The sequence below is a fragment of the Artibeus jamaicensis genome, unplaced genomic scaffold (assembly GCF_021234435.1).
Source record: "Artibeus jamaicensis isolate MK-2021 breed Jamaican fruit bat unplaced genomic scaffold, CSHL_Jam_final scaffold_1019, whole genome shotgun sequence".
Classification (NCBI taxonomy): domain Eukaryota; kingdom Metazoa; phylum Chordata; class Mammalia; order Chiroptera; family Phyllostomidae; genus Artibeus; species Artibeus jamaicensis.
In genome coordinates, this window is record NW_026522025.1 from 31,750,236 (window position 1) to 31,806,833 (window position 56,598).

General features: G+C 40.8%; 1 protein-coding gene across 1 annotated transcript; it reads left to right on the top strand.

Moving 5' to 3' along the window:
• The first annotated feature begins 973 nt into the window (after positions 1-973).
• CLCA1 (chloride channel accessory 1) lies at positions 974-34,308 on the top strand. Its single transcript, XM_037136543.2, has 14 exons — positions 974-1,150; positions 6,715-6,855; positions 7,025-7,172; positions 9,694-9,799; positions 14,427-14,604; positions 17,434-17,652; positions 18,181-18,408; positions 22,072-22,246; positions 24,070-24,176; positions 27,063-27,278; positions 28,079-28,340; positions 29,418-29,588; positions 31,852-32,091; positions 33,902-34,308. The coding sequence occupies exons 1-14, from the start codon at positions 989-991 to the stop codon at positions 34,306-34,308; spliced, it is 2,760 nt and encodes a 919-aa protein (XP_036992438.2). The 5' UTR covers positions 974-988.
• The last annotated feature ends 22,290 nt before the right edge of the window (positions 34,309-56,598 follow it).

Below are 56,598 nucleotides of genomic sequence, written 5' to 3' on the forward strand. Positions count from 1 at the left end.
AAGCAATAAGTATTAATTATTAGCAGAAAGTACTAATTTTATTTTTATGAGCTAATGTCAAAGAAAAGTGGCAGACAAGTTGAAATCTGTGCTTAGCACCGTGTGAAGATCCAATACAGCCATGAGGTGACTTCAAGCAATTGGAATACTACAAGAAAGTGGTGAATCTTTTTCAGTTTTCATCTGAGGCTTGGCAAACTTATTCTATGCAATAGCTGGCAGTGCATAATTCATGTTCTGAGAAACATTTTATTTCAGTAAAATAATCTAATATTGTTAATTTGAGTTTTATTGAATAATAGAGGTGTGATGAGGAAACCCAAAAAGGAGTTTGGGCAGCACAGTGAGATACAAGCTTTTATCTATTATCTCCAATATAATATTCAAGAATATCTACGTTGCTTGCTAATGCTTTTGGTGCAAGTAGATTTTTCTAAGGAAGAGCCAAGAAGTGTTGAGGTTATGTCAGGATCAATGAGGATAAAAATAATGATCACCTTGAGGGATAACTGGATATATGATTTGTACCTAACGAGTACTTACTGAACATGTAGAACAGCCAGGCGTCCACTGGGCAGGTGATGGAGGGTAGCCTTGTATGGGCCAGCCCCAGGTTGGGCAATCATTTGTAAGAAGTAAACATCTTTCAGTGGCCAAGCCACATGACACCTGTAAGTACTTACACAGAACCGGGTGTGGGTTTCCCACCCTCTTAGCTAGCATCTGGCAGAGGTGAAGGCAAGGCTAATGATACTTTCAAATTAAATATTTAATGTACACAGAACTTAAGACTAAGATAGTTATTGTTCCTCATATTGGAGACAAATGGAAAAGTGAAGCAATTGGTCAAGGGACTAAAGTCCTATGATAAATCACCTCTGATAACCTGGAAAAATGTATGTCTCTATAGTCATATAAATAGAGGTAATGGAAGATGCCACCAAAACCAAGATTTTCCAAAGAGACTAACCAAGGGAGACGCACAGCAATGGGGCCATTTAAGAGTTCTGTTTTCATCTTGGTTCTTCACCTTCTGGAAGGGGCCCTGAGTAATTCCCTCATTCAGCTGAATAATAATGGCTATGAAGGCATTGTCATTGCAATTGACCCTAATGTGCCAGAAGATGAAACACTCATTCAAGGAATAAAAGTAAGTTCGAAAAGGTAATTATTCATGCTTTAAAAAAATTGAGCAAAAAATTAAGTGTAATGTCATGATAGGGTGAACATGAGTTCTGTAACTCCAGCTGTGTGGTGTTGGCAGGTTGTATTGATGTCTGAGCCTCAATTTGCAAACTGGATATAGTAACAGTGAACCATTATGGTTCTTCTAGGGGATGAGATAATAAATGCAATGTACATAACTAACAGGTCCATACATTATTGGTGCTTAATAAACAATGTCTACATTTATTGACTGTGGGTGATTCCACTAAAAATTATTCAGTTCTGTACTAAGGCAGAGCCAGGTATATTTGGTAGATTTGGTAGATATTGTGAAATGCACAGAGAATAATTCCTTTGCCTGATATTACCACTGCCTCATAGCAGATTCTCCCTTTTATTCTCCTAATTGTAAACCTCTTCTCTGTGATCCTAGTATAGAAGCCCAGGATGCAAAGCTGTAACTTAAGAATAACACTGACCCTTTCAATGGCAGGAAACCCTGCATTTTACCCGCCCCAAAGCAAGGGATCCTTTTGGGTTGCTAAGTGGCCTCACCCTACTTGTTACTTCTTCTGTGAGGGAATGACAAACTAGGGAAGAAGGTGCTTTCTGTTCTGAGCAGAGGTGCCTGACTGTCATAAGGTGGAGATGTCAGATACAACAGCAAATAGCTTAGAATATGACCACCCTGGAATTTGACCGTAGCACATCCAGAGGCAGCACTGTGTAATGAGGAAAAAGCATTGGTGTGTAAAATGGGGCAATAATAAATACCTTCCTCATAGACTTGAGGACTAAATTTAACAATGCATGCACATAAGGGAAGCTTGGTGAAGGCTATATGGGAACTCTGTAATTTGTGCATATTTTATATACCTAAACTTAAAATACTTTAAAGAACTTAAAAAAAATGCATGCATAGTGCCTGGTACATAGCAAGAGCTCACTTAATGGTAGGCGTAACCATCGGTCACCAGTCCCCCTTTTAATCCTTCTAGATGGAAAGAGTTCATTCTTTCTAACCAAGCCAAGGTCCATGAGGGCACGATCAAAAGTTAACAATGTTGCCTTGGACAGTGTGGCTCAGTTGGTTGGAGCATCATCCCTAACCCAAAAGGTCGAAGGGTCCATTCCCGGTCAAGTCACATGCAGGTGTAGTCCCAGTTGCAGGTTCAGTCCTGGCTGGGGCGCACAGGAGAGGCAACTGATCGATGTTTCTTTCTCCTATCAGTGTCTCTCCCTCTCTCTCCCTCTTCCCTTCTCTTTATAATCAATATATAATCAATAAGCATGTCCTCTGGTGGGGATTTTTTAAAAAGTTAATAGTGCAGGAGTCCCAGTGGTTTGCCCCTGATGTTCCTTGCTTTAAGCAGAACCAAGCCCAAAAAGATGAAGTTCGGAGAGAGAACCCTCTCTATCACCAAGAGGAGTTCAAGGCTGGAGAACTGCAGTCGTTCTTGGGGGCTGGACGGGGGCTTGTCTGTTTAACCCAAAGACTGTCATTTACTACTGCCATTAGTGAAAGGGAAACTCACACCTTTTGCAATCTCTCAACAATCAGACACCTTGGGTAAGCTTTTGCTTGCCTCTAACCTTAGAAATGGCATCAGCAAAAATGAAAGTGCCACCTGGAGCAACAGACAAGGAAAGTGTGTGTGTTGGGGGGCAGGGGGGTGGGGTATAGCCAATATGTTTCTGTCTCTGGCTGGAGAGGAACCTGCCAGAAGAACTAAATTCCTGACCCCCCAATGGCAATACTCATTCAGATTTAGATGGTGCTTTAGAGTTTTCAGAGTGTTTTTACCTCACTCTTCAGGGGGGTTCCTCCTGAGAAATGTCCTTCTTACTACAATTATTAAATTGGCTTTCTATGAGTCCTAAGTGCATTGGGTGTGAGATAAGTTGGTTTTCACACATTGTAAAGTCTATGATTGTCCAACCACTATACTGTACACAGGAAACTACTGCAAGATAATATTGGATGTAAACTGTAACTGAAAAAGAAAACAAAATAGAAGAGTTAAGGGCAAGAGTGTGCTCAGAGTCCCTAACTGAGTAGTTAATAAAAGTGAGTCCCTCCCCACTGATGTTCCAGACCTGCAGAGTTAAGGACCTTAATTGCGGGCTTCTCTGCCTTTCCTGGCCCTCCCTCACTCCGTTTTCTAGGAGAGACTCTCCCTGCTGGTGCCTTTGGGGGATAGCGGCCTTTACATCGCCTCTTAAATACTTGCTTCTTTTCAGGGCATTATGCTAAGTGAAATAATCCGGTCAGAGAAAGACAAATACCAAATAATTTTTCTCATATGGGGAATCTAATGAACAAAGTAAGCAACAAAATAGAAATAGACTCATAGATACAGAGAAAAAACAGAGTTGTCAGAGGGAAGGAGGCTGAGGAGCTGGGTGATGTAGGTGAAGGGATTAAGCAAAACAAACAAACAAACAAATCCTCATAGACAGAGACAACAGTATGATGATTACCAGAGGGAAGGGAAGTGGGGTTAGAACTGTACACTTGAAACCTATATAATTCTATTAAATGATATAACCACAATACATTCAATTTAAAAAATACATTTGCTTCTGCATGAGAGTCCCCAACATTTCCCCACCTACAAGTTGCATTCACGGCAGCTGCCACGCCACTACGTTGTGGAAACAGAGAGAACACACTCCATAAAATGAGGAGCGAGAGTGAGGGTGCAGTTCTCTCTCTGTCTCTCTCAGACACACACATGTTTATACGGGAAAGACGTGGTAGGAGTGGTGTATCTTGGAGGCCTCCTCAGTGCCTGCAAGTCGAAGAACCTCCTGTCTTGGCACTCCTGGGAAGTTTGCCACTCATCACAGCCATTCCATTGCATTTATTTGTCAATTCATCCAACAAACATTTACAAAGCGTCTGCCTGATGTCGGGAACCAGAAATCTAGTGGTGAACTATATACCATCCTATCATTAAGGAATTTCCAGCTGGTCCTATAAGCTGTCATCCTTGACCTCTCCAGGCCTCAAAAGTTTAAATGTCTATTTGGATATGAGGTTGCCTTCTCAAAATCAGGAACAGGTGCAAAAGCAAAGATCCCTTATTACAGTTTCTGTTAAGACATGGAAGACAACAGCATTTCATGACGGTTATTTTTCTTCCTGGGAGACACTGAAAATTCACATTTCAGTAGCCAAACTGTAATATAATATTCTAACTGAGAAAGCTTCTTACCTACTTTTTAACTTTTCTGGTGATCTTGAGTCAGTGTTTTTATTTAAAAAATGCAATAATATTAAATCATCCAGTGGTTGGAAGAAAGAGATGCAAATCATCATAAAGAACTTTTTAAAACTACCAAGGCAACTACTATTACTATTTGAAAGGAGAGAAACTGCGGTTCAGGGAAATCAAGTAAATTCCCCGAGTTTATCCCATTAGGAAGTGGTAGAGGGATTCACTCTGCACCACCACGCAACTACTGCTTCCCCCTTTAAAGGGGAACTGGTTCCACTCCTCAGGCCAACCCCACCAGGCACTGGAGTCCAGGCACTCTGGTCCGCTCCTGGGAGAAATTCCCTCCTGCAACGATCCCTTGTTTCTCTTGCAATATCAGCGTGTTTGTTTTCCCATCAGCATATACATATGCCATAATAGATCCCATTTAAAATCACACACATACACACAAAATAAAATTCCCTTGCCCTGAAAAGCCCCTTCCGCTATAACATCGTGTCTCCGTCCCTTGAATTTACAGAAGAACTTGCTGAGCTGTTGTCTATATTCACCACCTCCACTTCCTCACCGCCCACTCTCTTGAATTCGCTTATGTGGAGCTGTTGGCTCACCCAAAGTTGCCAAATACTATGGTCAGTTTAATATTTACCTTTTTTGAATTAAATGTATTGGGATGACACTGGTTAATAAGATCATCTAGGTTACAAGTGTACATTTTTCTGTGATACATGATCTGCATATTGCATTGTCCACCACCCAAAGGCAAATCATCTTCCATCACCGTATATTTGACCCCCTTCACCCTCCCCTCCCCCATTCCTTCTCTCTGGTAACCACCGTACTGTTGTCTGTGTCTATGAGTTTTGGTTTGTTTTTCATTTCTTGATTGCCCAACAGCACTTGACATTGATGATCACTCTCTTCTTCTCGAAACCCCTTCAACTCCCCACCTTCTGATTTCCTCCCCACGTACCAGCTGCTCCTTCTGAGTCTCCTCGGCTGACTCCTCCTCTTCTTACCACTAAATGCTGGTGTCTTCCAGGTCTCAATCTTTTCCTTTGTCTACACTCAATTTTTTAAAAGATTTTACTTATTTTTAGAGAGAAGTAAAGGGAGGGAGAAAGAGAGGGAGAGGAACATCCATGTTCCAGAGAAATATTGAACAGGTACTTCTCACACAGGGGGCTTGGCCTGCGTCCCAGGCATGTGCCCTGACTAGGAATCAAACCTGCAACCTTTTAGTTTGCAGGTTGATGCCCAGTCAATGAGCCACACCTGTCAGAGCTATATTCATTTTTTTAGGGCAGTGTTTTTTAGTCTTAACAGACTTAATGCTCTTTTAAACAATAAATCTCTTATAATACCCTTGCTACTCTTTTTATAATGCATCTCAGGAGCATTTATAATTTAACACTACAGCTCTTTCATTTTAGAGAAATAAAGTTAGGTGTATTTTGAGAATAAACTATATAATTTTGGCACTTCCTTATATTTTACACTTACTACTACACCAAAAATAATGACTTACTATCATAACACTTAGCTAGCCCCAAAATTACCACAGTCACATTCATTTTAATTTGATTTTTTCTCCAGTACTAGTTGGTGTGAAACCCTGATACTTACGCTCTCTAATTCTCAGGTTCTTCCTTAGTGGTTGATTAATGATGATACTAATAGATAACATTTCACAAACATTGGTGCTAAGAAAACTTGGTTCCAAGTGCTTTCTTGACGTCATTTGATTCCCATCTTAGGAGCCAGTCCCCATATTATTTTCCATTTTATAAATGAGGTAACTGAGGATCAGGAGGCCTCAAGGAGATTGCCAGGTGACCCACATAAATGCTGGGGCCAGGATTAGTGTCAGCCTGTCCATTGTCCATCACTGTCTGCATTATCCATCACTACACTGTGACACAGACCATGTGATAAGTGCTCAGAAAAGGTTAGCTATTATTATTATTTGTTTATTTATTTTAGAGAGGGGAATGGAGGGGAAAAGGGAGGAAGAGAAACATCAATGTGTGGTTGCCTCTTGCGTGCTCCCTACAGAGGAACTGGCACGCAACCCAGGCACATGCCCCCGGCTGGGAATTGAACCAGCGACCCTTTGATTTGCAGGCCGGCACTCAATCCACTGAGCCACACCAGCCAGGGCTGTTTTAAAAAGGTGTTTCTACATCTCCCTTCCGATCTTGATAAGTAACTGGTCTTTACTAACTAGTTTTTTTCTAATGTGAAATACAGAAGTAAATTTAAATGACTGGTAATGTAGTCTACAGTCATAATTGTGCTTGCTACTTATGTTTTCTTTTTTTCCCAGGACATGGTGACACAGGCATCTCCATATCTGTTTGAAGCTACAGGGAAAAGATTCTATTTCAAAAATGTTACCATTTTGATTCCTGAAAAATGGAACACAAAACCGGAGTATGTGAGACCAAAACTCGAGACCTATAAAAATGTGAGAATATCAAATACTGTTTTCAAATTCAATCTCCTTCTCTGACTTAGATATTTTTCATCAGAATATTCTAGAACTAAATGAAATTGTTTCAAAATAATCCAGTGTGAACAAGATCAATTCATTTGCTGAAATTTTGTAATGATAAAATCTTTTTCTTAAATTGCAGGCTGATGTTCTAGTTGCTGAACCTAATCCTCCAGGTGATGATGGACCCTATACTGAGCACTTGGGAAATTGTGGTGTGAAGGGGGAAAGAATTCATTTCACTCCTGACTTCATAGCAGGAAAAAAGTTGCATCAATATGGACCACAAGGTATGGGTAGAGATGCATTTCTAATCACTTAATAATTGTGTATTCAAAGTAGATCAGGATAGCATTATCTTTCTGAATAAGGACCTATAAACCAAATAAATTGATAGCATACATTTTCACTTAAAACGGGTTCAGAATATTACATTTCTCAGTTAGAAACTTAATTTTTCTTATCTGCATAAATGTGTAAATATACTGTTTTTAATTTTTTTAATTATTAGTATCATGAAGTAGCTGTAAAATAGTTTGTTGAAGTACTATTACGTTTCTATGGATCTGTTAAGGGGATTGCTGAACAAATTAAGCCTCCTGCCTGTAATTCATACAGTAGCCACCAGAAGGGCAGAGTCATAGTGTCCTCAGACCTTTCTGAGCAAATTGTAAAGGGAGTTGTTAACAATAAGATTCTGGTTTAGAATCTGCATTTTTAACAAGCTCCTAGGCGATGCTGGTGATACTGCTTGACAATGGACAACACTTTGAGTGGCAAAGTGAACTTCCTTGCAGTTCAGATCTCAGAAGACAGTAACTAAAGAAAAAAATCTAATTTTCTTTCATAGAAGAAACTCTTTGCCCTGGTTGGTATAACTCAGTGGATTGAGTGCCAGCCTGCAAGCCAAAGAGTCACTAGTTCAATTCCCAGTCATGGCACATGCCTGGGTTGTGGTCCAGGTCCCCATTTTGGTGGGGGGGGGTGAAAGGCAACCACACACTGATGGCTCTCACCCTCTTTCTCTCCCTCTCTCAAAAAATAAAATAAAGTCTTTTTAAAAAATAATAAAGAAACTATCATTCCTATGTGAACTATATAGAACAGTCTTCAGAGGAAATATTAAAAGAAATGAGTAATGGAGGATATATAATATGTATTTTCTAAGTATAATCAAATGTAATTAGTATCGGCTAATTGAGCTAATTAATAACTAGTATCAGTTATCTCTATTATCTTGAAAATATTAAAACCAGCTGGATTTTCCATTTAAGCGAAAGAGCCCTGGCACCTGCACGCTCTATCCTCCATTCGCTGGAGCAGTTACAGACTTTATCAGAAAGAAGGGCCAACATAGTTCTCTGTGCTCCTCCCACGCTCTATTTCACCTGCATAACAGGAACAGAAAGTGCCCTACGTGTGGCTCAATAAATATGCGCTGGATTGATTTACGCAACTGCCCCGTCTCACTCCCAAACCCACTCCAGCCGTCAGTCACCACATAGGACATCATTCCTTTACGATCTCTCCTTTCTGTGCCTCCATGTGGCCGTGACTCCACTTCTGCTCCCTCACACCCTCCCCTCCCCTTTCAGAGGCCATCCCTTGCTCCCCAGCACCTACAGAACAAAGTCCAGATCCTTGGTGTGAGACATGGCTGTCTCCTTGGTTGTACCCCCCCTCTATCCCTCCAAATTCACCCATCTAGGAATTTACATTCCAGAAAAACTGAGCTGTACATAAGTCACTAATTCATCAAAATTTAACAAATACTCCCTGAGTGCCTATGAAGTTCTAGGCACCATGTACCCAGACATGACAACGAAGAAGTCATGATGCCTGTCCTCATGGAGACAGGTGTTTGGTGTGGGAGATTGGAGAGTAAGCAGCCATTACAATATAACATAAATGCCATAATAGAATGTAACAAAATTGCAAAGGAGCGTTACCTGGTCTGGTCTGGGGATGTCAGAGAAGGCTTCTAGGTGGATACAAGCTTGATTTTGAAAGAAGAGAAGCAGTGATCCAGTCAGAGATAGGGAAGGAGTATCCCAAGCACAGAAAATATACACCAAAAGGATGAAAGATGAGAAAGACCCCAGTGTGACTCTGGAAAGTAAAAGGACTTCAGAAATTCATTGTGATTATAGTTTTGGAAGTAGGTGGAGAACAGCAAGAAACATGGCTGCCGAGAGGAGCAGGGCCTGGACCATCAGGGACCTTGTACACTACATTCAGGGGCTGGACTGGCCCCTGAATACCACAGGGAGCCATTGAAGACTGAAGATATGGAGGGCAGCTGGGTGGCTGTTGCAGTGAATCAGGAGTACACGGCAATAAGACTGGAAAGATGAGAAATGAGCAGAAGTGGAGTAGTCAGGCCGTGAGGTTTAATCGGTTATAAGCCACTGGGGATGCTGCCCTGGCAACCCCATCACTGTTCCCAGCTCCCTCGGCAGCAGGTGCCGACCTCCACGTCGCTGCACTTGCACCACCCAGGGTTTCCGTCATCTGTGTGTCATCCACTGGACTGTACGCCACAGGAAGACAGGGCGCTCCTTTCACCTTTGTATAAAGCACTTCCTGGCACGTGCTATGTGCCTCATTAGCATCTGGCAAGTCAAAATAAGTAGTTATATTTTCCAGAAATGGGCAGTTGGCATATTTGATTTATCTTTCTTAAAAAAGCAAAACTTAAAAAAATTAACATAGCAAAGCATAATGAAAGTTCAGAAGAATTTCTGCCTCCCAGTGTGAGAAGGTAATTTTACCATTTTTACTGTAACCAAATGTTAATATGTTGTCTCACAGGAAGGGTCTTTGTCCATGAATGGGCTCATCTACGATGGGGAGTATTTAATGAGTACAATAATGACCAGAAATTCTACTTATCTCAGGGAAGGAGGAAAGCAGTAAGGTATGACTATTTTGACCTCACTTTTCCCAAACTACTTTAGATCACAACTGATTTTTTTCTTGGTCACTTTTAAAATGTCAGTTTTTTCCCTTGTTTTCTTTCATGCTCTCTTAATGCCTCGTGTTTCAGATTTCCACAAACCTACCACTTTTACTCAGCTTATAGGCACTTCAATTAGATAATTTCTCTACTTTGCAGCTACAAATCATTTGCCTCTCCTAGTGCCTTGGGGGAGCAGTGTGTGGACTTTGTCAGTGTGAACGGGCTTCAGAGGGATTGTGGAATTTACCTGAAAGACAATCCAAATATTAAAACAAAACAGAAAACTTCTCCCAATTTGAACTAAACCTTGTGTGATGTCAGTAGAAAGCAAACTGAACACTTGGAAATCACTCAGGCTGTCCTAACTTTATGGGTGAGTTCTTGCAACCAACAGTTTCAGTGACTATAAATGGCTTTAGTATAAACACAAAAGATAGGGGACTTCGCAATTTATTTTAAAGAGCTAGCACAGTTCAGGTACTAAAACCTGACAGATGACATGAAAAAGAATTCTGTAGATACAGCTTTCTAAAAAGATTTTAAATAAAAGAACAGCAAGTTACATTCGGCAGAATTAAGGGAATAACACACTAAGGTAAAGTAAGATGTCCTCCAGAAATCCAAAAAGGCCGTGATAGTAGGTAAGTAATTAATATAGTATATTGAGTCAAGAAGAAAAGTAGATAATTATTCCAATAGACTTGCAAAAGGAATTTGAAAATCTTGCACACTTATGCCTCCATTAGAAAACAAGAACCTCTTACAGGTACGATCATATGGTATTTGTCTTTCACCACCTGGCTTATTTTACTTAGCATAATGCTCTCCAGTTCCATCCATGCTGTTGCAAAGGGTAGAAGTTTCTTCCACCTTTCTGCTGTGTAATATTCCATCGTGTAAATGTCCACAGTTTTTGGATCCACTCATTTACTGATGGGCACTTAGGCTGTTTCCAGCATTTGGCTATTGCAAATTGTGCTGCTTATGAACATTGGGGTGCATAGGTTCTTTTGAATTGGTGATTTGGGATTTAATTTTTTAAAACTTAAAAAAAAAGAAAACCTGTTTTAAAGACTAAGTTGGTACAACACCCCTCTCCACTTCTGCTTCCAGGTCTGCTTGCCTGATGGCCCTTTAAGACATGCTCAGTTTTGGCTTGGTTACTCTTTATTTGGTGTTTATCTCCAAGGGGAGCCGCACTGGACCTGGAGCTCAGCCTTGGCTTTCCATCTCTCCCACAGCAACATTACTGCTCTCCATTTTCCCCTTTTTCACCACATTCAAACTGTCAGCTTGGACCAGTTCCATTATATTCCCCTCATTGCTGTAGCAGACACAAATAGGCACTAAATGCCTCCTAGAAGCATGTATTCATAGGGTACCAGATTCCTTTAGCTGTTCCCTCTGCACTCTCTGATCCACAAGCCACGGTGACTTCCCGGTCTGATCATATGTTGGATTGACCTCTCAAATCTCAACCAATGGATGTCATTCCACACCTGGCATCTACCTTTCCCACTTCTCTTTCCCAAGCTTCTGTATAGCTGGACACCGTATATTCCCTCAAGAGAAAAGCTGATTAATACACATTCCTTTCTAGAGATATTCTAGAAATATCTGTATATACAGTATGTTCTTCCTTCCACAGATAACATTAGCAAATGTGGCCAATTACCATATCCTCTTAAAAAGTTTTATTATAACATTAATAATTTATTACTTATTATCCTCCAATTTAAATGTTTTGAAGGTCTAGAAGCAATCAAATGATAGTATTGCCCACAATACAAGGTTATTTCCTTAATATGATATGGAACATTAATTGAAAGTTAAGAGCCTACATCATATTTAAGGGGAAAATACTAGAGACATTGCCGGAGTAACATAAAGATGGCCACTATTAGCACAGCTATCCAACCTTGTTTAGAAAGTGGTAGCCAGAGCCAGAACACATGAGACTGGGCAGGTAAAAAAAAAAAGAGGGGGGCAACTAGAAAGGAAGAGAAAAAAATTGCTTTTATTCAGATGATATGTGATCCACTTAAAAAAATCGAGGGAGCCCTGTCTGGTATGGCTCAGTGAACTGAGTGCCAGCCGTGCTCAAGCAAAGAGTCACCGGTTCAATTCCCAGCTGTAGGCCAGGTCTCTGGTGGGGGGGGGCACACGAGTGGCCACCAGACGTTGCTTCTCTCCCTCTATTTCTCCCTCCTTTCCCTCTGTCTAAAATTAAGTAAATAAAATCTTTTTTAAAAAATGAGAGAATAAGTAGAAATTAAAATTGACAGGGGAAGTCAATAAGGTAATCAGATACAAAATGAATATTCAAATTGCCTCACCAAATATTGACAATAACCATTTAACAATATGATGGAAAGGATGCTCCATTCGAGATAGCAATCAAAAGTATAATGACGTATAAAACCTTAAGAAAAGTGGATGTCATATTTGAAGAAAACTATAAAATCCTTCTAAAGGACTTAAAAGAAAGTCAATGTAAACTGAACAATTTTCAATTCATGAAAGATTTCAATTCAACCCAAATATATATATATTTCATAAAACTCTAGTCAAAATTACATTCATTTTTAAAATCTCAGAATTCATCCAATGGATAGTAGCTATGAATGTTTTTGAAAAAGAATAGTAATAAAAGAAAATTTTACTTACTAAATTTTAAATATATACAATATATCTATATTAATTAAAACAATGTGAACTGACACATATATAACAACTTACTATTTATGTAATCATTTACTATTTAATATAGCTAAAATTACAGGTTTACAAAGAAAAAGGATTTCTTAAGATATCAAGATAATTTTTAGCTGTGTGGAGAAAAATATTAACAGACCTTCTTCTAGTTGGATAGACTCATTAAATATAAAAAATCAAAATCCTAATAATGACTAGAAGAATATTAATAAGAATCAACATTTCTATATGGAGGCCTTTCCATGCATTTAAAATTGTAAAAAATATATAACTAAAAAATAATAAATTCTTACTTAAATTCTTATTTTAAGTAAGAATTTAAAATTCTGTTGCATACAAATCAAATATAAACTAAATAAAAAGGTAAGAAATAGAAAAAAGTTATTTGCAAAAAATTAAGAAACAGACTTTTTAAAACCTTAGTATTATAATACATGAACTTTTGAGAACTAGTAGGAAAACAGTAACATCATAATAGAGAACTAGACACTAGAAAAAAACAAATACTTCACAAAGGAAGAAATAAAAGTGGCCAATAAACATGGAAGAGCTCAGACATGTGAGTCATCACAGCGGTGCAGCTCCGACAAGACAAGGACCACCACTGCCTGGTGAGGTGCGGCTGGCAGGGGAGACGCAGTGGCAGGCAGCCTTGGCACAGCCCTGCGAGTCAGTCTGGTGACACGCATCAAATCTCTGAAACAATTCCTGCCTTTTTATCCAGTAATTTCACGTTCAAAAATCTATTTTAAGGGAAATGGTAGAATAAGCTGTATTAACAATCAAACTTTTAAAATATTCAAACTTTTGGATCTGATCATTTAGTCTGGGGACCAATCACGTAGCAAACTTGAAAACAGTCAAAATGGTATGTGAATTTTTTTTATTCATTGATTTTTTAATTAATTAGTTAATTAATTAACTTTTAGAGACAGGGGAAGGGAGAGAGAGGGGGAAAGAAATGCTGATGGGACTCAGTTGTGGGCACTGAATCCACTGAGCCACACCAGCCAGGGCTGAAGTTTTATTTTTAGTACCGACAAGTTGGGGAGGAATCAAATTAAATAAATTAAGCTAAATTTACTTTATAGTATGAAAACATGCAATTATTAAAATCACATTTTGAAAGAATATATAAATTATAGTGATGTGTTAACATTTTAATTATATGAACATACTAAGTTTTTTAAAAGTATGATGTACAGCATCATGTGCCAGGCTGTGCTGCTACGTAGGGAAGGAAATGCTTCCACGTGTGGATGGGAGTTTATTTCTCATTGTGGGACATGCTTGTTTTCTCTTCTTCTTCAAACTTTTTTGAAATTTTCAAAATTTTCTATAGTGTTCATATATTGTTTATGTACTAAAAAATAGTATGTCCAGAAAAAAGCATTCCATTTATAATGGCAACAACACTCACAAGCATATAATATTTAAAAAATCTAAAATATCTATGAACACACAAGAACTATGTAAAAACGGAATGACACAAACTAATCAGGAAAAAATGCAGGAAATGTCAGCAAGTTTTGTGAGGGAAACAAACAAGGTCTCCTGGTTTCCCAAGGGGCTAGACTAGGAGGTGCCTCGGGACCTGGATCCCTGATAATTCCAACAGCAACCATAAACTACCTGGCTCTTCTACTGCATAGAAAGGAACTCTGATACCATTTTGGGGACCCCTCAGATTTCTGACAAACAGAAATGACTCTGATGAGAATTAATTTTTTTTCTATTTAAAGATGTATTCTGTTTCTAGAATTATGAGAGGAATTTGTTCATGGACAAGATATCTGGAGAACTCAACCAGAGTCTCTAGCCCCTTCAAATGATTACATTACTTAAATACCCAACCTCTATATATTTTCAGATGTTCAGCAGCTATTACTGGTCAGGCTGGAGTACGTAAGTGTCAAGGAGGCAGCTGTATCAAGACTCCATGCAAGATTGACCCAGTAACAGGACTGTACGAAAAAGCATGTGAGTTTATACTTGACTCCGGCCAGACAGAGAAGGCTTCCATAATGTTTTCACAACAGATTAATTCAGTAAGTATCATTTTTTTCTTAACATTTATGAACTTAAATGAATTTAATGAGGTTTTATCCCAGATGCTATAGGAGAGGGTCAAATTTGGGGAAATCATCACTGAGCAGCTGATTCTGTGAGATAAGCAGGGAGAACAAAATCAGGGATAAAGTCCTATCTTCCCCCTCCACCTTCCTTCGGTCCATTCCTCCTCCATCATCATCTCCTTTCCACCAGCTTTCAGTTTAAGTGCTTAGAATTTCTTCAAATACCCTTAAAGGCAGACAAGTTAAAATCTCTTTATTAAATAAAAAAATTACCCACGGGGATCAGGTGCTTCTTTTAACTAGTTAATAAGCACATGATCGAGGATCAAGTAGGCCTTTCCTTTAATTTTCAGAGACCTCTTTTCAGCGTGTGTATTTACTTTTATTCGTTAAGGGAAATTTTCTATCTTTTTTAAGAGTGTTGGTGCCCGTAGGAAGTTTGTACATAGTTTTAATAGCTTTGAATAGTTTTAAAGTATTTCTTAATGTTTTTTTAATGACCAACTGGCCATAAGATAAACTTGATAAATTGTCATTATTAATGCTAAATATATATACATCAGTGAATTTGCACAAACTAAGATTAAATGCATAAGTTAACTGACTTAAGTGAGGATGCTTCTTATCTTTCAGTCTCTTGCATAGAATAATGTTTTCCTTTCAGAGCAGAGGGTGAAGTAATTTACAAAAGTCTGTTGATAACAATATAGCACAGGCTCTAAAATGCAATGCACACGGTTCCCAGGTCCACCTTTCATTCTGGCTTTGCACTCCATTCCCAGACTGACTCAGAAATTTCCAAGAGGCTTCCAGAGTATATGTTCTAAATTAACCACACAGTTAAATGTGATGCACAGTGAAGTTTGAAAAACTCTCCCTGGGATTTTACACAGAAGTTTTTCAGATCCCTTTGCTAAAAAATGGATATGATGATAATATGGAAACACTACCAAAATGATCTGAGAAATGCAAAAAGAAAAGTGTTTTATAGCTAATGATTATTTTCTAAATTACATTAATTTTAGTAGAATGATTTTTAGTTGAATGATAGTACTGTAAAATCATTGAGAGGAGGCCCTCAGTTATACTTACTTTGTATATGATGCCTCCTTTTTTAACCCTTCAAATGCTAGGGATATAAATGCTTAAGGAAGGGGAAGAAACTATCATTTACTGGCTGTGTTATATTGGCCCTATTGCCTATGTTTTTATGTAATTCTTGCATAGTAACTATTGCCATTTTGTGAATTAAAAAGCTGATGTGCAGATTGGTTAAGGTTACTCAAAAAACAACAAACTTATATTGAGCTTTTATTATGTGTCAGACACCAGACTAGGTTTAGAGGAAGCAGAATTTAATGACAGATTTTTGCCATAGATGGACTTATATCTATGTGCACTGCTGTGTTAAGGGAGTCTTACTGAAGCAGCTAGAGGACACTGTGAGGCCACAGGGCTGAGTGGACATTCTTTGTGGGAAAGGTAGAAAACGGTAATATTTTGAAAATGAACTTTTGGCTGAAACATGAAGGTAAAGTCCACAATACAAAACACGAGGGAAGAGGAACTCCTTGACAAAATGGAAACCATGAGCAAAGTCACATTTCAGAGGTATAAAACAGGCTGGCAAGGCTACTGTGGGGGAAATCAAAGACTTGGAATGCACAGCCAGAGTGAGGATGAGGAGGGAAGCAAAAATGCACATTAGAGAGATTGCTGTTTGCTAAGTGAAGGAGTACAGATTGTACTGTGAGACCAATCAAGATTGGCCACCAAAGGGTCTTAAATACAGGAGTAAGAAGGAAGATGCCTCTGGCAGTGGTGGTGTGGACCAGTTGGAGGGGAGCAAGACAGGAAAGCTGGATAGGAGACTGCAGTTGTCTGAGGAGGGTCCTTGAGGGCTTGGATGATGGAGAGTCCATTGGAGAAGGAGAAAAGATGATGAAGTGGAAAGACAGTGAAGTGATTTTGGTTATTTTGCAACAGGAAGAAAGTAGGGAAGCTCCCAGCTTCCTAAGCTAGATAACGGGGTAGATAGTGGTGACGTCCAGCTAGAAAATATATGAGGAGGAGGAGCAGAGTTAGTGGAAAGGTGACAAGTTCCATTATGAACATGTGAAGTTTGAGGAGCCTGTGGGACACCCAACTAGACTGTGGAGAAAGTTGGAGTGCAAGGTGTTGGTACATGACTGGGGAGTAAGGCCGTGAGTGGGAGGTGAAAGGCTAGAGAGATAAGAGTGAACCAGGAGAAAAATGTTAAGGTGCAGGTGTCTGGAAGATAGTGGTAATGGCTCAAAATGGCAAATTTGAGAAGTAGGAAGGAAGCCAAAAGCCGGTGAATGGTTGCTGTGGCACCCTAAGGTTTCAACAAGGTTGAAAACATGTTTTGACATAGAAAATCTGAATTATAACTGTGATTTTTCCCAGCAGTGCTCTGCAGTCAGTGTGGAATTGAGCTAAACTTATGGATTAGCAAAACTGACTAGGGAAGAGGGCCAGAAATTAGCATATTTAAAATCAATTATTAAAGATTTTTTAAAAGATTGTATTTATTTTTAGAGAGAGGGGGAGGGAAGGAGAAAGAGAGGGAGAGAAACATCAATGTGCAGTTGCCTTTCATACGCCCCCTATTGGGGACCTGGCCAGAAACCCAGGCCTGTGCCCTGACTGGGAATCAAACCGGCAACTCTGTGGTTCATAGGCCCATGCTCAAACCACTGAAGTACTCCAGCCAGGCCCAATTATTAAAGATTTTTAACCAGTAGTTCACCATTATCTGTATCATTTTATTGACAATTTCAGGTGGTCGAATTCTGTACAGAAAAAAACCACAATAAAGAAGCCCCAAACCAGCAAAACCAAAAGTGCAATCTCAGAAGCACCTGGGAAGTGATTAGCGACTCGGAGGACTTTAAGAAAACCAGTCCTATGACGACACAGCCACCAAAACCCACCTTCTCACTGCTGCAGATCGGACAAAGGATTGTGTGTTTAGTCCTTGATAAGTCTGGAAGCATGGCGGTATGTGCAATGAATCTTGATCCTCTGGATGCAGATCTCACATTTGCATACAATGTAGTCCAGCCCACAATTTGGAAATCCTGGGAATAAACATAACCCGGAGAGTCAGATGATACAGCACTGACTGCCACTTTATTCAACAAACATTCAGCATCGTCTCATTTGTCAGAAAAAATTAGCTTTCAATTTATGAGCAAAGATCCAGTGATTTACACAGCCTTAACATTTGTATTTCACTGACGATATGTAGGCTCACAGAACTATTACTAAAGCATTGAACTAATATTGAACTAAAGCCTGATCTAGCTTTATATCTTAGGGCTATTTTTACAAAGACCCTAAAATTCTATTCCAAAATACTACTAAATAGAGAGAAAACTTCTCCCATAGAAGGGTACACCTTGAGTAAGCTTGTTGCTATTTACTCTGTGTTGAGACAACCACTTTCAAACCCCCTCTAGCCTGTTCTGTGGTTAGTCTGACCATCTCAACACAACCTGACAGCTTTTCTTCCACTTCTCTGTTCAGGTCAGTGACCGCCTGAAACGAATGAATCAAGCAGGCAAACTTTTCCTGCTGCAGACGGTGGAGCAAGAGTCCTGGGTTGGGATGGTGATGTTTGACAGTGCTGCCTATGTACAAAGTGAACTCATCCAGATCAACGGTGGCACGGAGAGGGATGCACTCATCAGAAAACTCCCCACAGTGGCCGGAGGAGGAACATCCATCTGCACTGGACTTCGATCAGCATTTGCTGTGAGACAAGTTCCCCGATTGTTGTCTGCAGTGTTTACAATTTGTGTTTAAGAGACCCCCCCCTTTGCAATGTTTCCATACATGCCTTTTGTCAAGTTAGATTAGACAACCAAGGGCAGAGCAATAGTTCAAATGACACAAAGACAGAGGCCCCCAAAGCTATTGCTTATTAATTCCTTTATGCTCTTGTGCTTTTCTTCATCAGTGCCTTTGCACTCATGTGTGCCTTTGACCTGTAAGGCACTGTGTGGGGCATTAAGAATGCCATGAGGGCCCGGCTGGTGTGGCTCAGTTGTTTGGAAGGTCATCCTGTAGACCAGAAGGTAGCGGGTTCGATTCACAGTCAGGGCACATACCCACTGCAGGTTCAACCCTGGTCAGGGCATGTACCCGGTTGGGGCACATACACAAAGGCAAGCCAGTCAGTGTTTCTTCAGCCGGTCAATGTTTCTTTCTCGCTTCAGTGTCTGTTTGTCTGTCTATCCTTCTCTCTCCTCCTTCTCCTTTCTCTGAAAGTGATGAAAAATGTTCTCTGGTGAGGATTTAAAAAAAAAGAATACCATGAGGGCCATACCTCCTGTCCCAAGTTTATAATCTTCTTTTTTAAATATTGGGGAGATACTGTACATTAATCACACAGTCACACAAATAAGTATATATTCATAAACTATAATGGGGGCTATGAAGGAAAGTACACAGGAATATAAAAGAGTATCTTCTATTTAAAAAATGAGCTCTGAGTTACAGTTAAATTTGAAGCTTAACACTCCAAATTTCTGGGTATAGAAGGACCTCTTTGGGGGCAGGCAAATGGTTTGTTTATCGAAGCAGGAGGCCTTAGGAACTGTGACTATAGTGATATTGGGAGTGTGTCCAAAGATCCCATCTGACCATCCAATCACGTCATCCCTATACTTAGATATCAATGTCTTGCCATTTTCAATAAAATTAAGTAGAAATTTCTCTATCTAGTATTTGGGCCCTTCACAATATAGCCCTTACCTACCTTTCCGACCTTAAGTACCAGGGGCTCTCTTTCAGGTCCTACATGTAAGCAAGCTGTTAGATCACCTGTCCTTCAGAGCTTCCCCGTCTTTGCCGGGCTAGCCCCCCGCTGAGAGTGCTTCTCCCTCCTTCCTGTGCACCTCAGATTGCCCTCATTCCCCGAAGAACCACTGAGCCCTGCTTCCTGACATCTTCCTGATCTGTTTAACTGTTTAGACTCTCTCCTTCTGAATCCTATGACCTTTTTATTTAAAACATATACATTTTATGTGTATATATAATGTATATATTCATATGCACATATATGTATATATGTGTGTATATACATATACATACATATACATACATATGTGTGTGTGTGTGTATATATATATATATATATATATGGCTTCTAGGCTCTTGTCTCTTATTTTCCAATCATGTGCTTCACTCAAGCAAAACTTCTTTAGTGGTAAGTCTTGTCTTTTTACCTCCCAGGCTACTAGCACAATATCATTTATACAGGAGGTTTTCAGTAAATAAAAGTAAATTTCTTTATTTTTATTTTATTTTTTATCATTTTTAAATGTTGTTTAAATACAATTGTCTCCATTTTCCCACCACCACAAATAAAATAGAATTATTTGATTGCACCTGATGCTTAATTGCTCCAAATACAGAATGCAACATTCTATATTTATTCAGAAGCTATTTGACCCATGAAACAAAGACTAGGAGGCTGGCAGGTCTAAGGTCACAGGATCTCGCCATGTCTTGGTCAGGCCTGCCCTGTGCCTGCTGTGGGCACAGCGCATCGATGGGGCGGCTCCAGATTCCCCCGCAGCAGCAGAAACACTGAGCTCCTTGTGGGCAGTGGACTCAAACATTACCTCGAATTCAGTCTGTCTCTCTGCCCCTTTCATTCTACCTTGAAGGACAGGTCCCTGAAAGTGGTTTCTATTGTGGACACAGTCAGCTGGAAAGCCCATTTTCCAAGGGCCTGCGTGCATCTGGGTTCCCTTCCTCGACCACTTGCTCAAGCTTTGATTAAAGGAGAAAATGAGGGAGGGAAGCTGACAGTGAAATCCCCGACATATCCTAAACTCCTGCTCTGCAGAACCCTGAGGGAGATGACTCATTCCAGGTGGCCTGGTGGTGAGAGAAGGTCTGGTTCTGTGTTTTCCACTCAGATTAGTGAGAGGGTGAGGGATACAACTGGAATTTAAATACTCCTCAAGTGGGGTGGGGGAAGCTTGTGGGTGACTTCAGGATACTGAAGTAAAGAGCCTTGGAGGCTGAGGCTCTTTGATGCAGTGGGAATCTTTAGGGAGCACTCCCCTCAAGATTCCCACTGGTCCTTGCTAGAGAACCCTGGTCAGGTCTGTCCTGGGCTCCTGGCAGTTGTGTCTGCTGATGTATGGCCACTGTACTTTGCTTGTTCTCTTGGCTTGATCAAGATACAGTGGTTCTTCCCAGCTAACTCGGCCCCACCCTGGCTGTCACTGTTGGAGCAGAGCCCTGAGCACACCTACATCCTATATCCAATCCCCAAGGAGGGCTGCATACCCCTCAGCTTCTATAGCAAGATGACCTGTTCTCTTGCCTGCCAACTCTCAACTCAGCTGTCTTCTCTCTCCCCAGTGGTGTGTGCGGGAATGTTTGCATGGTTTCCATGACACCTGGCTGTGATGGGGAATGCAAATTAAGCCCTTTCTCTTGCCTCTAAGACCCTGCAGCTTGGTCACATGAAGGCCATGGCCAGGGCTGATAGGCTCCTGGGCTCTGGGATCATTCACATGGCAACAGTTACAGTTCCGCCCTTCTCCCTTGCGTGGCTGCGCCCTTTCAGAGTTCAAACAGAGTGAAGCCAAGGTCTTCTCTGCTCTCAGCTTTCCTTTCAACCTTCCTTTTCTGAGAGTCCAGTTCAGAGAGGGGAGGTTACTTGGGCTTGATTTCTCATTGTCCCTGCTTCTGGGTCTTCCTTCCATTCTTTTTAGGGCAAGACGGGGCTCTTGCCTTCCTCTTCTTAAATGGATAACACTATTCATTTATCTAATTTTCCTTTTATTATAATCTTATTCAACATTGTGCTCTCTAAATCATATAAAACATGTAATGTGTGTTTAGCAAGAATAGTTAAAACATAGGTATCAAAGGACAAATAAGAACTGGGATTAATAGGAATAAAATCATTTGCTTTAACCATAGGGGATACTAAAATTTTTAAGAATTCATGTGAGCTTGGTATTGACCAATCAGGACCAATGCCAGCCATAAACAGTTGGTATGGTCAGACTGGTGAATACCATACAAGCTAAAATCTGCCATAGGTCTAATATTCTCCAAATATTATCCCCACTCAATGAGGATTGTTTCTGAAGGCTTCTGGGCCCCTGAATACCGGTGAAAGAGAGATTTCGTGAAGGAAAACTTCTTTCCTACATCTCACTTTATAAAGACCTCTCTGGAGCGGGTTAGCCAAGAGAAAAGACCACATCAAGTTCCATGAATGTTTCTCATTTAAAACTGTATCATTTCAAACCAGAGAGATATTTGACCATTCTCAGACACTTTTGTTTATTTTCTCTGGAATTCTTCTTGTTCTCTAGAAATGCAGTTTTCATAAACACTTGGGCTGCCCTGAGTCTGATAGCTCATGCTTTTGAATTATATCCTTAGCTCATTAGGAAGAAATACCCAACAGACGGGTCTGAAATTGTGCTCCTGACTGACGGGGAGGACACCAGCATAAGCGGGTGCTTCAGCGAGGTGAAGCAGAGTGGAGCCATCATCCACACAGTCGCTCTGGGGCCCGATGCAGCGAAAGAACTGGAGGAGCTGTCAAAAATGACAGGTGAGGGACGACCTGCTGAGTCCCACTGTGCTGTCTTTTCACTGGACTGTGAGCACCAGTGAACCGGGGGATAGGGCAAGGGTGGGTAGGGAGAGATAGAGGTAATCTTACTGGCCAACCACTGCCTTACCCCAGAATATCCATTAGAACCTACTCCATCATTTATTTTAAGGCCTTGGTTCTAGGATTAGAGCAGTCTGGAGAGGATGGGTCCAGCATGACACCCTGGTGAGGACTTGGGATGTTCTTCCCAGGAACTTTATAAGGACTGAAAGGAATCTAATAGATTAGCCAGGAACCACCCACTTCCAGCTGGCAGCTGACCAAAGAGGTCCAGGAAAGACAGATGACAAGGCACTCACTACATAACAGCATGATACAAGAGCTCTGTTGGCAATAGAAGGTACAAGACACACAGGAGGGAAGGGGCAAGGTCCAAAAAATCACATCTGAGTTGGGACTTTTAACAAGGAGTATCGGGGGAGAGCAAAGGGCCTGCTATGCCACGTGGAAGGTCACTCTGAAAATGTGGAATACAATGCACTTTCTCTGTAGAACATTAATATATTGTGCTTTTAACTCCCATACAGAACAGATGGTTAAAATAGACTCCATGTGTCTGTCCCTGGCTTCTTCAGGAGAATAAATGGACACAATTTATTTATTTTGTTTTGTTTACTTAGGGCCAGTGTTATGGATATCAATTACTATGCTGAGTTGCTTCCTGAGGCAGCTAAAATGACAGGACTGTTTGCTCCTAATACAAGCTGTTGTAGGCTGTGCTTCTTAGAAGCAGAGATGGAAACAGGGATTTGGATGCATGTGACTTGTAGAGAGAGAGATGTCAGAAGGGAGGGAGAAAAGTAGGCTAAGGCGGGGAAAGGAGCCAGGCATGGATCGGACTGAACTGAGAGCCTAGCTGAAGCCTGACTCCACAGGGGACTCTGGGTCTGGAGCTGCATCACAAACATGGTCCGATTTTAAAGCAAGAGGGCTGGCCTTTTGTACCACTGTGTCCATCTGTCAGTGGCTGTGGACTGTCAGGGCAGGGCAGAAGGGGTGGAGCCTGTCATTCCTCTAGCTTGGGTGACCCCTTCTGGCAAGGCAAATCTCTGGAAAAGGAGGAGCAATATGCCATGAGCAGCTAACAGAGCAGCTGAGAAGCCATGCGCTTGCCTGGAGAAGGGGATCTAGGGAGAGCCCCAACAGTGCAATCAAAACACCTTCCCTAGGCTCTGGGTGGTGTTAATAGTTTAAAGGTGCTTTCACATCAACTCGCTTAGTTACACTTCTTCTAAATAACTCAAGACTGCTCAGCTTGGTGTGTCTTGCTTTTTATCACATATTGTACTCTTCTATGACTGCTCCTTGTCAGCTGGCATTTCTTGCTTTTGTCACATGCCCAGCTCTTCTGATTCAGGAGGAAACACAAATGTCAGCCTTGTTAGGATTAGGTCTAAAATAAGAATACATCAAGAGCCTCAGAACAGCAGTTCATGGATTCTCTCATATGAAAGTATATAGCTTTTAAAACATGAATTTTACAATGTTAGTTCAGGCCTTTCAGAGATTCATGACTGCTTTGCAGATACTTGAAGTAGACATACTGACTGAGATGCTGCTGAAGCTATTATTTGGTAAGGTTAAAAAGTGGTATCAACTTCCGAGGTTATCCTGGAACCTATTTGATGTTGATCTATTAAGACTTTAATAACACAGTGGAACATTTATTCTGTGTGTTCTGCTACCTTAAGAATGGCGAAAAATGTTGTAAACACTTGCTTTCTACAAAATATCTTCTGATAATGTAATTTGCTTCTTAGGAGGTTTAAAGACATATGCTTCGGATCAGGCTCAGAACAATGGCCTCATTGACGCTTTTGGGGCCCTTTCGTCAGGAAATGGAGCCATCTCCCAGCATTCCATCCAGGTCAGACTTCTTCCTCCTCAATTTTTCATGTTTTTAAATAACTCTTGCAAAAATGGAGATTTTAATGATTAAAAGTTTATGTTCTACATTCTTCTACTAGTGAATAAAAATTAAACGGAAGTTTCAGGCTGATATTAAACATTATTCCTAAAATACAACACTACTCATTTAAAAAGGCAATCCTGTTTACTTGTTTGGAAAAAGTACTAAGTGACTTCCTCATGAAAAGCAGCAACATAAAATATAATGGGTGCAAGAACTCTTTCTTAACATCTGTTAACAAGCACCCACAGCAATATAATTGGCTCAGAATTTTCTTCAGAGTAGATCATCTCAATACAAATTTTCTAGGACAAGTGTTCAGGGATTACACACTGTATGTTTCCATTACCTCAGGTCTCTGACACTGGCCAAGGTTTCCATATAATGGATGAAAAGTGCTCTGGACTGTGAAAAGCCCAGGCTCTCGGTCCAGACAGCTGGAGGAGCCTTGTCCCAGGTCCATCGTTAGCTCTGTGACCATAGGCAAAGACCTTCACCCCTTGGGCCTCAACTTCTGTCAGATATGAACCAGAAAACTTCCATAGGCCCTTCTGATTCTGAAATGTCGAGAAAAACAAATTTTCTTTCAGAAGTCACAGAGCTTAAAAAATAGGACATTTTTAAATGCTCTTCTCCAATAGTCACAAAACTTACATGATTTTTAATCTAGAGAGAGTAAACAATCAGTACTCATACCTGTGTGAATTGTAACTTTTATTTTGAAAGTTTGGATAAGAGTAAAGGAGTACCTCAAAGCCAAATACTGATTTCAAAACAACAGGCTTTTTGGTCTACTGACATAGCATTTATTCAGTCAAAGAAGAAAGCAATTATACTCATTTGGGTTATCCTAGTTCAAATTTAGAAAGTTAATATTAAGAGCCTATTTTGGAAATGGGAGGAATGTGCGTTCGAAAACTAATTAAACTGATGAAAGGACAAGTTCACAATCAGGGAATTTCTGCCCATTAGTTGTTTTTTTTTTAAGGTTTTATTTATTTATCTTTAGAGGGGAAGGGAAGGAGAGAGGGAGAGAAATATCAATGTATGGTTGCCTCTCGTGTGTCCCCTGCCGGGAACTGGCCTGCAACCCAGGCATGTGCCCTGACTGGGAATCGAACCTCAATCGTGCTGCCTATTAGTTTTTTTATTTAAGAAACCTAACAGGAAGACAGAAGAAGAGTGTGATTCGTTTACCCACCTGCCATAAGAATCAGACCTAAGAGCCTTTCACTTTCTTCATGTCCAAGATCATAATCTTGCCTATGCAACTAGAAAGTCTGACTCCATGACCAAGCCATTTTATCTTCTAATTGATTTTGTTTTAAGGACAATAAATAATTATCTTGGCCATAATCCTCAAAGTCACACTTTCTACAAAAGTCTTACTAGCCCTTCCCCACCTCAGTTCCTGCTCCTTAGCTCTTTCTATTCCAAACAAGTCAACCTTGACCTTCTACTTGTTTTATTATCTTCTCAGGGGCTGTCAAAACACTCAGTGTACCGATTAGTTTTTGCAATTTGAGTAATCCATACAGGGATGAAAGTAAGTCTCAGTCACTTTACTAGACTGTTAAAGGTTTACAGTCTAGAAAATAGGGTGAGTTCTGTACACCAGTAGGTGTGGGGGCAACTTTGCCCTCAAAGTCCCCCCATCTGCCATGGATGAAAGTGAAACTACCAAGACATGATCTGCTTGGGGAGGAAAGGTGGCCAATCCCTCAAAGGAGAAGGGCCGGAGAGCCCCTTCCTCAAAGGCTTTTATTGGGTTCATTTGCACAAGAATACAGGTAAGGATCAAACAATAGACAGCATTCAAAGAACTATGAGGGCTTATTCTCAGGGTCAGATAGCAAAAGAGCCATAAAACTTTGAGGAACAAACTTCTTGCTTGGACCCTTATCGTTCAAATGAGAGCATTCTAAACAAAGCAGATTTCACAGGATTTTACATATTCTTTCTTAGGCCTGATCACCCTGGATCCTGCTCTAGCCGGCAAAGGGCTGTACCACCTTCCCCATCATAGGTTTTTAGGCTTAAGTCCCCACTTCTCCCAGACAGAAATGGGGACTCGGGCTATGTCAGAATAGCCAGGGGGAGAGGGTCCATCACTCCCTCTTTGTTGCGGCCCCCCAAGTCCTTCCATGATGGCCTCCCAGGCGATCATGTCTGGCTTAGGTTGCCCCTCCTCTGAGGAGTCGTACCTGTCTCTGACTATCCGACCATGCATTGGGGGCAGGGGAGGAAGCAGAGTCAGCATTTGCTATCAGAAACAAGCTTTGTCTCCGTGTGGCTCGCATTCTGGAGGTTGCTTACTCATCCCTAGCCATGGGGGCCGGGGGGGGGGGGGGTTACAACTCCTGAAACCAAGCAGAGCAGTTCCCAACAAGTAGGTATAAAATAAAATACAATGACTGTCAAAGTACAGACAGAAATAAGGTTCCATGGGAGCTCACAGGAGGAAGAGGTTATCCTAGGCTGCTGAGGTGGACATCAGAGAAAGCTTCACTGATACAGTGAGTTTTGTAATGACTTTGGAAGGACAGGTGCAGCATGCACAGATGGAGATGAGCATACAGACTTCCAAGAAAAGTGAGAGCACGGTAAAGTCATGGGAGTCGTTTGGGGAAGTGGTCTGCTTCAGGTCTAGGAATCAACATTGTGGAAGCTAAAGCTGCAAAGGTAATTTAGAATTAGATCATAATAGATGCTAAATACCAAACCAAGGGCTTAGGCACTGAGGGCCTTTTAATGGGGCAACTGAAAGTTGGGGGACAGAATGGAAGAGACCCTGTGATGGGAGCTGTATTCTCCAAAAAGTAAGGAGTTGTTTTTTCTTAACAGCTTGAGAGTAGGGGATTAACTCTCCAGGACAGCCAGTGGATGAATGGCACAGTGACTGTGGACAGCAGTGTGGGAAACGACACTCTGTTTCTCATCACCTGGACGGCGGAGCCTCCCCAAATCCTTCTCTGGGATCCCAGCGGAAAGAGACAAGATGGCTTTTTAGTGGACACGCACACCAAAGTGGCCTACCTCCAGATCCCAGGCACTGCCGAGGTATGGAGTCAGCTTTTTTCCTTCTCACAATTTCACAAGAAAAAGGTTTTTTTTAACTATTTTTTAAGAATTTTATTTATTTACTTTTAGAGAAGGGAAGGGAGGGAGAAAGAGAAGGAGAGAAACATCAATGTATGGTTGCCACTTGAGCACCCCCTACTGGGACCTGGCCAGCAACCCAGGCGTTTGTCCTGACTGAGAATCAAACTAGTGATCCTTTGGTTCATAGGCCGTCACTCAATCCATTGAGCCACACCAGCCAGGGCTGACAAGATAAAGTTTTTATAGAATAATCATAGCTTTTTAAATGTGGGCACTTGCTAGAAGGAAAGTCAGTACTGAATGAAATAGAAAACAAGAATATATCTCCATCAAGAGGAAATCACTCAGTATTACAGCAAATCAAGAGAAAGGAAATTGGTGTTATTTTCTCCAGGTACTAAAAGAAGAACCTTCAAATCACATAGTAGTCAAGATGCAACATGACCCCTAAAGTTTCGGGTTCCTGAAAACTATTTCCTATACTCAGGGACCCATTAATTTGACCCTGTCCTTGAGAACCCAAGGCAATGATAAGAGTGGTTTTCAGTTCATTTCCCCCTACTAGGGTTTTCTTGACCATAAGAGCCATGCAGTTGGTTCAAACATACCAACGTTTCAGTGGACTGAGAGTATCAAAGACCATCTGAGATATGCTTCTAACACACTTGCATCAGATAGGCTCCTCTTATAGGTGGCAGTGAAGTCAGTTATGTGCCATGTGGATACTAACTGGATGTGTCTCCATTTGTTTTGGTCAGTTTGGCATTTGGAATTATAGTCTACAAGCAAGCTCCCAAACCCTGACTTTGACTGTCACCTCCCGTGCATCAAGTGCTACCTTGCCTCCAATTACAGTGACCTCCAAAATGAACAAGGACACAGGCAAATTCCCTAGCCCTATGGTAGTTTATGCAAAGATTCACCAAGGAGCTTTCCCAATTCTCAGGGCCAGTGTTACAGCCCTGATAGAATCAGCAGGTGGAAAAACAGTCACCTTGGAATTATTGGACAATGGAGCAGGTAACCGCCCATGAAATTGGGAAACATGTCTTTCTTTTCCATGAAGCAAACAGGGCAGAGCTGGAGGGCATGACCTGGTGAAGACACTTAGGAGCAGGGAATCCAGCACTGGGGGTCTGGTTGGGAGAACTTTCTGCTCCACAACCCCCATTCTTATATTTCAAAATGTTGGAAAACATAACAAAGGCCCTACCTTTAGCCTCTGCAAAAGCCCAAGTACATTGGTAGCTCAAGCACAATAGCTCAGAAATTCTAGGGAGTCATCAGAAGGTATTCCATACTCTCCAAAAAATTGATACCTTTCTTGCATTTGGGATATATATATATATATATATATATATATATATATATATATATATATCCATATCCCTAATGAATATATATATTCATTTTTATTTTCCCCACATACTTTTGAGATATTATTAGCCCTCCACTAAAGCGTCAGAGACAGATTCAAGTACAGTGATATGTGAATCCTATACCTATGCAGACTCTCTATCATCTTGTTTCCAAAGTGAGGATCCTACCCATTATTTCTGTATTTAGGAAATCTAACAGGGAGAAAGAAAATTCTACATTTCTTTTTTTAGGAGGAACTTGACTGCTTACTGTGATGCAAGTAATCTTATTAGAACAAATTTTGTAAATGAATTTCCTTCCTAAGTCTACCCTGGGGAGAAGTCATGAATTTTTGAAAAATAATCATACATTTTTTTGCTCCTCAGTAACACACAGCAGTTCAATTCTGTGCAACAGACACTTACTGAGTAGTTAAACTGTGCTGTGTGGGGTGTGCCAGAGACACATAACATGAGCTCTGATTTCAAAAAGACAGACAACAGTTCAGGAGGATAAGGTATAGACATATTAAACTAACACACATACACACAGCACATATATACATACACACTTGTAAAAGAAGCAGCCCTCATGCTTTACATAGTCAGATCCTAAACTCTCTTGGAGACCATGCTGGATTCTTTGCTTTGAACATTTTTAAACCACATGTGATTTGAAAATATAAAAGTGCCTTGTTACCTTTAGGATATTCATTAATTCCTTTATTCCCTTCTCAAGGTGCTGATGCTACTAAGGATGACGGTGTCTATTCAAGGTATTTTATAGCTTATGATGCAAACGGTAGATACAGTGTAAAAGTGCGGGCTCTGGGAGGAGTGAATGCAGCCAGGCGGAGAGTTACACCCCAGCAGAATGGAGCCATGTACATCCCCGGCTACATTGAGGATGGTAAGTAACTGTAATAACACACATCTGACTTGAGTAAAAGGCTTCAAATCAAAAGGGAACCATTTAGCCCCCCTGGGGGGAATGGTGCAAGAGGGTTTCTCAGCTTGGGCATTATGGACCTCTTGGGCCCCAAAATTATTTGTTGTGAGGGTCGTCTCGCACTTTGTAGGGTGTTTAGCAGCATTTCTGGCCTCTACTCACTAGGCAACCAAACAGCCCTCACAGTCATAACAATCGGAAGTGCCTTCAGATGTCTTCCACTGTCCCCTGGGCGCAGTGGAAGCCCTCAGTTTAAGACACTAAATTGAATGTACCTTTTGATGGTTTTGGCTCAAATTCCAGCCTTCTATCAGATAAATTATTTTAGATAATCTCCTCGATCCTCACTTTCCTCAGTTGTCAATTAGAGATAATAATGGTTCTTACCTCACAGAATGGTTATGGGAAATAAAGAATTACACGTAATAAACTATTGCTGGTAAACAGTAAGTCTTCAACAAATGTTTGCTACTACTTTCAATATTTTTTTTCGAGAGTGAGGTTTTTAAAAATATTTTATTTATTTATTTTTAGAGAGAGGGGAAGGGAAGGAGAAAGAGTAGAAGAGAAACATCAATGTGTGGTTGCCTCTCATGTGTCCCCTCACTGGGGACCTGGCCTGCAACCCAGGCATGTGCCCTGACTGGGAATCGAACCAGCAACCTTTGCTTCACAGGCCTGTGCTCAATCCACTGAGCTACACCAGCCAGGGCTACTTTCAATAAATTTTAAAACTTTTTGTAATGAAGCTCTTTCCACTGACATAGGCATTTCCATAGAATCAAAAAATAGCAATTTAGGGTTTGTTATCCAAATCAGTATCGCCGTAAGCCCACCTTCCTCTTCTCTCCTTCTCTTGTCCTGCTGAGACCAGGGAGAACAGTGGGTGAATCTCATACCAGCCAGCACGCTGAGCCCGCATGTACGCGAGTGGGTAAATCATGCTCTAAGAAACAGGGAGTCCCACACCGCTGGACTATGAACACTTGCCTTAGACTAGAGCTGGCAGTGGAACCGAGACTGAGTCCTGATGGGCTCCAGGACTTGCGGCGGAAACCAGCCCGAGTGCAGGTCTTTCCCTAGCCCTAGGGTGTAGTAAGAATAACTCCTTCAAGAAGCTTTCCACTGTTCCCTTGGCTTGGGTGTATGCTTAACAGAGGGAGAATTCTGAGACATACAGTGCCTCTCATCAACAGTGATCAGAGGGAAAAAGGCTTTAAAAGACACCGTTGCTTGAAAAACTCCATCAAACATTGTAGCTTATTTTGTTCCCATTTGTCCTTCTTTTTGAACTGGGGGAAGAAGTTGGCTGTCTCTGGCCTATGCTCAGTGTTTTAATTGCATTATTACACTTCATTCTTCTAGTTATCCCATTTTACAGACAGATAAACTGAGGCTAGAGAAGTTATTGGTCCACATAACTAATAATGATAGCACCTGCCTGGGCATTGGGAAGTGATGAGCCTAAATACCAATAGAGATGGTCTCTTCTGGTAAATCTAACACTAACCCTTAGCCTGCTAATGTACCTACTTCATGTTTGCCCAAGACCAAACTAATGGGGATGAAGATCAATCTGTTTTTATTGAGAAAGTCTTATTTGCAACAAGAACTAGGTTTCCATACATTCACTGAGAAAATCGGAAGTTTTTCAAAAGCATAAAATTTTAGAACCCCTAACTTAGAACATTTCATGAGAAGGTGCTATCTACTAAAAAGATAAAACACAAACATGGAGAAAGAGAAAAACACACAGAATAAATAACCCAGGTAATTCTTAAAGGTCCAGGTAATTAATTACCAGATCAATAGAAAAGGTCATGGAACCCACAGCATTGTTTAGGTGGAAAGGGATTTCTTGAGGCATTTGGAGGAGGTTTAAAACAGAAGGAGTGTTTATACCAAGCTTGTGCAAGGCCACAATCAGGACAGGCTAAAAGATGGAAAAGGAAACAATTCCAGGGCAAGCATCATGAAAATAAATTATGAAAGTCATTGCACTAAATAAGCATGAAATAAAGAACGATGATTCTCTCTCTGCTTTTTTCTCTCTGGTTTGCAAACTGGTTTGAGATGTTCTACACCAAACAGTTAAAATGAATCTTGAGTGGGGAAGGAAATAAGGGGAAGGGAAGAGTAGACAGAGGGTAATCCAATAACCAAACACAGGGAAGTATAGCCATTTTGAGCAGCTTACTGTATATTGAGAAATATTTTAATGCAGGTGAAATAAAATGGAACCCACCAAGACCTGAAATTAATAAGGATGAACTCCAAGGCAAGCAAGTATGTTTCAGCAGAACATCCTCGGGAGGTTCATTTGTGGCCTCCGATGTCCCAAGGGCTCCCATACCCGATCTCTTTCCACCTTGTCAAATCACCGACCTGAAGGCAAAACTCCAAGGGGACAATCTTATTAATCTGATGTGGACGGCTCCTGGGGACGATTACGATCAAGGAAGAGGTGAGCTGACTGTGGTGCGGACCCTGTGAAGGAGGTCAGCAGCCAGACAGAGGTGCGGAGGGGAGTGAGGCAGGCGAGCATTTGTGACGCATGTGGAAGGCGGAGGGGATCTCGAATGTCCTCTGAAATGAAGCGGGTGGGACAAGGACCAAATGGGTGAAGGGGTCAAATATAAGAGAACGAATGGAAACTAGGCTCTTCTCGGTGAGCATGCAGTAGACTTTACAGACAGAGAATTATAATGTTGTACACCTGAAATTTATTTAATGCTATTAACCAACGTTATCTTGAGTTTAGAAATCACTTTTTTTAAGATTTTAAAATGAGAGGTTTAGAATCTGAAAAAGTGGCCTCCTTTAGGTGTAAGAGGGTTCAACCAGGAAGAGGCAACCCTTGTTTTGTTTTGTTTTTTCCCTGAAATCTTGCCAAAGTGTCCTTTAACAAAGCCCATTTTTAGTAATGACTCCTGGAAAGGTGAGAACACAGCAGAGATATCTATGGAGCCGAGCTTTCCTTTACAAGAAACCTCTCAAGGTCTGGTCTATCGACTGCAGCGTGGGCATCACATGCTTACTTGTTAGAGGCTTAGAACTTCAGGCCCCACCCCAAACCCACGGAACCAGAATCTGCATTTTAAGATCTCTGGGTGATTTGTGTGCACATTAAAGTTTGAGAAGCACTGGTACCAAAATGCCTCTATAAATAATAAAATAATATTTAAAGAACCTCCTCTCTTAGCCAGGCACTATGCCCAGAAATACTGACCAAAACTGACCCAGTTTTACATGTGTCACTCAGTGGAGATGTTACAGAAAGAACCACCCCGCCCCTCGGGTCTTTTTTCACTACGGCTCCTCTTTGCCCACTGCCTTGTTAGGAACTGGGGCCCTCAATGCCAGAGCTTGGTAAAAAGGAAAGGAACTATTTATTCAAAAGTTATACAGGTTTAGAATAATGGCAGAATGTCGCCATTAAATCCCAAAGTTCCTTTAAAACACCCACAAACACACACAATCCTGCCTCTCCTGGTCAGACCAGGCCAGTCAGGGGTACTGTATCTCAGGAAAAGAAACAGAAGTCCGTAGTTCAGCTAGGTTCCTGCTCTTAATCCAAAACTGCAACCTCACGGTGGACCGGTAGGAGTCCTTCTCCATCCTTTCAAACCTCTAAGAGGGAATTTAAGAGCTAAAGTCCACATGGCTGCTACATCTTGCTTTCCTGCTTCCTAAGCCACATGATCAAGACAGCCCCCTCTCTGCTCCCAAAACCGAGTAGTTAAGCCCCCACATGGCTGCCACCCCTGGGTTTAAATCACACATGGATCTTCCTCTGTAACCCCATTTCCAACTCCTCCCACAATCAACTACACCTGCCAGCACTCCCATATTTCAGCCTTTCTGGGATGCCATAGTCTGGGCAGGCGTGGCCCTGTGGTGTGGAGGAACCATCTCCAAACTCTCCTGTAGAGGCTGTAAGGGGCGGGGTAGGGGGCAGGGGACCTGCCTCCCAGCTACATCATGGGTCAAAGTCACACATATCTCCCTGGATCTGAGCAGGCTGTGAAGCTAGCCTGCTATTATTGATATGCAAAATAACTCTCAATCCCTGTGCTGCTCCGTTAACTCCACAGCCCATTTAAGCCTATACCTGGTTACAGAGAAACACAAACAAGAATGTAAAAAGATACTAACACTTGTAAAAATGCAGCATCAATCACATTTATTCATTGGAACTTCATGGGATGGTGATATAGTTTCTAACAGCCTTTTAAAACATGAGAACTGCAAGTCACATCCTTCTTTTTTTTCAGCTTACAAGTATATCATTGGAATAAGCACAAGTATTCTTGATCTCAGAGACAAGTTCAATGAATCATTTCAAGTGAACACTACTGATCTCATTCCAAAGGAAGCCAATTCTGAGGAAGTCTTTGTGTTTACACCAGAAGGTGTCACTTTTGAAAATGGCACAGATCTCTTCATCGCTGTTCGGGCTGTTGACAAGGTCAACCTGATGTCAGAAATCTCTAACATTGCACGAGTATCTTTGTTCATTCCCCCACCGACTCCTCCGGAGACACCTAGTCCTCCGGAGACACCTAGTCCTTCTCTCCCGTGTCCTGATATTAATGTCAACAGCACCATTCCTGGCATTCACATTTTAAAAATTATGTGGAAGTGGCTAGGAGAATTGCAGCTTTCAGTAGCCTTGAGTTGAGTTTTCATGAGCTAAATAAATCATTCATCCTCTTGATCATAATATTTTCTAAAATGTATTTTAGACTACCTGTAGGGAGTAAGTTGATGAAATAAAATGCTAAGCAACTGGATATGTATGTACAAAAACTCTCCATTCAGCCTGACTGGAGTGGCTCAGTGGGTTGGACATCATCCTGCAAACCGAAAGGTCATTAGTTGTGGGCCAGGTCCCCATGTTCCTCTTGCACATCAATGTTTCTCTGCTGCTCTCCCTCCCTTTCCCTCTCTCCAAAAGCAAACAAAATGTAAAAATAAAAATAAAAGCCATCTTTTCAAATCCAAGAGTTTGATCATCACTTAATCATTAATGATTCTGAATACTAGAAAGAAGGGGTCCATGCATCGATAAATGGAAGTAAGTTTTCATTTAAGAATCTTTGCTGGTTAAAAAGAACATGCAATTTCATATGAAAGATGACAAAATTGCCCAATCAGATAAAACAAATTTAAATATAAAAGGCATAGCTCATTATAGAGAAGATTTGAACCAACATCACTAGGAATATGTATTATTTTCTCTGGATGTGAGCAAGGATGAAGCAGTTGGGGAACAGACTACATTATAGAAAGGACACCGTGATGAAGGCTCCCTGAGCATAGAAATGTATGTTATGTGCATAAAATTATGAGTCAGCGAGGATTAGAATCACGGTGGTGGGAGATGAGGCAGGAAAGGCAGATTCATGTCAGGTATGAAGAGAAAGTGATTGAGAAGTAAACATTTTTTGTTCCAAGTTCTCTGCTAATCCCCATGTACATTATATTATGTAATACAATTCAGTTCATGCAACCAACTTTCACCAGCTGCCTACTATATTCCAGGCCTATGCTAGGTCCAGAGTACAAAAAAGATAAGTAAAACCTGGCCTTTTTCCTGTAGGCAATGAAAAACTTTGAAGACTTTTTTTTTTTAAATCAGGGGGCAGATACAATCAGAACTATGTTTGGGAAAGGGGACTTTGTGGACCACATGAAGGACTGAATAAAGGTTGGAGAGACTAGGGGTGTGACTAATTAAAGAGGAAGGAAAAGAAAAGAAAAAAGGGGCCAAGCATACTCAGCAATGTGGCAGTCCCCATCAAGAACTAATCACAGACACCATGCCCCCAAGAAAAAAGTACTCAGATGAAAGGTGTTTCAAAATCTCCATTTTAGTAGCTTAATGAGTTTAAGCTGTGGGTGGCTCTCTGCTTGAAAACAAAATAGGATATTATTTCTACTTAGACCCTAATTTCTTTCTTTATTTATAGATCTTCCTTATTTCAAAATAGTATCTGAGGCACCTTAGAGATACATATAATAAACATAATAAAAATTTAAGAAAAAAAAGAAGTGGAGTAAATATATAATGAAAACTAAAGGAAAGTCCAGCACATCCAATGCTTAATACAATGTCCTGTACCATTGCTATAGCCACGCCACACATTTCATTTTGAGTTTCCCAGCTGGCATAACAAAGGAGACAAAACAAGTAACAAGATTAACAGAGACCACAATGAAAAACAAACCAGAGGCTCGGGGGAGACTGGCTGTTTCTGGTTGAAGCCCATGTGCAGTTTCACCCACAGATCCTTGATAAACTGGGGTATTGTGATGTTAGGGACTGGAGCCTGAGTGACATCCACATAATAATCACAAGTTTAATATAATGCACTGATCGCAACATCTTCACTGTAACCACACTGCACTGCTGTGTTACGATGGAGTGACACCCCAGCATCGCTCAGGAAAGACAAGGTAAGGAGTCCAAACAATGTAAGTCGAGCAAATAGCCCTTGAGTTTGCTCCAAAGATAACATTTGTAGTGAATGGATTACACGTTTATAACAGTGAGGAACTGCATCCCACCCCACCATTCTTTTTGCATTGTTTCTGCAAGTGCAGACTCTGATTTGTATAGCTTGTAGATAAACAGCATGTTTGTATAAGAATCTTAGGAACTAACTTCAAAAGATACAAATTCCAACTTTCAGGCATCCAATCTGCAGTAGATTTGCTGACCTTCGACAGTAAAACCAGGATGACTAAACCAGGATGACTAAACCAGGATGAGGCACACCAGACCGTCACTTGCCTTATCAGAAAGGACTGTGCTCATCTGCCCCTAGAGAACTTTGCAACCCCCTCCCTTGACCTCTTTGTTCTCTTCCCCTCTTCCTCTTTATCAAAACCTCTGCCAGCACTGAGAAGTGGCGATGGGCTTTGAGACAAGAGCCCCCATCTTCCAGGAGGCTGACACCTGAAAATCAACCACTTACCTTACATCAGCACCTGCCTCTCTAGTATTGGCTTTCAAAGCAGCAGGCAGCCCAACCTGCATTTGGTTACATGTCCTTCAGGCCATTTTCTGCAATTAGTTTTTCTTATTTACAGGTTTATTATAATAATTGAACAGCAGACAGCTCTGAGTCTATGAAAACCTCAATATCCTAATATTTAGTGTCGTTCATTGAGGGTACATCCAGGTGCTTTGCCAACCAGATGGACAGAGGGCATTATGTTTTTAAAATTGTACTTGAAAAAAACACCTGACATATGGCTTCAGTGGATTCTACCTACCCCCAAATAATTCTACACGGTTTCAGGCTTTTGAAGAAATGGCAAAATCCTTCCAAAGAACATACTTTCCAAACATTTTGTTAGAGGGATTCATTAAAACAAAGAAAGAGAGGACACATCAACAAAAGAGTGTTCAAGGAGGTTTACATTAAATTTTCACAGATCCTCAAAGATGGCCATCGAGGTAAGAACCAAATAACAAGGACAGGAAATTCATTGAATTACAAAGCCTAAGCAATGCATAGTTACTGTAATTCAGAGAAATGTTTTTAACTCAGTTTCTGGCTCCCAATATAACAAAATGAAACAGGATAAGTGGTTCTTAGCCTATTTTAACTGTCATAGAGATAAACTTTTCCTGTTTCAAAAGTAATTCCAAATCCATTAGGGAAAAAAAAAACAAAAAAGAAGAAGCACATGATTAGCTACAGCGTGGAGAGCGCAATTCAAACTTCAGAGGACACACCAAGCTCATGCATGAGGCAGGCAGGGGCCAACCACAACTAATTCTGTGCATAGGATGTGGCTATGGGCCTGGAGCAGTTCTCTAAGGATCTAGGCAACCAGTGTAGACCCAGGCCTGAGTGTCTGGGGACGGGGAAGCAGTATACTGCCGCGACCACTGTCACCCCACCGACTGGGAGTGAGAGAGATGGAGGAGGAAAGGGAGGTGAGCAGGGTTTCAGGACCCTGGCCAAAAAGAGAATGGTGTTACATTAGTAGCATCATCAATTGTTATACAACCTGATATTGCAAATAGCCAGCATTTACTGTTTTGTTTTTTTTACTAGCTGCTAGGCACTAAGTATTCACATCCAGGTCCTTTTCTAATATTTGAGGAGCCCAGGAGTAAAAGTACAAATGGAGATCCCCATACCATATGTCTAAATATACAAAATTACAAATGAGGCTCACAAGCTGTTAAAATGTGTTATCTCCTACTTTCATAATGGCTTGAAAGGCCAGGTTCAAGTTTAAAATTCTCGAACTCCCCTCATGTCATGCTGGAACATGCCGGCCGAGGAACAGATGAGCCTCGGAGCGCCCTCTTCTTCCCACCCTCGCTGACTCCAGTCCTCACTGCCAGACATCCTCAGGTACTTCCTGTGCACAGGCGTGGCCCCTTCAGCCCACAAACCACATCAACAGTTGCCCTTTGTTCATCTCTCCAGCTTAGCGGTTTACACACCATTGAGCAATGTGCTCAAGGCAGGACTGGCTTTGGCATCCAGGGCAGTTATGGTCCCCACAGGCCACACAAGAATCAGCTACTTACCAGGGAATATCAGGTTTCAGAACAGGTGGGAGATCACAGACCCTGGCCTTGTGGACTGCTCACTGCATAGAAGGAGGGTGGGGCCAGCTCATTAATTTGGGGGCACCCAGTGTGAAATGACAATACAGGACGACCTTGTGCAAGTAGCAGTAAAAAATGATGTTATTAAAGCTACTAAAATATAAAGCTTTTTCCTTTCTTTCATAATCTTTTTCAGCTTGTCCTGGTATTTTTTGTTATTTAAAGTTGTACTAATTTTTTTTTTAATTTCTATTTTAAAGTGCCCATGTGACTTTTACCAGTCATCTTTTTATTGTACAATGCCAATTCTGAATGTGAGTGTAAGACATTTAACTTGAACATGGAATACACAATTTGTATTTTTGTAGCTCATTCACGCATGTATATTTCATTCTTGCCAAAACAGTGAAAACACTCGCAAGATGACCTCAGGTGTCTTCAATTCCACATCTCGCTATATGCTATCTACCTCAGGCTCTCGGTAAGTGGGGAAGGACTAACAGAAAAAGAAACTACAGCGTGCCCTATTTTTCTCTTTCCTTCTTGGTCATCATTTTCAACATAAGTACTTGGATACAAAGGGCAACCTTTTTGTTTCTTTAACAAACAAACAAGGATACAACACACCTTCTAGGTAATTTGTGTTTCTTACTGTGTTTCTTACTCATGTCACTGCCTTCCTTCAGCATTCAAACGAAGCTCTTGATGAACCTCAAATCGAAGCCTCTCTGGGCTCACAGGGACTTGCTTGCTCAGTCATAAATGTAACAGGCTCACTTTGTACTCACTTGGAGTCTCAATGAACTCCAAAACATTGTGGGTCTAACCAAATTCTGTAGTCATGAGACACCATACATGTTATTATAAGCAAATGGAGTGACAAGAAATGGTAGATACACATATTACATGTATCCCCTCTGCTTAAATGCACGCTGCATTATCCCACCAGGCTTCACTTACAAACATGAGCCCAAAGACGAAACCATTAAGAATTTCAGGACAACTACAGCTGAACATTAAACCAAGCACAGGACCACATATAACACAGGTCTCATGTCCATGAAGCCAGGGCAGGGACAGGGGACAACCAGAGCCCTCTGAACAGAAGTCATCTCAGAGTGAAGTCAATTGCCTGCAGCCTGACGTAAGTGGTATTTAAAACAGAGCTATTCGAAATCTTGAGACCAACCTCTTTAATGAGTTACCACACTCCCTCTTGAAACAGAAGCCCAGTTGAGTGAACTGGGCCAACACTGTAGAAGCTTCAGATTTTCAGGTGTTTTTTTTGCTACAGCCACGAAGGACTTCCAGGCTGATTAACTGGCAGGCTGACTCCAGAAACATAGTTGCGATTCCACTAATACTATTTATAAAACATTAGCTTGATGAGGAGAAAGGAGGCAAGCAACTTTCCTTAGTAGTGGTAATTAGAACACATAGAATAATATGAAGAACACTAAATTAGAATACTAAATTCTAATAATTTAGAATATTAAATTATTCAATATTTAGCAGTAATAATAATAGGTAATATTTACTAAGCACTTACTATGTGCCAAGTACTGCTTTAGGAGCTTCTGCTATGTCATTTCATGTTTCTTTTCTCACAGACACCCTGTGAGTTTGGTAATAGTATTATCCACACTTTACAAATGAAGAAGCTGAGGCAAAGAGTGATTCAATAAATTGAGTGATGTCACATGGCTAATTAGTGACAAAGTCAGCATTTTAATCCAGGCAGTTCTCCGACTTTGAATCACCTCTCTCTAAACAGAAAGCCATCCCTGTGTTAGTGACAGCTACTTGAAGGCAGGTGAAACTAAACCAACTGACCAGACAAGATGGTCAGTAAATATTTCTAGAATAATAGTACAGGAAACTTTAGTAGCATTTTAGGTTATCTGACATAACTAAAACCTCGCATTAGTCATTTGTTTTTGCATTTTGGTTTTCAGAAAAGAACTTTCAAATACTTACATTATAGGCCCAATCTTTGATCATGTCACTAAACACTCCACATGCAGGAAACATTTTATATTTAACTTAATTTCATGTGTACTTTCTTCACAGGACAGCCAGGAACCAGAAAGTAAGGGGGTAACCCTGCTATTATGAAGGACTCTGCTCACTGTTATAAGGGACTGTTCTCAGCATAGCTATTAACATTAGAATTGAGTGTCAATCAAATTCAGTGACAATGTGTAGAGTTAATTGTCTAGCTTGGTTGCTTGTTTTGTTTTCCTATTTTAATATGAAATAGATAATATGCAAATCAAATATGTGGATCAAATTGGTTAATATAATGTAACTTAGTTGTCTAGTCAGGTTATTTTGTTGCTCTATTTTACTACTGGATAGGATTAGATCTTTGTAGAAACTCACATATCAAATATAATGCCTGCGTATTTGAATCAGTGGTTGTGAATAACAAGTAGTGACAAGGGTTACAAAGAATAATGAACAGAACATCCTAAACCCTAGAATTGCCTGACTCATTAAATCTGCTAATCTAACAATGAGGTACCTTCCATCCCTAATTCCCCATGTGCCATGAGCAATCCCACTGACTGATAACAACGATAACAATGAATCCCTGCCACTAAATTTAAAAAATATGTAGGACACATTTTTACTTTTCTAACTAATAAATATATTCAATTTTAATATTTATAAAGTGCAGTGAGACATATACTCCCATCTACTCTCTCATGGACTGAGAGTAGAAACCGTCCTTCTAGAATACACGGGCAATGGTGAGGACCATGAATGTCTATGCCCCTTGGCACACCGGCTTACGTCCAGGTACTCGCTCATGAGGAAATAACTAAAATGGCCAACAAAAACATTCATAACAGCATTATCTGAAAGATACCCAAATTGGAAACAATGTCTGACAATAAACTGTGATATATTCATGTGATGAAATTCTACTAAGACACTTAAAGTGTGATTTATGAACTACGTATTGCATTAGAAAAATGGTTTAGAAATACATATTCAAGCTCCAGTCAAGATGGAGGGATAGGGAGAAACTCTTCCCTTCCTCACGCAACCAAAAGGAGGGTAACAACCAATCTAAAATCAATAAACAACCAGAAGTGCCAGAGAATCAAACTGCATGGAACTCCAACAACCAAGGAATTAAAGAAACAGTCCAACAGACCAACCAGACTGGCAAGGTGGGCAGACAGAGAAAACCTGTGGCAGGGCAGCGGAACATGCATGAGGAGCTGGCTGAACCAGAAACTGAGACTCAGAGCTGACTGTGGACTACAGAGGTTGCTGCAGTGGGAGAAACCCCCAGTCTCACAGGAGGGTTCATTGGAAAGTGGGGCTAGAGACCCGCAGGTGAGCTGCACTGCTCCCTCTCTGGCCCCTCCCCCACAGGCAGCACCGCAGCACAGCAAGGAGCGTTGCCCTTCCCAAGGGCAAGCACTTACCTAAGGCCCCGCCCCCTTACAACTTAACAGGTGCTCCAAAACAAAGAAATATGGCCCAAACAAAAAAACAGCAAAACTCCAGAAAGAGAGATAAGCAATGAGGAGATAGCCAACCTATCTGATAAAAAGTTCAGAGCTCTGGTAATCAAAATGCTCACAGAACTGATTGAGCTTGGTCACAAAATGAAAGAGCAAATGAAAATTCCCAACGTGAAATAAAGCAAAATATTCAGGGAACCAACAGTAACAGGAAGAAAACCAGGACTCAAATCAATGATTTGGAACAAAAGGAATAAATAATCATCCAACCAAAACACAATGAAGAAACAAGAATTCAAAAATATTAAGAGAGGCTTAGGAAACTCTAAGACAGTTTTAAATGTTCCAATATCCGAATTATAGGGGTGCCAGGAGGAGAAGAACAAGAGCAAGAAACTGAAAACTTATTAGAACAAATAATGAAGAAAAATTTCCCCAATCTGGCAAAGGAAATAGACTTCCAGAGAAGCTCAGAGAGTTCCAAAGAAGTTGAACCCAGAGGAACACACCAAGGCATATCATCATTAAGTTACCCAAGGTCAAAAATAAGAGAGACTCTCAAAAGCAGTTAAGAGGAAAGGAGAGAATTACCTACAAAGGAGTGCCCATAAGACTATCAGCTGATTTCTCAAAAGAAAATTGGCAGGCAAAAAGGGGCTGGAAAGAAGTATTTGAAGTCATGAAAAGCAAGGATCTACACCCAAGATTACTCTATCCAGCAAAGTTTTCATTTACAATGGGAGGGCAGATAAACTGCTTCCCAGATAAGGTCAAGTTAAAGAAGTTCATATCACCAAGCCCTTATTATATGAAATATTAAAGGAACCTAAGAAAACAAAAAAATTCTTTGATTCAAAATTCTTTTTGAAAAGAAGATAAAAAACTATGAACAGTAAAATGACAACAAACTCACAATTATCAACAAATAAACCTAAAAAGAAAAAAACAAGCAAACCACCAGCACAGGAACAGAAATCAGAGAAATGGGCATCACATGGAGGGATTTCAGTGGGGAGGGGAAGAGGAGGAATAGGGTGGGAAAGGAATGGGGGGACTAGGAAGCATAACTGGAACTTCCAGGCAAGATGGAGGTGTAGGCAGATACGCTGTGCCTCCTCACACAACCAAAATAAGGACAACAAAAATTTAGAAACAAAAAAACAACCAGTAGTGACAGAAATTTGAACTGTATGGAAGTCTGACAACCAAGGAGTTAAAGAATAAACATTCATCCAGACTGGTAGGAGGGGCAAAGCAAGGCGGCTGGGCAGAGAGGGCTCGTGGCAAAGCGGTAGTGGGTGGACCCAGCGAGGGGCAAATGGTGGAGGGGTGCAGTGTACAAGGCAGCTGGCGGACTGGGTGGTCCCACATTTACATGCAGATAAACCAGGCAAAACCGGGGAGTGAGACAAACTATGCAACCCAGGGTGCCAGTGCAGGGAAATAGTCTCAAAACACCAATTGAAAACACCTGTGGGGGGGGTTAAGATGCCGGGAGAGACTCCCAGCCTCACAGGAGAGTTCGTTGGAGAGACCCACAAAGTCCTAGAATGTACACAAACCCACCCACAAGGGAACCAGCACCAGAAGGGCCCAGTTTGCTTGTGGGAAGTGGGGGAGGTGACTGAAATCCAGCAGAGAGCCCAGCAAATGTCATTGTTCCCTCTTAGAACCCTCCCCCACATACAGCATTACAAAACCCAGCGACGGGGGGGTTGCTTCACCCTGGTGAACAACTAAGGCTCTGCCCCTCATACATAACAGGCATGTCAAGACAAAAAAAAAAAAAAAAGGCCCAAACAAAGAAAGCACATCAAAGTTCCAGAAAAAATACAACTAAGTGATGAAGAGGTAGCCAACCTATCAGATGCACAGTTCAAAACACTGGTAATCAGGATGCCCACAGAATTGGTTGAATTTGGTCATAAATTAGATGAAAAAAATGAAGGTGATATTAAGTGAAATAAAGGAAAACATACAGGGAACCAATAGTGATGGGAAGGAAACTGGGACTCTAATCAACGATGTGAACCAGAAGGAAGAAAGAAACATCTAATCAGAAAAGAATGAAGAAACAAGAATACAAAAAAAAAAAAAATGAAGAGAGGTTTAGGAACCTCCAGGACATCTTTAAATGTTCCAACACCCAAATTATAGGGGTACCAGGAGGAGAAGAGGAACAGCAACAAGTGGAAAAGTTTTTGAATAAATAATAAAGGAGAACTTCCCCAATCTGGCAAAGGAAATAGACTTCCAGGAAGTCCAGGAAGTTCAGAGAGTCCCAAAGAAGGTGGACCCAAGGAATCACACACCAAGGAACATCATAATTACATTACCCAAGATTAAAATGAAGGAGATAATTCTAGAAGCAGCAAGAGATAAAAGGACAGTCACCTACAAAGGAGTTCCCATCAGACTGTCAGCTGATTTCTCAAAAGATACCTTACAGGCAAGGAGGGGCTGGAAAGAGGTATTCCAAGTCATGAAATGCAAGGATCTACATCCAAGATTGCTCTATCCAGCAAAGTTTTCATTTAGAATGGAAGGGCAGATAAAGTACTTCTCAGATGAGGTTAAGTTCAAGTAGTTCATCATCACCAAGCCCTTATTACATGAAATGTTAAAGGGATTCATCTAAGAAAAAGAAGATAAAAAAAACATGTAAAGTAAAATGACAGCAAACACAATTATTAACAACCTTACCTAAAACAAAAACAAAAACTAAGCAAACAACTAGAACAGGAACAGAACCACAGAAATAAAGATCACATGGAGGGTTAGCAACAGGGGAGTGGGAGGAGGAGAGAGGGGGAAAAGATACAGAGAATACGTAGCATAGATGATAGGTAGAAAATAGACAGGGGGAGGGTAAGAATAGTATGGGAAATGTAGAAGCTAAAAAACTTGTAAGTATGACACTTGGACATGAACTAAAGGAGGGGAATGTGGGTGGGAGAGGGTATGCAGGGTGGAGAGGAGTGAAGGGGGAAATGGGACAACTGTAATAGCATAATCAATAAGCTATATTGAAAAAAGAAGCATAATTGGTAGGCATAAAATAGATGGGGAGAGGTAAAAATGGTATATAAAACAGAGAACTCAAAGAACTTATATGTACAACCCATGGACATGAACTAAGGGGGGATGCTGGAGGGTTGGGGGGTGTGGGGCAGAGTGGGGATAAAAGGAAAAATTAGGAAAAGTGTAATAACATAATAAATAAAATATACTTAAAAAGAAATATATAGTCACTCACCAATTATGGAATATTGGGCAAGTAGCTTATCTGGCTGTACTTTGACTTCTTTATCTGTAGTGGAGGATAAAGGCATCATAGGACTGACGAGAAAATTAGTTGTATAAATATAAGCAGAGGGGACTTCCGCCAAGATGGAGGCATAGGTGGATGTGCCGTGCCTTCTCATACAACCAAGTTTAGAGACAACTAAATATTAGCAACAGAAAACACAGCCAGAACACGGAAAATTGAACTTTTCGGAAGTCCGTTAACAACAAATTCTTCAGCCTGACCGGTAAGGGGCGAAACCAGCAGCTGGTGAAGCGGGGTTGCACAGGAAAACTCGGTCAGACGGACTCAGGTGCGGAATGCAGATGCGCAGAATCCAGGCACAGGGTTGGACAAGGTGAGCGACCAAGCAACCAGGCAGCGACTGCGGGGAAGACAGCAGGGAAGCGGGGCTGCATGTTGACTGTGGTTGCGCATTTGTGCGCGGGTGGACAGGCGAGGGAGTGGGCAGTTGGACCGGGGCCCAGCGAGTCCCGCGGCAAGTGGCAGTGGAGGGCTCCGCCATTTCCCTGCTCTGACCCCACCTCCACATAAAGCGTCATAACCCAGGGACTCTGAGTGGCCCGGCCCAGGTGAACCACCTAAGGTGCTGCTCCTCACCCAGCTGTGAGAAACGGCAGTGGGGGTCGCCATTTCCCCACTCTGACCACGCCCCCACATACAGAGTCAGAACCCAGCGACCTGGGAGTACAAGGCGCCGCTTCTCACACTTAAAGGGCCAGAACAGACCAAAAATGGCTCAAGAAGATCTCAAAGCCCCAGAGCCTATAGGTCTAAGCGATGAAGAAATAGCAAAACTCTCAGACGCACAGTTTAAAACACTGGTCATCAGGATCCTCACAGAACTGGTTGATTATAGCCACAAATTAGACAAATATATGAAGGTGAAACTAATTGAAATGAAGGGAAATACACAGGAAACCAATAGCGATGAAAAGGAAACTGGGACTCAAATCAATGGAGTGGACCAGAAGAAAGCAAATAATGGCCAAACAGAAAAGAGTGAAGAAGCAAGAATTCAAAAAAATGAGGAGAGTCTTAGGAACCTCCAGGACATCTTTAAACGCTCCAACATCCGAATTATAGGGGTACCAGAAGGGGGAAAGGAATAGCCACCAGTGGAAAACTTATGTGAACAAATAATAAAGGAGAATTTCCCCAATCTGGCAAAGGAAATAGACTTCCAGGAAATCCAGGAAGCTCAGAGAGTCCCAAAGAAGTTGGACCCAAGAAGCAACACACCAAGGCACATCATCATTACATTAGCCAAGATTAAAATGAAGGAGAGAATCCTAGAAGCAGCAAGAGCTAAGGGGACAGTCACCTACCAAGGAGTTCCTATCAGACTGTCAGCAGATTTCTCAAAAGAGACCTTACAGGCAAGAAGGGGCTGGAAAGAGGTATTCCAAGTCATGAAATCCAAAGACCTACAACCAAGATTGCTCTATCCAGCAAAACTTTCATTTAAAATGGAAGGACAGATAAAGTGCTTCTCAGATAAGATCAAATTCAAGGAGTTCATCATCACCCAGCCCTTATTATATGAAATGTTAAAGGGACTTATCTAAGAAAAAGAAGTTTAAAAAACATGAACAGTGAAAGGACAACAAACTCACAGTTATTAACAACCACACCTAAAACAAAAGCAAACTAAAAGGACAGCTAGATCAGGAGTGGAAACATAGAAATGAAGATCTCAAGGAGGGTTAGCAACAGGGGAGTGGGAGGAGAGAAGGGGGGAGAAGGTACAGAAACTAAGTAGCATAGACGGTAGATAGAAAATAGATGGGGGAGCAAGAATAGCACGGGAAATATAGAATCTAAAGGACTTGAGACACATGGTCATAAACTAAAGGGGGGGTAATGGTGAGGATGGGGGGGTAGGGTGGAGGGGAATGAAAGAGGGAATAGAACAACTGTAACAGCATAATCAATAAAAAAAATTTAAAAAAATAAATAAATATAAGCAGAGTGGTTAAAACAGGGCCTAACACAGGGGAATCACTAAAGCAGTACTAGTCAACTCATGACTTCCATCATCTTTATCCTCATTTCAAAACAAACCTTGGAGCCCTAGCTGGTGTAGCTCAGTGTATTGAGTATGGGCCTGCAAACCAGAGGATCTCAGTTCAATTCCCAGTCAGGGCACCCCAGTTCCCAGCAGGGGACCCACAAGAGGCAACCGTACATTGATATTTCTCTCCCTCTCTCCTTCCCTTCCCCTCAAAAGATAAATAAATAAAATCTAAAAAAAAAAAAGCTTGCCTATTTGCTTTCACGTTTAAAAAAAAAAAAACCTTTGAGTAGAATGCTTATATGTTTCCAGTTTTTAAATATTTACAGAAATTAGTACACATGGGCTTCTGGTCAAGATGGCAGCATGAGTAGTTAGAGTACCCACATCTTCCCACATCTTCCCACAACCACATCAAAATTACAGCTGAGCTACAGGACAACCATCACTCAGAATCACCTGAAATCTAGCTGAACAGAAGTCCTACAACTAAGGATATAAGAAGTACTCACAGTGAGACTGGTATGAGGGGCAGAGACATGGAACAGGCTGGTCCCATACCCATGTGTGGCAGTTAAAAATTGCTATGGATATCTCAGCTGCAGAGGCCCCCCCTTAGGGGCAAGGGGTACCAGCCCAACCCCAGGCCTCCTGCCTAGGGTTCCAGTTCCAGAAAGAGAAGTCCCCACAATGTCTGCCTGTAAAAACCAGCAGAAATTGTGACTGAGGGAGACTGAGGGCTCCTGGAGTCCCAGGTAGTTCCTCTTAAAGGGCTCATGCATGAACTTAAACTCACTTACTCTGAGCTCCAGCTCTGGGGCAGCAGCTCAAAAGGTATCAGGAACATATGGAGAAGAACTGAATTTTCTGTCTTTAGAGTAAAAATTAGAGATGAAGCTTATTCCCAGACAGAAGTTCTGACATAGGCCATAGGTCCTTTGTTGAGTCCCCCACCCCACCACACACACACACAGAAGGGAGATGGTGTCTAATCTGAGTTTCTATCAGCCTGACTCACACTGTTCCCCAATCCAGACGATTCCCTATAGTCATACCACACCCAACTAATGGTTCCAACCAAGGCATTTCCAGTGACTTTTTCACAGGAATGACTTATCTTGGCTCATGCTATGGACTTTGCTAAAATGTCTCAAAAGTTTACAAACCCAAAACAAGCAGCATATTGCCTCAACTGCCCCACTCCTCTTGCTAAGTGGGCCCAGGCCTGGCACTAGAAGCAGCCAGCCCCAGTTCACAGCTTAGACTCTCCCAGGCACCTCCAAGTCCAGCACAAGTAGCAGCCATCTGCAGATCTCTCTGTAGCTCATACTGCGTGGCCCTGGGCAGAATACAGGCAGCAAGTGATCTTATCCTGCACCTCTTGGTAGGCCCCAGAGCAAGTGCATTCAGTGGTCAGCTGCATACCACGTCAGAGAACCACCCAACAAACTCCACAAGTGACACACTCAAGGGGAAAGCTCATCAGGTACCAGAGCACCACTGAAGTAGGTCCTGCTCTATGGCATTAACTCCAGCCCAACAGCTCCTCCTCTGTAGTCATAGCCAGCCCTGGAAACCCATTGACCTGAGGGGTAATTTCTTGCACTGATGTGCTAACAGCAATCAAGGCTCAACTAAGACAACAGGGTACACACAAGCCACACAGGGAAAGCACCTGGAGTGCCCAGCTCAGGTGACCAGGGGTACACCACTAGGCCCTGCAGTGCACCTACTATATAAGAATACTCTACCAAATGGTTTTATATAGCTTTACCTAATACACAGAAACAAACACAGGGAAGCAGGCAAAATGAGGAGACAAAGAAACATGTCCCAAATAAAAGAACAGAACAAGCCTCCAGAAAAAGAATAAAATGAAGACAAGCAAGCTAACAGAAGCAGGAGTCAAAATACTAGTAATACAGATGCTCAATGAACTTAAGGAAAGAATAGATGAACTTAGCAAGAATTTCAACAAAAAATAGGAAACATAAAAGCAAAGATAAAAAATATAAAAAAGAGCCAGGCAGAAATAGAGAACACATTACAGAGAATAAATATTATGTAGATAAATCAGAGGATCAAATCAGCAATTTGAAAGATAAGGAAGCAGAAAACACCCAATCAGGACAGCAAAAATAAAAAAGAATTCAAAAAAATAAGAATAGTTTAAGGAACCCTGGGGACAACTTCAAGAAATCAATGTTTGCATCATGAGGGTGCCGAAAAAAGAGAGAAACCAAGGAATTGAAAACCAGTTTTGAAAAAAAATAATGATGGTGTACTGGGGTTCCCTTTTCTCCACATCCTTGCCAGCACTTGTTGTTTGTTGGTTTATTAATAGTAGTCATTCTTGAAGGTGTGAGGTGATACCTCATTGTAGTTTTAATTTGCATCTCTCTGGTGATTAATGACATTAAGCATTTTTTCATGGCTATTGACCATCTTTATATCCTCTTTGGAGAAGTGTTTATTCAGGTCCTTTGCTCATTTTTAATTGGATTGTTTATCTTCCTGGTGTTGCGTTATATAACTATTTTATATATTTTGAAAATTAACACCTCAGATTACCAAATATGTTCTCATACACAGTGGGCTCCCCTTTACACTGTTGATGGTAACAGTGTGAAGTTTCCTCAGAAAATTAAAGATGGAACTCCCTTTTGACTCAGCAATCCCACTTCTGAAAATATACCTTAAGATTTCTGAACACCAATCAGAAAGACTCTATACACCCCTGTGTTAATAGCAGCATTATTTACAATAGTCAAGACCTGGAAACAGCCTAAGTGCCCATCAGCAGATGAATGGATAAAAAAAGATGTGGTACAGTACATTTACACCATGGAATACTATTCAGCTGTAAATTTTTAAAAAAAGAAAAGAAAGGAAGAAGAAGAAAAAAAATCTGCTTTGGCTGGTGTGGCTCAGTGGATTGAGTGCCAGCCTGCAAACCAGTCACTGGTTCAATTCCTAGTCAAGGCACATGCCTGGGTTACAGACCAGGTCCCCAGTAAGGGGTACATGAGAGGCACCCACATACTAATGTTTCTTGCTCTCTCTTTCTCTGTCCTTTCCCTTCTCTCTAAAAGTAAAATCTTAAAAAAAAAAAAAAAAAAAAAAGGAAATCTTACCCTTTGCAACAGCATGGATGGTACAGGAGATTATTATGCTAAGTGAAGTCAGTCAGAGAAGATAAATACTATAATATCTCACTTATATATGACATCTAATGAGCAAGATAAACTGACAAACAGAACAGAACCAGAGGCATGAGTACATGGAACAGACGGACAGATCTCAGAAGAGAGGGGTATGGTGGGGACTGGATAAAAGAAGGTGAAGGGATTAGCCAAAGAACATATATGAATAGCCATGGACACAGACAACAGTGTAGTGAAGGTCAGGGGAGGTGAGGGTGAGGGCTGGATGGAGGTGGACAAAGGTGGGGGGGATGGGGGACATCTGTAATAATGTCAACAATAAAAAGAAATACATAAAATTTTAAAACAATTATGGGAAACTTCACTAACCTGGTGAGAAAAATAGACATACAAGTCCAGGAAGCACAGAGAATCTCAAATAAGATGAATCCAAAGAAGGTCACATCAAGACACATCATAATAAAAATTCCAAACATTAAAGACAAAGAGAGAATCTTAAAAGCAGCTAGAGTTGTAATCAAAACAGCCTGGTACTGGCATAAGAACAGACACATAGGTCAATGGGCAGAATAAAGAGCTCAAAAATAAACCCATGTGTCTAAGGTTAAAAAAAAAACAACAACCTAGACTGGTGTGGCTCAGTGGATTGAGCACCAGCCTGCAAACCAAAGAGTTGCTGGTTTGATTCCCAGTCAGGGCACATGCCTGGGTTCCACAGGCCAGTTCCCCTGTAGCAGGAGTGTGAGAGGCAACCACACAATAATGTTTCTCTTCCTCTCTATCTTTGTCCCTTCCCCTCTCTAAAAATAAATAAATAAAGTCTTTTTTAAAAAAAGCAGCAAGAGAAAGACTCTTAGTTACCTACAAAAGAGCTCCCATAAGACTGTCAACTGGTTTATCAACAGAAACATTTCAGGTGAGAAGGGATTGGCAGGGAATATTCCAAGTGATGGGAAGCAATGATCTAAACCAAGATTACTCTACCCAGCAAAGCTATCATTTAGAATGGAAGAACAGATAAAGAGCTTCTCAGACAACAAAAAGCAAAGGAGTTCATCATCACCAAACCAGTATTGTAAGAAATGTTAAACAATCTTGAAGAAGAAGATGAAGTGAAAAAAGTCAAAAACACAAATAATAAAATGGTAATAAATACATATCTATCGACAATAACTTTAAATATAATAGATCAAATACTCTAATCAAAAGACATATGGTGGCTTGAATGGATAATAAAATAAGACCTTACATATGCTATCTCTAAAAGACTCATTTTAGATCAAAAGATACACACACAGACTAAAAATAAAGGTATGGAAAAAGATATTTCAGGAAAATGTAAATTAAAAAATATTCTGGGGTAGCAATGCTTATGTCAGACAAACCAGAGACAAAGAAAGACACAGCAATTCCACTTCTGGGTATTTACCCAAAGAATAATCTTAGTAAAGAATAATCCAAAGTAAATCAAAAGGACATATGCATCCACATGTCTCTTGCAGTATTATTTATATTAGCCAAGATATGGAACCCATAAAAAATGAAATCTTGCCATCTGCAACATGGATGAACCTAGAGGGTAGTGTGCTGAGTGAAATATATCAGACAGAGAAGACAAATACCACACTGAGTTCATTTAATGTGAAATCTAAAATACACAACATATGCCCCGGCTGGTGTAGCTCAGTGGATTGAGCATGGGCCTGTGAACCAAAGGATCGCAGATCGATTCCCATTTAGGTCACAGGCCTGGGTTGCAGGCCAGTTCCCAGTGGGGGACACATAAGAGGCAACTGTACATTGATATTTCTCTCCCTCTCTCCTTCCTTTCCCCTCTAAAGATAAATAAATAAAATCTTTATTTAAGGGGAAAAAAGGGGAGGGATTTAGAGGAACAAGTATGAAGGACACAGGGACAAGAACTAAGGGGGGTGGAAATGGGAGGGAGGAAGGGAGCATGGGGTGGGGTGGGCTGGGATGGGAGAAACAGACAGAAAACTGTACTCGAAAAATAATTAAATAAAAAAAGAAAAAAAATCTTTAAAAAATTAAATAAAAATTAAAAAACACAACACAAATGAACAAGTAGACCAGAAACAGACTCATAGATACAGAGAACGTTTTGACAATTGCCAAAATGGAACAGGTTTGGGGGACTGGGTGAAAAAGGTGAAGAGATTAAGAAGTACAGATTGATAGTTACAGAATAGTCATGGGGATGTAAAGTATAGCATAGCAAATATAGTCAATAATATTGTAATAACTATGTATTATGTCAGATGAGAACTACATTTTTCAGGGGAGTACTTTATAAATTATTAATGTCTAATCACTGGTTGCATACCTAAAACTAATATAATATGGTACAACTGTAACTGAAAAATAGAAATTATTTTAAAATACATAAATAAATACAGAGTATGTTTTAATAATTCAAGAAAGAATATATAATAGATGATTAAAATGTCCTTCCTTAAGCCTCAGAATGTCTTCCATTTTTTTACAATCAACACATACTATTTATAAGCAGTACAAAGATTTTTACATATAAAAACAAAGCAATCTGGTACAAAAGCCAAAACATGTTGAGAAACAAACCAAAAAACAGCCAATGCCAGAAATCTAAAATGGAACCCAAAAAATGGGCACTCAGAAGACCCAAAAGAGCAGGAACTGAGGAGCATGGAGAACATGCAGCCCTGCAGCACCCGAAGAGCAGAGATTCTGAGCAGTGCCTGAGGGGCTGGTTCCCCATGCCAGGACACAGGGAGCGCCACATGCCTCTGAGATGAACTTGTTTTCAAAAATATTGCATTTGCCTCCAGAGGAGAGGCCACATGTGGATTTACAGGGTGATGATCCAGAGTTCGCAGCCAAACTAATTCTAATACTACACAGGAGGTGGCACAGAAGGGCCAACTTAAGAACCTCCCTGAGAAGATAGATGTAAAGAATGAGCATTTGCCACTTCTTTTCCCCATAACTGATTGCTGTGTGAATTTACTTGGAATTTATTACTAAAAAGGATTAAAATCTGGCACTACCCTTCTGTGAAAATATTTGTCTCCATCAGTAGAAATTCATCCTTTCAGACAAAGATATAGAACATATGATCCTGGGGCCTACTGGACAGCATTCCTGAAGACTTGCCTGCCACCTGCACTCACTCCTAAGTCCCATTACTCACCCAAGTTACCTTCAATACATTCTACTGCGCATATTCTCCCTCAGAAATATAGGCATGAGAATAGTTAAATTTAAGTTTTCAAGCCAAATGAGTTAGGCTTCAGTTATCTGGAAATTTCAGTGACAGTGTTTTATTCAAGGCTACCATAAACCCCTACAAATAATAACAAGGAATACCAGTTTGGCTGAGACTGGTTATCCCAGAACAGCCTGTAGAGCAGAGTAATGCATCTGCCAACCAAGGTGTTTTCACCTTGGTGAAATCTCAGGGTTTACAAAATCCTCTCCAAGATAGTTTCAGAATCTGATCTAAAAGGAAAAAGTTGCCAGCAAAACTGACCTATACTGGTTCCTGGATAATCTGTGGTAGAACAAGTTCCTACTTCTCTCAGGGACCTATTTCCTGGAGGAGAAACAATTCAGCTGCCTCCAGTATATCTTGGGAGCAAATGGAAAGAGCATCTGGCTACTTTAGTTTCATTACAATTCAAGTGGATAGTTGCTGCTTTGGAAACTATACAACCACATGTTCAGAAAATGAAAGGGAAATGCTTCAACATAGACAAGCCATATTCCTTACTATTGCTGTGCCAATAGAATAATCCTGGTCAATGACACTGCAGGTCATATAATAATAATAACAATCCCGAAAAGTGTACTGATATCACCACAGGACCATGTCTTAGGAGTTTAATGTCCAACTGCTGAACAGAGGCCATCGGGGGAAAACATAACGAGAGTGAACCCAAAGAGGAAATAGATCTCTGGTTTAGAAAAGGGAGATTTCTAGGAGTCAGTAATTAGTCTTTGGGCTGTGACATAAGAGTAGATGAATTTGGTACAGTAAAGGAAGGTGAAATGTCTATTTCTTTGCATATGTAACGAACATTATCTCAGAGAAAAATAATAAATGCTACTTCTACATACGATTTGCTTGAAAAGAGCAAATTCCAAAATGGTTCAAAACACTATGTTTTATGTTTAAACGCTTAGAATAATCTCATAGAGATTTCCTTGAAATACTTTCTACTACAACTTAAAATCAGTGCTAACTCTCCAGCCTCAGAAGAAGTAGAGAACACTTGTCCCTGGTTAATGCATCCTGTGCTTCTCAAACTTGAGTGTGTACATAAGTCACATGGGGAGCTAGTTCAAATGCAGAATCTAGTCCCATAGGTTCAGGGACACAAGGGTCTTCTTTGAATTGTTCTAGTACAGTTGTCCCAATTTTCCCCCAGTGCTCTCCTCTGCCCCACTCACCCTCCCCACTCCCATAGTCAATCTCCACCCTGTTGTCCATGTCAATGGTTCATTTATATTTGTTCTTTAACTAGACCCTTCCCCTTCTTTCCTCCCAGGGATCTAAGATTCTTAATTTCTAACAACTTCCAGATAATGCTGGAGGACCTCACTTTTGGTGGCAAAAGTTGAGACTGCCCCCCCTTCTCACTGACCCTGCCCTCCTTGCTATCACTGATTCACCCAGGATAGCACCTGACTCAGGCAGATCAGAGTTTCCTCCAGGACAAAGTTGATGCCTCAGGATGGCCACTTGACTCATAACAAGCTCATCAGAGCTCTTCTCCAGGGCTTTTGAACTAGAAGTAGGGAAGATGATTAATGTAGCAGCAAAAGCAGGTATTGTGAGGCTCAGGACTAGTCTCTGTCCACTTTTTCCTGCTCAAAGAGATATGAGATGATGAGGCCAACAGTCCAAGAAATTAGCAAAGACCTGGCTAAATTTACATCCCTAATTTTCCCAGTTCCCACACAACTTGAAATGTAAGGACGACCTCACCTATTTGCTCAATATCCTTTAAATAAATAAACGATTTACCTGAGTTGGTTTTTTGTCACAGGCAACCAGAGTGCTGACTAAAATACTCATATAAGAAACTATATTTTAAAAAATAATTTGTTTTCTCTTTTTTTGTACTGAAAAAACCCCACTCGTTGTAATCTTTATACACAGAACTTATTCCCTAGAGTTTCGTTTCTTACCTATTGGTCTGAGTCTAGTATCATCTAGCACCTGGAACATAATATTTGTTGACGTGGATCTATTTATGCATCGAGAACAATTTGTACCGTATGAGAGGCATCATGGTGGGGACTGAGACCACATAGTTCCTGCTGCTCCAGTGACTTCGACTTTAGTCAGGGAGATAAACAAAGTAATTTCCTGTGATGTGACATGATGTCATATAATTACAGGAGAATATGTAGGAAAGTATCATGGAAGTGATGGCATCTCAAGTCTTGAAGGAGAAGTAGAAAAGGAAGAAGGAAATTCCAGTCAGACAATGGCATAAAAATGAAAGATTGAATGTTTCATTTGGAAATGTGCCTACCTTTCTGTACGCCTAAAGCGGGAAGTGGAGAGGACAGGGTCTGGGTAGGGAGCAATAGGGAAACAGCTAATCAAGTAGCTAAGCTGCAAATTAAGAAAGAATTTGAATAAAAAGATCTTGAACTTCATGCTGTAGGCAGTGGGGAAATGATCATAAAAACGCTGCACTAGAGCAAGACTGTGCTGTAGAATATGAGCATATTGGGAGGAATCAGGATAGAGACAAAGAGTTCTGTAAACACAAGAAATTGCAGTCTTTGAGCTAGTAAACTAGTATGCAAAATTTTGAGGTAAAATAAAGTCTTTCGGACTCAACTGAATTTTTCTTTTTTATTACTAACTTACGCTTTCCTTACATTTTCTTTTACACATAGATAATTTAGGAATTGTTATATTACCATTTTCAATGTGTCTATATTTATTGTATATTTTCAAAATCTAAGCTGAGAATCTCTGTTTTACCGAGTTGAACCCATTCACATAGGTTTAATGATGTTAGCAATTACTAGCCAACTTTTTCCATATTTTCTATTTTACATTTTTCCTTTTGTTTCTTCTGTTCCTCTCCTTTCCTAACCTCTGCTGAATAGATTAAATTTTACTCTGCTGGACTGAAAATTATGCATTATGATTTTCATCTTCTGGTCCTTATCTAAACTTATCAAGACCCATTCTTATATTTATTATTCACTTATTTATTTCCTGTAGTAATAGAATTCACTTATCAATATTTATAATCTTTGTATCCCCTTCACTTCCAATAGAAATGTTCACCAGGATCTTGTCTCTAACTGGATTCTAACATCAACCTCCCTCATATTGACTTTTCTTAGAGTTTAAATTGTGAATTAATCAAACTTTGCTGTATTTGTTCATTGCATCTTTAGATAAGA

Coding starts and splice junctions, on each gene's coding strand:
- CLCA1 (XM_037136543.2), top strand. CDS start 989: ATGGGGCCATTTAAGAGTTCTGTTTTCATCTTGGTTCTTCACCTTCTG. Junction 29,589..31,851: donor CCCCGGCTACATTGAGGATG/GTAAGTAACTGT, acceptor ATTTTAATGCAG/GTGAAATAAAATGGAACCCA. Junction 32,092..33,901: donor CGATTACGATCAAGGAAGAG/GTGAGCTGACTG, acceptor CTTTTTTTTCAG/CTTACAAGTATATCATTGGA.